Genomic DNA, 66,928 nt, shown 5'->3' with positions numbered 1-66,928 from the left:
TTCCTGGACCTGTGCTGAATGCTAAGTTAGCAAAAGAGTACCTCATTATTATACTACATTTTACAAGGAAACAGTGGGCAGAGGAAATGTGACTCAGTGCAAACACTGGGATAAAAAGGTACTGTGCAAATGAACAAACAAACCTCTTGCAAGCAAGCTCCGCTGAGCGCCACTGTCGCAATTCTTGTTGAGACTCAGGGCATTTTAGGACCCACTCCAAAAGGGTTCTTCGCTATTCATACAGCTAAAAATAGACCTGACGTCTCAATTGCAGTGCTCAGCCAAAGCTCAGAGCCAAGGAACACTGATTCATTGAATCCAAACCTTTGGGCCCTTCCAGAAAATCACAAGGTAGGTGACAAAGTTCCAATGAAGTTGATCCAAACGTTGACAACATCGGCCTTTGTCCTCTGACAGTGCCTCTCCTTTCCAGATTATGACTATTTGCTAGTAAGAATATTGCAACTAAATATACACAAAAGCCAGGGATTGCAAAACAGTCACCCTGGGGATGTTAAAACAAACAGAAATCCCACATGTATTTTTCCTCTTTCAGTGTCTGCCAAAGTCTGATTGCTGCTCTGAAGGCTGCTTTGTGCCATCTTTTTTCTCCATTTCTTCTCATGAATGGACTTTTGTCCACTCTTCTTCTATGTCCTCCACATCAGGCTTAACATCGTAAGACTCCATATTTTTCATATGGAAAGCCCAGTGTACACAAGGTTTGCTTCCCTCAGTTTCCTGTCATAGGAAAGGATGCTGAGAACATTTTGTGTAGAAAGGATCAGAACAGAGTTATGGTCCTTGTTTGCTGGGAACCATTGAAAAAAAGGGATAACTAGAGAATCACAGAATGGCGCAGGTTGGAATGGACCTCAAGGATCACGAATCTTCAACCCCCCCCCCCCACCACAAGCAGAGCCACTGACCTCCCCATTTCATACCAGCCCAGGCTGCCCAGGGCCCCATCCAACCTGGCCTCAAACACCTCCAGGGATGGACGGGGCATCCACAGCCTCTGGGCAGCTGTTCCAGCACCTCACCACTCTCATAGTAAAGAATTTCCCCCTGACATCCAACCTAAATCTTCCCTCCTTCAACTTCAATCATTTCCCCTTGTCCTGCTGTTACCCACCCTTTCAAAGAAATTTCTGTGGAGGAATGAAAAGTAGAGCAATGTCTCTCATCAGAGGAGGGGACGGGTGATGCTGTAGCCTGGAGGCTGGGCTGCCTCGGGAGGAGCAGAATGAAGGGCACAAACCTCACCCTTACCCTGCTCCCCTTACCACACCCATCACAGCCCCATTTTCCACTGTTTTAGCAGCTGACAGCTGAAGACATAAACTTTGTCTCCTTTGAATTAATGCTGTGGTAAAACTCATCTGAAACAGCGCAGCAAAAATCACATCCACACCTCACCAACATCTACACACCCTCAATACTGAGAGCAACTGCCTCATGTTTGCAAAGTTCTGGGAGTGTTTGAAGTGCTGAATGCTGCCGTTCTGTGCCATCCTCTCTTCCCTCTCCTCCCACAGATGTGCTGTCTGTCTCAGTGTGATGCTGTACTGCTGGGCAGAGAGGGGCAGCACAGCTGCTACGAGTTTGCAGCTTGGGTTTGGATCTCACCCCTCACCTGTTACATCAACACAAGAGAGAAAGTTTCAGCATTTCACAAGGCACAGAAATCTTCACAGCTTTCAGCTGAAATGTGACGTAAGAACAAAGCACACATTTCTCATGTAGTTCATTTTTCTTTTCCCCTCCCTCATCATTTCTATCTGAAAGGAAAAAAAATATGGGATGTTATTAAAAATACTTAGAGCTTACCATCATCTCGAGTTGAAATGACATTCAGACAGCTGCCTTAATGCACACTGCAGCTCCTGTCACATAACTCGCAGTGTTGGTTCTTAGGAACACAGAGAGGAAGGTCATCAAAAAGTTGATATATTCAGATGAAGTACTGGCCAACCAAGATTGTTCCGAGCCATTCAGCCCAGCTGCTCTGATTGTGCAGAGGTGCTTCAAGGCACAGAGGCTGAAGGCAGAGCTTTATGGGAAGGAACAGCTCTGCCCACGTCCCATAACTGTTCTTAGACCTCCCTGGTGCAGAACCCATGTGGGAAGTGCCAGCCATGCCCAGGGCTGGTTGTGCTGCGCTCCTCTGGTGCCCAAAACTGTGCAAAGCTTGGGGGTTGTGGATGCCACCTTTCCCCCTTTGCTTCGCCTTGCTAGGATGTGGGGAACAAAAGCTGGAGCAGGAGGGGGGTGGATGCTGCTGCAGGAGGGGGCATTGATGCCATTGGTGCAGCAGCTGCTGTGCCCGGAGGGGTCACCACCTGTTTGTGTCGGAGCAGGTGAGGTGGTGCTGTGCCTAATTGAGGTGCACTGCTTTAAAAAATGAGGCCTTCTATCGTTCCAAACTCAGAACGTGCATCAAAGTCATAACATGCTGGCAGCAAAGTGAGGCTGTGGATGCTGCTAAATGAGGTGAGGAAAGGAATCAAAGCCCAGAGATGATCAGATGTGTCTTTGCTAAACGAAACCACTCTATGACTCTGATGGCTGCCAGCTGGGGTGGTGGCAATCCTCTCCAGGTGCAGCTGCGTGCACACCAGCAGGCGGCGTGGTGTTAGCACTCATTTCCCTGAGCCCCCACCTCCCATGGCTCCTGCTCCCCAGCACCTGCTCTGCTCTCAGCTTGTGGCAGAGCTGCTGTGCCCTGCTGGCACGGAGGGGAGGTTGCTGCTGCAGCACTTCCTTCTGACTCATTCTTTTGTGCCTCTCTTCTGATGTCCTCAGTTGGTTCTTCTGCCCTGCAGGAAGACCAGTAACGATGAGCTTGCTTTAGGAAGCTCCAAAGAGTGGATGTTGAACCACGTTCCTTGGGGTTTGGTCATGAGAGATACTATGAGGATTTGGGGGGAAGCATCCTGTATGTATTTAGGGAGAGCCAGGACCCGTGTGCTGTAAGCACAGATGTCCGGCTGGTGGCAGAAATCTGAGGCTCTTTGCCATGCCGTGTGCCTCCAGCAGCAGCTTCAGGTACTCTGGGAGCCACTTCTTGTGTCTGGAGCTGAGCTCTGCTTTGCTCACTGTCCCAAGGGGAGATGGCTCCTGTCTGCACAGCTCATGGCTAAGACTGAAAGGTGAAGGTTTGTTTGTTTTTTTTTTTTTTTACTTCAGCTGTGGTTCCTCTTCGAACAGAAGAGAAACAAAGCTCAGCTTTGCCCCAAAATGTCTCTTTCTTCCTGGAAGGATTTTAATCTGTTTTACTCTTTGCAGTTTTGCAGTCTGTCTGTTGACATGGTCACTGCTGTGACTAAGTATGATTTTTCCTTTCCTTAATTTGCTGAAACTCTTTGAGCTTTAACAGCAGCTCCTGAAGCAAAGCACCTAGCAGTGTGCACTGCCTTATCTCCTAACTCTAGGAAACTCACACTGAGATGTGCTCAGCTCTGCAGTAATTACTGTGGGTGTGTGTGTATAAATGCCAGTTTCACTTTCTTCATGGCCCAAAATTTCTTAAATGAACTGAATCTTCTTCTTCCTTCTGGTCTATTAAAACATTTCTCCCTCCTTGCTATCAGAACCTCTTTGTGGCTACCTGAGGAGATACCCCCAGTATCTCTCCAGCTAAGTCAATGCAGAATGAGATGTTCACCTTTCACATGGAGTCCCACTATTCTCATATTAGGGCATCCTGGCCCCAGGTTTACTTTTCCTCTTAATGTATTTTGCTGATTTACAAATGTGGTGGCAATGCTAATTCATGGCCTGAAGCAGTGATGCAGCACCTGGTGGGAAGGCAAGGCCAACCCAGGGGAGCTCAGGTGCAAGCAATGTACTGAGTGATGGAAGGGATGGAGGCAGGATCCACCCCTGCACAGCCCTCATTTAAGGGTTGGCAGTGGAGGTGAGGGTATCTTGCTGGAGGCTATCCTGCCTACCTCAGGTCTTCTAAAGGTAAGTGGAGCTTTTTCCTTTGTTTCTGCATCCACAGCTGTAGCATTTGGGCTTGTTCTCATCTGCTGCAGCCAAAGGCTTTGCCACCCTGCTATTACTGCTGTACTTTCCATCACGTAGTACTGCTGTACATCACATCAAGTTACAGTAAATCTGTATATTTCAGTAGGAATAAGGTAATGATCTGAAGCAATACAAAGCTGTGTTGTCAATGGGGCCCTCAACCTTCTGAGTAAATGGGAAGTCTAAAAGATAAGCACTGGCTGTGAATTTTAAAAGCCACTCTGGCACCTCAATGGCCACTTTTCTAATGAAGTGTAGTGTAGAAAAGGATCTCATAGAGCGTCTGGAGAGAAGGCAGAGAAGAGGGTTTCCAGGAAGAAGGAATAAAGAGTTTATAAGAAGCAGAGCTGTTCTAAATAAGCGTTCTTGTTCGTGTGAGCTGAGACAATATTAAGGTGGCAAGAAGCCCATGAGGAATAAATAGAAATGATGCTGTGAGTCACCAGCGTTCCTTTACTGCTCACATCACAGCAGGAGCAGAACATCTGGGCAGCCTCATTCAGTGGGAGGCTGAGCAGCTGCCAGGCAGGGCTGAAAGGCGCTTCTGAGTGCTTCCATCCTGGGCACGGGATCTTCCCCATGCTCCAAATCCACCTTAGAGCAGTATTGGTCTCCTCAGTTCCACAAAATGTAGCACGGTTTTAGAGAGCACAGCTGACCCTCCTGCACCCTTGAAAATGGGGGTGTGCCTGTGGATGCATGTCTGTTTTTATGTGTATAGGTGTGCAAGCCTCATTTGAAATACAGTGCCCTCATAGGTAGTGTGCATGAGGGGCAGAGCTTCCCCAGGGTTTCAGGGACCAGCCGTTAGATCACAAACAAATTTAGTTGAGGATCTTATATGGGATTGGATCACATTTTGGCAGCTGTTGCAGTTACCGCCCTTCCATGATGCCTTGCAAGTGAGAATAAATAATCAGCAGTGTGTCTGGGACGTTTTTCTGCTCAGAATCAGACCCAGAGGCTCTCCAATGGCATCACCAAAATAAATCACCCCTCTCCAGAATGGATGATCACAGATTTTTTTCTCAATTTTCCAAAACATGAAATCCAAACCAGGTGTAAGGAGCTTCTCTGTTCCTCAGCAGCTTTGCCCGCTGCCGTGGCCTATTTAACTGCACCCTTCCTTAGCATCTCTTAGCATCTCTTAACATCTCTGCTGAGAGCACTGCAGGTACAGAGTTGTGGCCAAACTGTGAAGCTCAGTTAAGTGGTGAAGGAATGAATTACTGGTAAAACAGCAAAAGTCAATGAAAATAAGTGTGGTTCATATGAAAACAGAACTTGTGTGACAATCAATAAGCTGGATAAATGTTACCCAGATTTGGAACCACTTTTGGCACAGATCCTGTCTCACTCCCTCTTCCAAAATCAGGCGAGCCCAGAGGCAGGCGGAGGTTTGGCTGTCTCCTAAGGGTTTTAGGTCTGGAAGCCTCACAAGCACTTATGTGCTACGTCCCAGTATTTGGGCTGACCTTCCTGTGATGGCCTCTGCCTCTCCATGTGGCTGTTGGCACCTCGGCGCTTTTGGTCTCTTCTGCCCTGTCCCTCTTTTCTCTCTGGGTGAGGCTGTCAGTAGTCCCAGGAACAAAGCTATGGGGGGAGGAGGATGCAGTGTTCCTTTGCCATGATTAATGGGCAGTGTTCTTGGAGCTAATAAGAGTGTTGTCTTTAAAACAACATTCATCAAAGGAAAGAGCTTGTTGGTTGCTGATTTATGAGGGAGAGTGACTACCCTCCCTCTGTAGGCTGCTAATCCTGAACTGACTCACTGACTAAAATTGTTTAAGCCATGATATTCCTGAAGTATTACGTTTCAGATCAAGGCTTAAAGGGCGAGGAGCGTAACTGCCTGCCGCCCTTCTGCACGTGCCTCCATCCGTCTTGAGGGAGTACTGGGGCAGCAGGAGCACACCCCAAAAGCTCCAGTGATCAAAGATGCCTTTCTGGGTGCTTCCAATAATGCTAGTTTCTCCCATCTTTTCCCCTTTCCTTTCAAAGAGGCAGCATGCTTAGCAAGTTGGTAACTTGAATGAGGACAAAGGGAAGTTCCTCCCACCAGAGTATGCTCGGGGCTCGGTCAGGTGAGATCCCACCGGGCACGTGGACATCTGCAGGCAGAGATGGAGCCGTCCTTCTGCCTCTGCTTGTCCAAGAGCGTGCCATTAAATCCTTCGCCCGGCACGGGGGGGGAGAGCAGTTCTTTTCGGGATGATCTCCCGACCCAGGTGGGCTTTGTGCTGCGTGCTTTGCTTCCCTGGAGAGGGCTCTTCAGCGTCTACCCACGCAGGAAGACTGCATCTAGACACAGGTACTCCAGAGGAATTCTTTTCTACTTCGTGGAAACTGAAAATCATCCCAAAGAACTTCAGGTGCTCCGCGCGCTGCCTGAGCGCTGCCGGCTCCCCTCTCGTCCTCGGCTCCGTGTCACCTCCCCGCCATGGCCGCCAGGTGGCGCTGCGGGCCGCCCCGCCGCCCCGAGGTCGCTGTGGAGGCGCTGCCGAACCGACCCTGCGGGCCGCCCTCCTGGCCGGGGAGGACGGGCGCTGGAGGGCTCTGCTTCCCCCCGCCTCTATGGGCTGAAGGTGCCGGCACAGACCTTCCTTTCACTGTGCTCCCGAGGCAGAGCCTACAGCGGCTCAGGGTCTTCGTTTAACTACAAGATATCTCGATTTCTTTGCTGTGTGGGACCCAGAAAAGCACTCTGATGTTTTCTGGGCCTCGCTGTTCTCAGAAGTGGGCCAGGAACATGACCGCAGCCCGGTCTGTCCCTCACCAATGAGTGCTGAGTATCAGAGAAATGTCATGAATTCCACTCAGCCTTCAGTCAGTTGATCAAATGAAGTCATACCTCGTGCTGCAAGGAAGCTCTGTTAATGGATATGTTTCTTGGAACAATAAATGCACATCAAAACGACAGTGCAAAATGCATTAGAGAAATAACATCCAAACTCAAATGAGAAACAGGGAAGGAAAAAAGTGACATTGTTGTGAAATGTGACAGTTTGCTTCAAGTCTGAATTAATACTGATGCGATGTTTATATCAGAGAAGTGTGTGCCCTAGCCTGCTGCATGCACTCTGCTTTGTCTTCTGGTTTTTGAAGACTACAGCATCCTATGGACACAAAGTGCTGAACAGTTTTTCAGGGTTATTATTCTTTGCTGACTGAGCTTGAGCAGATGTTCAGAAATACCCTTACTGACACCTCCTCAATCTCCATTCTGCCTTTTGGCATTCCGGGCTTCCGTGAGTTGATATGAGTTTCCAGTATATGCAGCATCCAGCACAGATAGGCGCTGACTGCAGAGAGGCAGCACTTGTTTGTTCCAGCATCAAGCACAGTCGGCACGCTCTGTGCGACTCGGCCCTGTGACAGCTGGGGCACAACGAACTGCTCCTGTTTGTCCAACACGTCACTCAGCAAAAATAAAAACAGCTGAGAAAGCTTCACTTCTGGGAAGCCGGCAGATACTGCCTCTGCATGTCAGAGCCGTGCTGGTGTTGGGGAACGACGTTATCGCTGCACCTCGGTGTGCTGCTCAGTGCTCACAGCTGCTCCCTGGGCACAAAGCCCTGATGGGGGCAGAGCTGTGCGGGTAGCGGCTGGTTCCACACCGGAGATGTGGGAGGTGGAGCCCCACAGCACGGCTGAACAGAAAATGGAAGCTGATGGAAGGCTGCATTCACTTCAGACATTACTGTGGGTCTGCCTGGCAGAAGAGGGAGGGAAGGAAGAGTTCTCTAACTGTTATAACACTCGAATGGTCCCAGAATTTGTTTTAAAAGGTTGTGTGGAATATAGAAGGTGAGATGTGAGCACAGTGCAGCAAGGAACTCTATTGGTTGCCCAGAGAAGGATGGGATGCAGGTGGATGGACCTGCAGCTGTACTCCCTTGTTGTCTGGTTCTACCTCTGTACCTTCAGCAAACCACTGAATTTCTCAGCTTCCCCTTCCCATAAACTGAAATTAATGGTAGAAATGCCTCTGCTTCACAAGAGTGCTGGGTATGCATTAACACATGCTGAATAACGAGACAGAAGGCACGATGTTAGGATGAGATAAAATTGCTGCAGAGGAAACACATTTTTTAAATTGCTGCGGTCTCAGGAGTGAAATAGCTGGGCATGATGGGTCTAGACTGGGGAATACGAATTAGATGTCAGAGACATCTGGGAGTTCATGTGATCTGGACTGGAATGCCGATAGCTGAAGCAGCAAGAGTGTGGGGTTGTCTTCAGGGTACAGAAAAGTGTTCGTTCTTTCACTGTAAACGGAAAGGAGGTCCTCAAGTTAATAATCCTAGTGATGAGTGGGTTTTGTCCTTTCTTTTTGAGTTGGCAAATTTAATACTAAGCCCCATGACTTTAAGCTAAAAATTCATAGCAGACAAATGTGAGCTCTCGTGCTTTCTGCCCTCCAGCATGGGATGCCTGGTCCAATATTTATTCCATCGTTAGGATACACACAGCACCAGAGTGGGGATGATAAATGAGCAATTCATACTGTTGGACTGGATTTGGAGTTTGCCAATCATTCCAAAATAGTTCCTGAGTTAGTCTATCGCTAATCACCCACTTTCACCATAATTGGGAGGCCAAGAAGTTCTCGCAGGCAGCGCATGAGACATAGAGGGGAAAATGATTAAAACAAAGCCAAAAATACCACCGCATGGAGTCATGAGTCAGATGCCGACCTTTCACGTAAACGCCGTGAAGAGGCTGAGATCGGGCGGCACCGCGGGGCTCCGGGTGGGAGGGAGGGGCGGGCGGACACCGAGCTGTGCGCAGGAGGGACGGGGCGGTGACAGCGCACGGGGGGTTCGGAACGGGCTGCTCCCCGCAGCTTCGTGCGGTGTCGGCACGCAGCAGCCTTGTGAAATTTTTAAGCTTCCGTCGGTCGGGCTGTTACGGCCTCTCTTCATACGGAACACGCAGCTCTCTGTGAAAGTGACTGCGAGTGACCGGATTTCGGAGATCTCACGCACTGTGAGACTCCCTGCGAACCTCCGAGCTGGCGCCAGGGCGGCAGAAGTAACAAAACGCTTCTTACGTCCGCTTGGGCTTTTCTCCCAGTTGCAAAGTCGGAACAAACTCCGCTGGCTCATGGCTCGGGCCGTAGGGAGCGCAGCACGGAGCGCAGCACCGCCCGCTCGGCGGCATGGAGATAACCCTGACCAATCCTTCATGGCTCGGCCTGGCCTCTCCTTTGTGCCCCCGTGTTCCACACCAGCGGCCGCCACCCGAGCGAGCGGCCGGAGCCGTGCCGTGCCGTGCCGGGACTTCTGCCGCGCTGTCCCTGCAGCTCCGCGCGGAGCCCCGCACCGCCGCTACGGAGCGCTGCTCGCGAGACAGGCGGGGGAGGAGATTCCAATCGCGTTAATCAGCCGGGTGCCGACCTTACCCCTTCTGCTGTAGGAAAACATTTCCTTTCGCTCCCTATAAAAGATAACAAACGGTTCCGTCCTTCGGTCCCTGCCAGATCCTCGCAGGGGCAGAGAAGAAAGGCCCCATCCCACCCGGAGCAGAACACCGCGCACGGAGCAGCGCCAGAGCCCAGCCGTACCAGCGGTGCCGGCACACCGCGGCCCGACGCTGCCATCCGCCCCTCGGCCTGCTGATCCCAGGCACTGGCAGATCGGCGCGCAGAGCCTTCAGAGCCGAGCAGACACAACAGCAGCGTCCCTTTGCAAGGAATGGGCTCTGCCCACGGTCACCGAACCGCCGCAGCACGAAGGGCAGCAGTGCGATTAGGCGGCGATGTGGCACCGGCGGCACTCGGTGCGCTGCTGCCCTGCGGCTGCGGGGATGCCCTGTGCAGCTCAGCGGTCAGCAACGTCTAACCGAGAGCTGGGAGATGGAAAGGGAAGTTAGAAAACGGTCTTGATATTTGGTTTCCAAATCCAGAGTCACCCTCTGGGGTCTGCTGGTGTTTGGCCATGGATGTTTCACGGGATCACAATTTTCTCCCTCCCAGGCAGAAATTACTCAGCCAGATAAAACAAGCAAAAGATACCGGTTGTGCTGATTCAGGAGGAAAAAATTTCCCTTCTATTTTAGCAGCATTCCAGCAGGAAACTGCAGGGCAGTTTGCCACGGGCATAGAAAATGGGATAGGTTATATGTTATTCAAGAATTTGTGGGTGCCCATTAAGTCCTTTATGGCCTGAAGTCTGTAAGTCTGTCTAGAAGCTCCTTAAAGAATGGGATAACTCTCCTTACTTCAATAGCAGAAGGAGCTTAAAGAGCAGCCTGGGACTCAGTGGAGTCTGATTTACATCTCTGGAAACGGGTTCTCATTTATACCATTCAGTGGCTGTTTTTCACAGTGATGCAGCTGAAAGTTCTAGTCCCCACATCTCGAAGTGCTCTGGTGTTTCAGTAGGAGTTAAACCTTCAGTTTGCACCAGAAGGCCTAGTCTGCTCCCCACGTAAGGATAACAACTTATTCTCACCTGCTTTCTGAAACCATGAAGTGATTTCTCCCTCCTATGAATCTTTCCATGCTGTCTCACCCCTCTGCTGGTGATGAGGCTGTGCCACAGTTCTGACTCCTCTGAGCACAGCAGCTGCACTGTGGGGGTTCTGCTGCAGTGCCCAGAGCTGCCCTTTGTGCCTCTGCTGCCCTCAGCAGCTATTGCAGTAAATGGTCTGCGTTGATCAGAAAGAAGGTGCTGTGTAGTGATGCTTGAAAGCACTGTTTCTGAGCTGATGAGAGTTCAGCCTTTTAGGTGTTACTCTCAGCTGACTCACAAGGACAGAGCCCTACATTCCCTGGGGCCCTCTGCTGTATCCAGAGCTGTGTCTGAAGATGCTGCTGCCTTGGAACTCCCTGCAGCCTCGGCACTTCTTTCTGGCAGTGAGCTGCTCCTTACATGTGGGAAGGCTGTCAATTTATAATCACTTTAAATGCAGGCAAAGCAGCATATTGGCCTCTCTTTTTTTTTGCAGCCCCATGTAGCTGTAACAGACTCTTTGGCACCATTTTCTCTTTTGAGATAGACAAATACTATTCCTGAATCAGAATGGAAGAGCTTAGGCTGCAAAAATAAGCAGGGGACAGTAGCCCAGAAGTTTTCCTGTGCTCTCGTTTGAGGTCTCCAATGTTGACAAGAGATGACTTTTCCTAACAGAAGGATTTTAGTGTTCAGTTCCTTAGCTCAGTGTAGGTCAGTGTTGGGTGCTGCTCCTCCTGCTCAGCTGCAGCAGTGGCCACAGCAACCCGCCTGGGCTGTCAGCTTTTCACTTAGATTATACTCTGTTCATTAACACAACCAAACTGAATAGAATGAGGAAAATTGCTCGCCAGGCCCTGCATTTGGAATATATTTTCTGTATGAAAAGGAAAGACCTCTTTAGTTTTAATTGTTCATACTCTTAAGCTAACAAAGAGAACAAAGTAAAGAGAGGTTCACGGCATTTCTCCTCTGAGGCCATCCATGCACCTGCAGGAAAGATTCGGCTTCTGTGCTTGCCAGGCTAATTGGTGCAACAGAAGACACAGAACATTAACATGCATTTAAATTCCAGGCTCAGCGTAGTCATAAAAAAGAAAATATGCTTGAAAGATGAATCCACCTGATCCCAGGGCCACTTGATAGTAAATGCGTCACATGAGGGAGAGAAAAGCAGAGGGGACTTTATTTGTGTTGGGTTTTCTAACTGAGGTATCAGCTGGGGCAGGGATGAAAACTGGAAGGAGAATGGGTGGGACCTGAGCTCTGGGTTGGACAAGATCTGCACGCACAGATTAATCAAGGAGGAGCACTGGGGGGCAGGAGGAGATCCAGAGGGATGGATCCCCTTAACAAAGTTTTCCTGCATAGCTGCAGCTCTGCAGCCTCAGAACAGCAAAGTGCTTGCAGACAGACTCGTGTTCAGGGCTTGTGTTCAGGACTGAAGGGGGAATGAGCACTGAGCCTTCCACCACAGGCAGCAGGGCTCCGTGTGGGTGCAGGAAGAAGTGCACTGCTCAGTGTTGCTGCGTGGTCTCATGATGGACTCGGGTGTTTCCCACCTGTGTTACTGTATTTTCACACACTGTGCACCAAAAAGTAAAATGTGCTCCTGTAGATGAAGAAGTAAATGTATTCGATAACTGTATACCACACACAGAAAGTTGCTGACCTTTTCCATTTCTGTTAGCAGTGTTTTCTGTTAAGGAAAAGGTGGATTTGGTTTCTTTTTCCGTCCTGTATTCCAACACCTGTTACGAGGAAGGACTCAATCAGGGCTGTGAAAGACTTGGAGGCTGCGGGAGCCACAGCTTTACCCCTGCAAAGGAAAACGTCAAAAGGTGCCGGGCTCTGCTCCTCCCATCGCCAGGGCTGAGGGCTGCAGTGTGCTGCTGTGCCCTGAGCTGCCGTGGGCACAAAGGTGCCGGCAGGAGCTGCTGCTCTCATTGCTCTCTGCTGCCTTCATTCTGCATGGAAATCGTGCGGCCAGCTGTCAGGTGGGGACAGAATGCGCTGTTGATGGCAGTCTGTATGATTGTAACGAATAAAAAGGACCAAAAAGAAAAAAAGAAAAAAGAAATGGGGCTCAAATCCAGTCCCAGCAGCTTCAGTAGACAATACCCACGGGCTCAGGAAGAGGGCAGATTTGCGTTGTCATATTGGCATTCTTTGTTCTGTCACCCAAACCTCTCCGAGTTCAAGGACTATCAAACCCATTTTAATGCCTTTCTTTTCCAGCCACTCTGAAGTTCCATTATTAGCCCCTGTTACATACTTGACATTTGTAGTTTGAATAACAAAGTCTAAATTGTAACTGTCTACAGAACATCAAATGCAATTGCAATTGCACTGTTGTCTTCTTGTTTCTCCCATTGAAGCCATTCTTATGGATCTTATCCCTCCACCCACTGGCTTATAACCATCATAGGCTGTTTGAAACGTATGCTAATGGCAGACTTTAACCTGAAATAGTGTACATGAAAGTGGTGCTCCCATTTACACGGACAGCTGATGCTGGATTGCACTCTGATCCTGGGGAAAGTGAACCTGACTGTCACTGATGTTCGGACTGCAGCTCTGCTGCCTGAGTCTGGGTTGAAATTCAGACAGCAAAGGAACTTAGGTTATAAGTTCTGTTTCAGATGTGAGCCATCTGCTGCTCAGCATTCCTTATCTTCAGCCCAGGTTGGCACAGCTCCACTCAGCTCCACGGAGGGAGGCTCACAGCTGTGGCACGAGAGCTGAGCTCTGAGGGCATGGGGCTGATGGGAGCAGCCTGGTGCAGTTCAGAAGTTATAAATTCAGTCCTTGCTGCCCTGTGTGCACCCGAGCTGGCTTTACAGGCATTGCATGAGGGAAAGGTGAGCAGCTGCACACACTGAGCAGTGCCTGTGGGTGCCATGCACGGCAAATGGTATTGCAGGGCATCAGCTTCACCTTCTGTACCTCAAAACATAATAATGGTAATAAATATCAATATCTGAGAGCAAAGGAGCTTTTTTTGTGGCTCCAAAGTTACAATGCCTCTGGTTTCATATCTGTGCATCATCTCTGCATTTCTCCAGAGAGCTCCCAACCCTTCAGGAGACAAAATAACCTTCTGGCATTTAACAGTAAGACACCCAAAGGAAAAATACGGAATGCCTTTAACATCTTCAGCTGCAAAGCCTCCCCAGACACGTGGGCAACTTGCATTTTGCTGAAAGAAAACAACACAGAAAACCCCAAACAATTTTCTTCCACAGCTCAGGCTGCTCTCCCAGCACACCTGGACAGCTGAGGGATGGATGTGGGGGAACTGCCATGCAGACACAGCAGGCAGTGCCCAGATCTGCTGCACCATCTGCTGGGTGGGAGCCTGGAAGCCACGGCACAGCACTTCTCATTGGTGTGAGTTGTGTTAAAACAGCCTGATTTCAGCTAAATGCTTCAGGCTGTGCCTTTGGGAGCATAGCAGGCTGCCTTCTATCTCTGCTCACCTGTCTGCATGCAGGAGCCAAACACAGCTGAGGGTCAGTGGGGATTATTGTGAGAGGACGATAGGATGCAGGGATGGGACTGCACTGAGCTTCATTCTGAGTGTTTCTGGAGGTTCTAATGCATACCTGTAAATAAATCTGAAGAAAGAAAACGTGTCTGAGATCCTGCCGAGGGTCTGATTAAACTCATTGCTCTCATTTCTGAATGTGCTGACAGTATAAAGACAACACCACCACATTGGACAAGACATGAAGCACACACAGGTTTATAGACAGGATAAGGCAATGGCTCTTCAGATGCAAGGAATCTCATAGTCCAGATGGAAATTACTTCAGAGGAAAAAAAAAGAAAAAGCAGGCCTACAAGATCACTTGTTGTGCAGAATGTCCTCACGTGCCTCAGGCAAGAAGGTACAGTAAATACAGACTTCACCCATCTTCTACTGAAAGCAACAGGAGGTTTGTCACAGGTTTGGGGTGGGCAGCACTTGGACCCCAGGAAACATCCATCCCATGTACGGCTTTTCCCTCTGATGGGAGGGATTCCCTTTCAGAGCAGTGCCCCTGCTATTTATTGCAAAGATTTTCACTGGTTTCTCCAAAAGCCTCTGGCAGATGCAGCACCAGCTGCACCAGGTGCCCAAACTGCAAAAGTGTGCAATTATGAAAAGGTTGATCACTGTTTATGTGCTTTGAGAGAGTTGATGTGGCTGTGGCCAACTCCAACCATACGGTAACACAGAACACCTGACTCTGGGAAGGAGACATGGGCTGGGTTCCCCTGTGCAGAGGGAAAGTGGCTGCAGACGGAGCCACAGCACAGAGGAGATGGGAGGAGGACAGAATCCAAAACCTTTCTTCTTTTTAATAAGGTGTGAGCTGCACATGGTGGAAATTGACAATGACTACAATCTCCAGTTCAAACACGTATCTTCCAATATCTGTGCCTGAGACCAAAATCACCTTTGTTTCTTGTGAGGCTGTGTCTGTATCTGCCAAGAGGGATTCAGGCATGGGAAGAATGCTTATTTAAGAAGAATCTATCAGGGCTGAAATTCCATTAAAAGCCTCACCTTAAGATTTCAGGGTTGGAGATCGTTGTTAATTGCATTACCCCCATAATGCAGATGCTGTGTGCCCCAGGGATGCTGCAGGGCTCCGTGCCCGCAGGGCGCCGCGGGGCTCTACACAGCTGGGATGGATCCGGATCCCCGTGAAATGCACAGAGATCTCCACTGAGCCTCCAGTCGGCCTTCACAGCACTGCCCTGTCAGAAAGGTGCTGTAGGCACTGACTTTCTTCACCTGCTGTTCTGGGAATTAATCTGCGGAGATCAGACTTCCATCCTCTGCATCAGGGGTGTGTGCGTGGGCAGCCCACATGGATCAGTGGGCAATGTGTCTTTGCTGCCCCTGCTGATGACTTTTGAGATCATCCAAATGTCTCAGAACAAGAAGAAAAGAATCCTGTTCTTTTTTTTTTTCACAAGAACTGGAGAACAGCCTGTATCCAAAGAGATGTGACCATTTCACTGCATGCACTGAGCATCCTGTCTGCTTTATTTCATCCTTTTACAATAAGGGAATGATGTTTGTGGACCACGAGGGCTGCTACAAAAGAAATGGCTCCTATATTATAATGTTGGCTCACGATGTCAGAGGTGGATGTTGGTGAGATGGCAGCAGAAGCTCAACCTTCCCATCGATATTCCATCACATTTTATTGCTGTGTGACTGATGGCAGCAGAAAGGTGGTCTGACAAAATGGTGTCTGACATAGAAGTACATACGGAGCAAATGGGTGGCACTGAATTTTTCTATGCAGAAAAGATGGCACCAATTGCCATTCATCTTGCTGAGCATTTATGGAGACCAAACAGTGGATGTGAGCACAGTGAGGAGCGGGTGGTGCATTTCAGCAGAGATGGCAGCGACAGTGGGTCACCTCCACTGGTGCAGATGTTTATAAGCATGGTATGCAGCTCTTGTTCACTGCTGGTGAAAACACACAGTTTAACAGTGGTGATTATGTTGAAAAACAGTATTTTGCAACTGAGAACTTTCTCAAATAGTGTTATTGCACTTTTGTACCTGTTGGAGTTTCCATGGAAATAAGTAGGTGTACAGGAACTGTTGAGTTCTGGCCTGAACCACTGATGGATTGCCTGGGCAAAGGACCCGGTCAGCCCTGGGAGCACAGGTGAAGGCAATTCGGCTGTGTGACAGGAAGGGGTGGAACCTGGCTGCACCTCTCATAGACCTCATGGAAGGGGTGACTCCCACTGGGGAAGGATCTCTGGGTGGAGATTCCCTCTTGCAGGGTTTCCTCGTGAGCTGAGGTCTTCAGAGACAGGTGAGCACTTTCCGTTTGTAACATTGTCCCATCCATGTTAGTCCCTTTTGCTATTTCAATCCTGTATCACCTTCCCACCACGTTAATCTTTCTGACTGTAGCAATAGGAGGCGCGACATTCAGAGCGACCTCCGCTCTCCTCTTCTGCTAGGAAGTCACAGAGGAGCGTTCCCACACAGCTCTCCCATGTAGGAAACTTCACTCTGCCTGACCTGCCCACGAAGCACCGACGGCACGTCGATAAATGAGAGCAGCCCCCGAGTCGCGGCGCTGCTTTCTCATTAACCTCACGGACACCCGCGGACGAATCGCGCTCCCCGCCGTGCTCCGACCGCTCCGACAGCCCGGCAGGGAGCGCGCCGTCGGGCTCTGCCTCCGAGCGCCGGTCTCCGCTAAAGCCAGAGGAGCGCAGCGGGGCGCGGAGCTCCGCGCGGCGCCGCCCCCGGGCTGCACGCGTGGGGCGCGGCGGCTCCGCGCTGTGCGGGTCCGGCGGAGCTCCGAGCCGGGGGGAGTCCGAGCCGGAGATGCCGGCGGCGGCACAGCCGGTAAGTGATGGGGAGTTTTTCTCCCGCTGTTATTTGGAGGTTGTTGGGAAACTGCGTTTAACTCGTGCTTGGCGACCTGTGTGCTCTTCTCTAGAGGTTTGCTCGGTTCAGGGCGCGAAGCGTTGGTTTATGTTTAGAGTTCAGATCATCTGACAGACGGTTGTCGGTGAGGTGTCTTTAAATTCTTTGTGGTGGAAGGTGAGCGCCAGAAAGGGCTGAGCTGGAGCCGTGGGTGCTGCGGCTGCCTGTGGGCACCTGGGGCAGAAGGGTGGGGAAAGGTTGAGCTGGGTGGAATTTCCCTCTCTGATCCTTCAGGTTACTTGAAGTTATAAAGCTTAAGGCTTATTGCATTAAACCGTGGTGCAGAGTGCGTGCACCTCCCCAGGAAAGCAGGATGCTGTCCCTGTTGCACCTTTGCTCTGCCAGTGCTGAGCTCCAACAATTGCTTCAGCCATGTTTGACTGATACAGAAATTCCTAAGGAGAAATTCCATGCTGGAAAATCAGGTCACAGCTCCATCATCTCCTTAAGCTCTCCTATTCCCCTCAGTCATTTGTCCCTGAGCCTCCCTTGGGAGAGATGAGCCATGAGGTAGGCCAAGTCAGCAGCTGAGAACACACTTATTTGATTTTTCAGCTGGCTCAGCTCCCTAATGTGTTAGTACAGGGTCCTCAGTGTGGGTCCTTCAGCACCCCGGTGGGTGTCCATCCAGGTGGGTGCAGTTCTGGATGCTCGCATTGCGGCCTCCTGACATCTTGGGGAGTTTCTACAGCTCTGAGAGTGCTGCTTCTTAATCCTGCCCTCCATATGAGGTCCGCTATTTGTGTACACAGCCATGGGGCACAAAAACAAAGCATCTTCTTACTGAAATCCTGATGCTTTCCAAACAACTTTCTCCTCCTGTGTGCTGCATAGCTGGAAGTAATGGTGTGAGTGCTTCTTAAGTTCCACCTAACAACAACAGATCAATCTGAAATCACCAGAAATATCTAAAAATGAGAAAAGAAGGTTGAGAGGTGAGTAAGTAGTGATTTTTATTCCTGCTGAGTTTTCTGATGCACTGTGCTGGTTTGTATATGCTATGAGGGTGTTTTCTGACCTGTGTTCCTCTTTACTGCCGAGTGTTGCCTTTGCTGGACAGATCGCTTTCTCACTGGAAATGAAACTGAACAGAATATAGCTGGTTTTCTGTTTTTTTTGTTTGTTTGTTTTTTGAAAAGTATGAGGTAGACTGAAGTTAAATTCTGATGTGATTTTCAAGTTCCGAACAACTTCAGGGTAATTGCTGGGGCTAGATGTATGCAACAGCTACCTGTGCTCTCAAAAATGACAGCCTAAATGGATTTGTTTAATCTTTCAGCAGAAAAGAAACAACTGTTTTGAAGTATGGGATGAGAGCAGCACCAGAACACCGTCCCTGAAAGTTGGAAGAAAAGTGCACTCATATGAGAATGAATAAAAATAACCTGACAAATGCCCATTCCTACATGTGCTCTGTGTAACAATGAGTTAATCTCTCCAGCCCACTATTGCAGCTCCTGGTATGTGAAGGAGTGAGAGTGCACGGTCCCAGACCAGTCCTGTTCAGAGGTCTTTGCTGTAAATGCTCCCTAGTGCTGTTCCCTGGGAGTCCGTTGCACCTTTGAGGCAGTGCACCTACAGGCATTGCTCACAGTGCCAGCTGCATCTTCACCAGCTTCCCAGAGAGCTGAGCAGGTGTGGCTGGTGGACCACTGCTGTGTCAGCAGCCCTGTGATGCCCTGCTGAGCAACAACCTGGGTTCACCCACCATGCCTCATGTGCCGCTTCCATCCCACCAGGCACAGATAGCAGCTTATCTTGAGGAGTTCGACCATTACTATTCCTTGACTAAACTCATGTCCATCTACCAAGCAACCAACAGGACCACCTTCAACTGGACAGACAGCCGCATTGTGGAGTGGGAGAAGTTTGCGGAGCTGGCTCGATACGAGCCAGAATCCCAGAAACCAACTGTGAAGGCTCTCCTGATCGTGGCGTACTCAGTGATTATCATCGTGTCTCTCTTTGGGAACGTGCTGGTGTGCCATGTGGTCCTGAAGAACAAGAGGATGCACTCGGCCACCAGCCTGTTCATTGTCAACCTGGCCGTGTCTGACATCATGATCACACTGCTCAACACACCCTTCACTCTGGTAAGTGGCACGCAGGGCGGTCCTGCTGGACAGGGGCACTCACCCCAGAAATACGCCGTCCAATGGTTGCTGTGCTAGAACTGAGGGGTGGACCCAACACAGCCAAGCCTAATGGATGGATGGCTCTGCCAGACAGGTAAAGCACCATCTAGCAAACTGTGGGCTCCCTTGGCTCTATTGAACTCTATTTCCTAAAGGGCTCTGAAGTATCTCTAGCTGTGCTGACAAACTGCCACAGATCAGGAGAGCTGCTCAGGGACTGCAGAGTGGGAGTCTGGGTGTATCAGTGCCATTGACATGCATGCAGCAGGACTGCAAAGTCAAACTTAAGTCCCACGGTTCAAAGCCATGTGGCTGCTGGTCATAGCTGGGGGAAAAGCAGCCAAGTCTTTCACAGTGAGCAGCTGGGTGAAGACTTCAGTGAAAGCCCTCCAGATGTGCAGGGAGTGGTACAGGAGCAGGGCATGGGCCACTTTGTCCAAATATAATTATTAGTATAATAAACAAGTAATTACTGCTGTTTGTAGATGTTGTTTATATGGATAAGCTGGGTGGGCTGCAATAGCACCACTCATTTCAACTCAATATTTTAACTTATGAGCTCTTATATAAGGGTGTTTCAACATCCCACGTTGCTGGTTTGGGGATTTTGAGGGGAGCTGCCCAGCAGCCAAAGGGCAGCAGCAGGCTCAGGTGCAGCCCAAGGTGTTCCCTGGGGGTTTGGCTGCTGATAGCTTTTGTTTTCTCCTCAGGTTCGGTTTGTGAACAGCACCTGGATCTTTGGGAGGGCGATGTGCCACGTCAGCCGCTTTGTGCAGTACTGCTCGCTGCACGTCTCCACGCTCACCCTGACAGCCATCGCCCTGGACAGGCACCAGGTGAGGCTCTGCTCTCCCACACCTTATTGCACAGCTCCTCCCAAGCCCCTTTGATGCCAGCTGAGCCATATGTTTGTTTGTGGTGGTTAAAGCAAGCTGGCGTGGCATGACTGATAGCTGTGAGTGGTTTTGTTTGCAGTTGGGAGCCTTGAAAGGCAGCAGAGCCACTGCCAAAATCAAAGCAGTGGTTCAGCTATGCAGGGGATGTTTTCAAGCTTTTCAGCTTCCTAAGTCAAACTGATAAAACACATCTAACATCCTGACCTTAAATTCTGACCTGGTTGCCTGCTTGTTCTGTTCTCAAACAGCACTGGCTGTTTGCACCACTGAGCTGCAGGGTGCTTTGAGGTGACAGCGGTTCTCAGCTCTCTGCATCAGTAAAAAGCAATCCCAGTTAGTGAAGTGTAGCTGCAGGACTGATGCTGGATCAGCATGAAGGGGAGCAGCAGAGTGAGTGGCTGCTGTGGGAATGCTGGAGTGCATGTTGGAGCTGTGAGAAGACATTGCCTATCACTGCCTGCAGCCAGACTGCGCCAGCTGCCTGCTGCACTGAGCACTCCATGTACTGCAGGAGCAGGAAGGAGAAGGTAGACCAGGCCCTGTATCAGGCACTCACTCTCCTCTGCTGTGTATCTACCAAAACAGAATTCTTCGTATGCTGAGCTTCTATAAGCTCCTAAAATCTTTTCATCTAACTCAGGAAGTTTCTATAAGGCTGAGCTAATGCCTCCAGACGGGCAGAGGGCTCAGCTCAGACAAACCACACTTCATTACATAATTCATACTGAATGAAAGGACGTACCCAGAAGTGAAGAAATTTGCATTGGGTTATTTTTTTCCACTTATTTTTACAAAATTTAAAGAAAATGATTCTCACAGAAAAGAAATAGAGAAAAATTTTATCTGAAAGCACTTCTGAGCAGATTGAGAAATTAACCGTTTCCCGTTTTCTAGGTCACTCTGATATGCAGGACTTTCCCCTAATCATGGCTGTTATTTTCTAAATAGCATTAAATCTATCTATATATATAAGACCTCTGCTGTGTGCGTTGGTGGAAGGACTTTGCTTTCCCATGAGACAAGAGCCTTGTGCAGTCTGTGTTACAGGTCATTCTGAACCCACTCAAGCAAAGGATGTCTCTGACAAAAGGAGCGCTGAGCATCGCTGTGATCTGGCTGCTGGCTGCCTGCTTCTCCCTGCCCCACGCCATCTACCAGAAGCTCTTCCAGTACAACTACAGGTGAGCTCCTCCTGGCTCTGAGCCGTTCTGCTCTTAGTGCGGAGGTGGAGGGGTCCCAGCTGCGGGGAGATATTGTGGCACTCGATGCCATCAGTGGGAATTTCTTTGTGTCAATGAAATCTCATTTCCTACGGCAGAGGCTTGGCTGCAGTGAAGAGCCTCTCGGCCCACAGCACTGCACACAGCAGGAGCGTGGGACCTTGCTTTGTTTTCATCCTTTCCCAGGAGGAGACCTGGGTGAGGGGGCTCAGCCTGGCACAGCCGCACTGTTGGGTGCTCACTGGTTCCCTGTGCCTGGTGGGTTTTTCTCCTGGAGGCTGGCTTCCCCCAGGGGCCATTTCTTGTCCCTTAGCACACAGTCAACTCTGTAGTCCCAGAAGGACCGTGTCTGTGTGGCCCTATGCCCAGGCAGGGAGGAAACAGAGCAGGTGCTGTGGTTTGGAAGAGGAAGTAAACCGCATCGTGTAAACATCTGCAGTACATCTGTACTTGTAGAGTGCAGGGAAGGCAGGGAGGGGTGGGACTGCCTCTGAATCAGCCAGGCCTGAGCCCCAGCTTCATGTGCTGATTCATGTATTGTGGCTCCCAAGTGTTTATCTCTCTGGATTTGTGCAGCAGGGCAACCTTCCTCAAAGCAGGAGGCTGCTCTGCACGGTGTTACGTTAGCTGGAGAAGCAGTAGAGAAACACTACTTCTCTCGCAGTGAAGGGCTGATGAGCGAGCAGTGCTGCAGCAGGTTGTGCTGCTGCACTTGCCTGGCAGCATGGGGAGCTCCTTGCTGGGCTGAACACAACAAAAACTTATTGAGAGGAGGGGAAATGGAATTTCACACCCACCTGAAGTCTTCTGAAGTACTGGAAGAAAGTAAAGGTTCTGCTCTGAAACAAAAACCAAACTCTTATCTTCCCCTCTGCGTGCTGTCTGGTGAGGGCACTCATGGCTTGGAATGTCTTCCTGCAGCGCAGCCATTCCTATCAGCACTGTAGGGGCCCATTCACCTCCTTGCGTGGCTTTTTATAGTGGTTGTGGATGGGTTACACAAACGGGAGTGCAGCGTGGGCTTCCACAGCTCCTCTTTGCTTGTGCTGTGATTTATGTGCCCAAGAGGTGTCCTGCAGGGGGATATGAGATCTTCAGCTCTCAGACTTTGTAAACAGAGTGCTGGGTTACTCCAGTGCCCGCGCTGCTCTGCAGCTGCGCTCAGGCTATTACCCAACAAATTGCTTATGAATGAACAAATGCCACTATCTCTTTCACTGCACCTGTCAGTGCTCGTCCTTCATGTGCCTAGAGGAAACCCAACCTCGAGCTGGCATGGGGCAGTTGGCAATATAAGGACTTCCAGGACACGTTATTTTCATCACTGTTTTCCATTCAGTAAAAATGCTGGTGGTAATGTCACCAGCAATAGATCCCATGGCTGGGAGCTGACAGCAGCAGGAGCTGCTTCCCTGGGACGTTAGCCAGGAGCCAGGCTGCAGCCGTGCTCAGAGCGGTGCCCAGAGCCACGGTGGGCATGTGGCCTCTCTGTGCTGCCCATGTGTGGCTGAGTGGCCTTGGGTCCTCCACGTCCTCATGTCCTCCACATCCGCGTGTTCTCAGGTTTGCTGTGCCTTGCCTTGCCCTCTGTCCTCTCTTGCTGCACGCGCCTTCACTGCTGTCCATTTCCAGTTAATTTTCTATTTGTGGCACAAGAGCCGACACTGAGAGCTGAGAACAGGATATTACCGGTATTAATCAATACTGCAGCAAATAGTGCAGCTTGATGGAGGCTAACAAGTGGACAGAGGACGAGGTTTGAAAAGGGCAAAGTGGGACAAGAGGAAAGAGGCAGGAACACAAGGAAAGAAGAGGAGAAAACATCACCAGGAAATAGATCTGTGAGTGTCCCTTTCTCTTAATGCATTTTTGTTTTCAGTGTCTGCAGGAACACCCAGTTCTCTGTGGTGTGGAGGTGCAGCAAGGAGTGCCAACAGAGCATGGATCTGTTGCCCTGAATTGAAGGGATGAGTTGTGTTTCATTAATCTGTCAGATATGAACGTCCTTGTTTTGTCTTATCTAGTCACCAGAAGTTAAACCACTGAGTTTAAGTTTTTTTTTTTTTTTTTTTTTTAAAAAAAAGGGCCCTCAAGAGCAACTTTTCACCATGCTAAGAGGATGTGAGGGTCTCACTGAATTAAAATCTGCTGCAGCTTCCAAGAGGGAACTCTGCGCTGCCTTTCTCAGGTTCTCTTTTTTTGGGATAACAGAATAACTTAGGGCAGAAGGCAGCAACAGCATGCAGTAAGCCTCAGGGTGATGGACACGAGGAAAGGGTTTTCAGGGAAACATCTCTGATTGACCTTTATCAGTTGAGATGAACAATATCTGCCCCTTCCATGTTGGCACTACATCTGAGGCTGTGTCTACGGGGCTGCAAAAACCTCAGCACGTTTTGCCAAATCAGCAGCACCCATCTGCACGTCCGTGTGCTACACATGCCTCTTTGTTTTCAAGGGAAGCCACCGTGCGGAGTCTGTGCCTCCCGGATTTCCCTGAGCCTGCAGAGCTGGTCTGGAAGTACCTGGACCTGTCCACCTTCCTGCTGCTCTACCTGCTGCCGCTGCTCGTCATCACCGCCACCTACACGCGCCTGGCCAAGAAGCTGTGGCTGCGCAACGCCATTGGTGACATCACCATGCAGCAGTACATCGCCCACCACAGGAACAAGAAGAAGAGCATCAAGATGCTGGTGCTGGTTGTGGTGGTCTTTGCTGTCTGCTGGTTTCCGCTCAACTGCTACGTAGTGCTCATCTCCAGCCTGGGCATCAAGACCAACAACTCGCTCTACTTTGCCCTGCACTGGTTTGCTATGAGCAGCACATGCTACAATCCCTTCATTTACTGCTGGCTGAATGAGAGCTTCCGTGCGGAGCTCAGAGCCCTGCTGTGCATGTGCCAGCACACGGCTCAGCCACAAAGCACTGCACAGCTGCCCATGGCCGTGTCCTGCCGCGAGGCCTGGGGGCAGAGAGCTGGATGCATGAAGGGGCCCTCATCAAACAGCGTTTGCTCCACTGTGCTCATCCCAACAGCCAGCAGTGGCCTGTGAACAAGGGTGGCAATGGATGGAGTTTGGCATGCATCTGAAGGAAGGACTTTTGTAGCCAGGTGAACCTCATCTGTAGGGATTCCCCCAGATAATTCATAGTAAAGCCTCCCATCAGAGTGCGGGTGTAGCAGAAATGCTAACTCAGGGGTTGGAGAAGTGATGGGAAGGCAGGGCCAACCCAGGGGAGCTCAGGTGCAAGTGATGTATTGAGTGATGGAAGGGATGGAGCCAGGATCCACTCCTGTGCAGACCTCATTTAAGGGCTGGCAGTGGAGGTGAGGGTATCTCTGGAGATCCCTGTGCACTTGAGGCCTTCCAAAGGTAAGCAGCTTTTTTCCATGGATTCTGCATGCAGGGCTGCTGCGTTTTGCTTATCCTAGCTTGCTGCAGCCAAAGTCTTTGCTACCCTGCTATTATTGCATTATAGCATTACAGCAGGGTAAGGGAAGTCAGCAGTGGGTGTCACACTGAGTCCTGCTGCTCCTCCTGCCCTGGTCCCAGCCCAGGCTGTGTGCTGGTGGAGCAGAGCTCTGTACTGCTCTGGGGCTGGAGCTCCATCTCCATGTCAGACCTCATGTCATTTGGTTCACTGAGAATTTATTTTCATTTCTGTTATAATTACATTGCAAATAAACCTACACAGGCACTGAATTAAAGGCCACAGAATAATTCATCAGGGCTGTAGCATTCACCAACTGGAGAATTAAATAATTCTAAATAATTACTAATTGTTGTGGAAGAGATTTAGTGAAGCAACTGAATTGAATCATGGTTAAAGGGGAGGTTTTCTACAGTTTTGAGAAAAATAGCTTGATTAAGCTGTACTTGGGAGGCAAATGGAGAAAAGAAGACAATATAGGAAAGAGAGGGGAAAAAAAATACAGAGAGACAAAGGATATAAGGACAGACAGAAACCAGATTTGCTGTGTGATTTTGCTTGCAGTGTGGAACAGATGGGCGTTGAGAAGCAGTGCTCCTGCCTGGAAGTGGTGGCCCTTCCCATCACACTGCTGCTCAGAAGCTGCATGGTGGCTGCAGGGGCCATTCCTGCCTGCACCTTTCCAGGTCGTGCTTTGGTGAGGAGTTGATCCATCTATAGAAGGCTGCTGCTAAGCTTCTCCAGTATGTTCCTCAAGGACCCCTTAAGAAAGCAAAGTTTAACTCACTATTTGTCAATAGGTAACGGGATTCAGACCAGGTGATAAGCGAAATAAAAGGTACCCACTGCCTAGTGCTGTAGCAGCAGTGCTAAGTGGACCTTGAGAACAGCCTTCATTGGGTAATGAGCAGGCAGGGGCTTGTTAGTGACCCACAGAGTTGTTTGCTGCTCATAACTATTCAGCTGATTCTCACGCTCCTTGGCATCACCTACAGATTGCAGTTTAGCGTTCACCTGGAATTTCAGCCTGGAGGAGCACATCCCTTATGGGCTATTTATATTGTCTTGGCCGAAGTTTTTAAATACCAAAAAGCAAACATTTCCCAAAGAAATGATAGAAAATGGAAAGCTACATCCTGTCCCTGAAAGCATTCTGTAGCAGCACAGGAGCTGGAATGGCACTCTGGCACGGGCTCATGCACGGCACGGCTTCTTGTGCAGCCGTCAGAGGCACTGACAGAGCCAGCTTGGTGCTGGGTCCTACCTGGAGATGGTGCTGGGTCAGCGTGTATGGCTGTGTGGTAGGAGGGACTCAGTCATCACAGAGCATAAGGCTGTTCCAACCCCATGTTCCTCAAGGCAGGAGTTTTAGACATACACCCACAGGCTGCTGCTGCTGATGGGCTGATGTTTGTTATGCACTGCTTCACGCAGTCTGGAAGGTCAAAGAAATCCTACAAAAATGTGCTGCATCAAGAGGCCCCTTAAACCAAACCTAAATGTCCAACTTGATCTCAGTGTGACTCGGTGTGTCCTTCCATTGTGTGCTGCGTGAAGCACTGTGTGCACAGACTCCATGGTGAGAAGATGAGCTCTGTCTTTTCATGTTTTCTTTCAATGTTCAAGTTATAGCTCAGGCTTTGATGAAATAACCATGGCAACAATAGAAACTCTGATACATTTCATGAGAAATATTAAGCTATGGCTCTCGCTGTAATTCTGAAATGAAATCTGCCGTGCTGCAGACTAATCCTGGAGTATGAGCTGACCCTGGGACTGGATACCACCCCGAGGCTGTTCTGCAGGGCGGATGGGCAGAGGATTTCAGGATTGGGTATTTGGCGTTGAGACGGCAGTCCCTCGCACAGAGCCCAGCAGCCTCAGAGCCCTGCCTGGTGCTGGCGCTGCTGTCAGCCATGCAGGCATTAGAAGGATCTGAAGCTTGTCCTGAGTCCATCTCTGAGATTTATTAGTGTTCTTTTTTGCCTTTCCTTTCTTTAAATGGCTTCGTGATCTTTCTCTGGAGGAATTGAAGATCTCAGTCCAAGCAGCAGGTCTCAGCTCATGCCTTGGTCTCCTGCCAGTCCCCTGCCACGCACACGGCTGTCTCTTGCTGTGAGGAGTAACTGAGCCTTTTTCCCCAGATCTGTAAATTGTAACACGTCTGTATTGCTGAGCTTTTCTCCCCTAAATGGGCACAATGTAGGAGCTGACTGTACTGCAGCTCTGTAAGGACTTTGCTATCTGGGCTGGTGACTATCAATGCCTGATTGAAATTCAGAGCCTCACAGCTCATTGCCCAGAGGCCCAGTATCACCTGAGGGTGCCCCAACATGACAGCACTCACTCAGCAGCTTGCAAGAAGAGGATGGGATGCATGGCAGCCTGGTCTGGTGGTTGGTGATCCTGCACATAGCAGGGGGGGTTGAAACTAGATGATCATTGTGGACCTTTTCAACCCATGCCATTCTATGATTCTATGATATGAAGAAGGAGGCTGAGCTGAACTATTTGGCTGAAGGGCACATCTGCTGTGCTGCAGGCATAGGGCTTCTGGCAACAATTGGCAGGCAGCAAAATTAGGAGGGCTCTCCTGGCTGAGGCCTGCAACAGGCAACAATAACTCCTGCAGTGGCTAAAACCGGTCAAGGTCAGAGCCAGCCCAGCAGGTAAATGGATGCTGATGTGCTGCAGTCATTGCTTTGCCTTTAGAGCTGTGTGTGGGTGGGAACCACCTTATAGAAATCTGCTGCACAGAAACTGCCTGAGCACAGACAGCGTGCAGAGATCCAGCAGCGACGTCTGAGTGATTCACAGCCCTGTTTTCTTGCGTTAGCTCATGCCAGATGCATCCAACTGCCTACAGCAGAGCTGCTGATGGAGGCGATAACAGCACAGCATGGAGGATACCTGAATTCCAGAGACAAATCCCTTACACGGCCCTGCTGCATAATGAACAAAGAAACCACCAAATGCCAAGCAGATTAGTAAAACAAGGCAGAAAGAAATGCACAGTGAGTCATAAGATTAGCTCAGGAAGGAGAAGCAGAGCAGAACTATTAGCAGTTAGCTCTCCAGGTAGAAAACAGCACCCTGGGTCTGTTTGAAGGGGTAGGTGGGAGTGTTCTGAGGTGCAGATCGAGCCCTGGCAGGTGGGAACACAGCTGGGTCAGTAGCAGGGCTGTCTGTCTGCTTGCACTTCTGTGAAACCAGCAGCCTTGTCCATCCTCAGGCTGAGAAAGGAGAGGGAGGAGAACCCCCATGCCTCACAGGGCAGTTCGGGTGCAAAGAGCACACCCAGAAGGAATAGCTGGGAAAGGGTGAGCAGAACTCAGGTAGGTGCAGCAGGGAGCGGCTCTCTGCTCCTGCAGGACACAGCTCTGCCCTCTCACCGACCAAAACTAATGCCCATCTCCCTCCAGCTATTGCCTCCTGCACTGCGGATGGGAGAGCAATGCCTCTGATCTGCCCAGCTTTGGGTGAGGCCCAGGCAGGAGTACTGAAGGGATGAGGGCTGGGTTTTATGCCAAGCATAACACCGCAGCCAGCTCTGGGTTTGATTCAGAATTTCAGAGCCCCACCAGCGCTCGGCAGTAACCCCAGATCCGTGCATGTCCCTGTGCTGCCCTGAGGCCCATTTCCCAGTGCTCCCGAGGCCTTCACTGTTCCCTGCCAGCCCCGCAGCTGTGCCAGTGCCCGTTCTGTTCCATTGCCCTGAGATGATGGATGGGGCAGGCAGGAGCAGCTCCCGACCACTGCAGTGCATGGGAGTCTGTGGGCAGCATGGAGAGACTCTGTGGGGCTGTGAGGTCTCCCTACAGACCAAGCAGCTGTGCTTTGTGTCCCACCACCCCACTGCCTGGCAGCGATTTCACCTTTGCTGCCAGCAGTCGGGGTTAAGATAACACTTTAGCCCATGTAATGCAGATCTGTGCCCCTGAGCTAGGCGTTGCTCATGTTGCCTGCTCAGCCAGGAGCCTGCAGTGCTCCACTGCCCACAGCGAGCTGTGAAGGGTGGCTGTCATCTATTGGAGTGATGGGGAGAAGTGGAAAATTGAAAACTCAACTGGCTGAGTCCTGCAGGAACCAAGTGCCTGGTCTGACCACACAGGTATCTGCCACTCAAAGAGGCTTCTTTTGTTCCTGTCACAGCCCACATAAAAAAAATCTCCTTGGCAGATAAGGACAGACGAACTGACTTATAAAATTGGATTGATGGGCCGTCTGATTTGTCTGCTGGAGAGAGAAACAATTGCTTTATGGGAAACCATAAGGAACAATTAGAGGGAGCATCCACGTAAATGGAATTCCTGCTCATTGACTTGCAGTTAGTATTGCTGTAGTGTCTGTAGGTTTGTACCTTCTCCTCCCGTCTCTCTCTTACATACTGCAGGTGTCCCTGTGCACACAGCAGCCCACACCACGTCCACCCACCCTCCGGAGGGAGGGTTCCACTCAGCCAGGAGCTCAGCTGGGTGCTTGGAGCTGAAAGCAGTGCAGTGATTTTTGAGATGTGATCACTGACAGCTCCACATCTGCAAAGTTCTGTGGCTTGTGTTTCTAATTGGTTGGAAAGAGAGGTGCTGGGGTACCGCCAGCTGCTGCTGCTCTGCCCCACCTCAGGGGCTGCACAGCACATAAAGCAGCCTGTCCACGTGCAGATTTCTGCTGCAGATTATTCTTCTGAAGCTCGAGGGTTAATTTAGCAAACCTAGAGTTAAAGTCAATTTGAAAATAAGATTGCCTTATGTTATATTAAAAACCATCGTGCTGAATGGCATTAAATTGTCTTTTACATACTGAAATGCAACATTCTGCTGTCTTTCACAGCTTGCAGGGAGTAATGTGGAAATATTACATTTGTCCTTTGGTTGAACGGTGCCGGCTAACACAGCTGGTAAAGACCATGAATACTGATTGGTTGTGCAGACATCTCAGCTATAGATGAGAGCGGGTTGCTAATGAACACTGAGCCTTTTGGTCCCCAGCAGCCAAACCCCTCAGACACCATCAGTTCCCCCTCCTGGCACTCTGAGATGGGCAATGTTCATTGCACGCCTGCTGCCCACATGCAGTATTTCTGTCAGGGAGCTGAAGGACTGTACCTTCAAGTAGAATATTTCAAATAAAACTTTCCACTCTACATCGCTGGCTACCATTTGGGGATTCATTTCTAATTTGAGGGCAGTTTATTCATTTATGATGTGATTCATGGTGGTGCAGATGGAGAAATGGACAAAGGCAAAAAAGGGAAGAAGAGACTCTGAGCGTCGGCGATAAACGCAGTCATCCCAGCCCTTCCAGCAGCCATTGGTGTGCCCGCTGCCACAGCCTGCCCACATTCCCCAGTCAACTTCTACCTCGTGGCAACAGTCTATGATTCAATAATACGCTGTAAGATGTGTTTTCACTTGTGTGTGGTTGCCTTTATGTCCTGCAGGGAAGAAGTAGTGCGAGAACCGCTAACACACGGGACAACTGGAGAATGTAAAATGGAAAATGGAGTGAATGAACAATAAAAAGTCATCTGTGTGGAGGGAGAGAAAGGCACCTCGGGCCTGGAAATTCAGCTCTTCATTTTCAGCAACCAAAATGTAACTGACTTTTCTCTCAACTCTGCGGAGGAGATGGGAAGGGCTGGCAGACACCGCTGTGGCCATCCTTCAAAAACACAAACTGAGGTTTGATGACCAGCTTTCTGTTCTCTCTCTCATGAGTGCTCCTCTCCCCTGCTGTGGCTGCCTTGTTGGGTGCTGCAGCATTACCTGCTGCAAAGCAGGTGTTGAAGCCATGGCCACAGCCACTTCCAGGAATCACGGGGCCATACAGGGCCAGTCCCAGCCTGGCTTAATGCTCAGGGGTGGCACTGCCTGAACCGGAGCCCACATAGCACGGAGGGCTTTGGACAATGGGGAATCAATCAGACACGCTGATAGCAGAAGTAGAAGGGCTTGGGAAATGCACTCTGATCATTTATGAGCAGTACTTGTAACTGTCACATAATTGCATGTAATCAGGCATCATTGTGTGCTAATGAGCAGCTGTGCCACGCTAAACCCTGGCAGAGCTCCTGCTCTGTGCACTATGGGTGGCTTTGCTGCCTTGCTGGGCACTCCCAAGGGCTTTGGCAGCCCCAGGTTGCTCCCTGCCTGTTTCTGCCACATGGCACATGCTCCACCAAGGCAACTGCAGGCTGTCCTCCTCCTGGGCCTGTGTTCACTCCTGGTGCCTCCTGCACTGCTTTGCTGGTGCAGATGCAGTCAGTGAGGCACGCTGGACCGCAGGCGGGTGTTCCTTATGCCACGAGCAAGCTGCATTCATACAAGAACCTATGAAGCATGAGAGAGTTTGGGCAAGTATAATAGCTTTAATTGAAACAGAAAACCATATCCTTCATTCTAATAATTATTTTGAAGAGCAGACCAAGTGCAGGGGCATGAACAGACTTAACGAGGGCTGTAATTATGGAGCTGGAAGAACACCCTTTCCTCGGCGAAGCTGCAGAGCGCGGCTCTTTGGGCAGCGTTTGGGGGCTGTTTGCTGCCCTCCCACCCCTACATCTGGGGACACACGAGCCCCGCACAGCACCTCACCCAGCCCTGCACAGCCCCAATGAGAACTCACCGAGCACCTCCACCTCTGGGATTTATTTAACTACATGTACACAGCACCACGTCTGGGTGGAATGTGGGGAACAAAGACCCCGTATTTAATAAAAACTTAAGAGCTTCAGCTACTGTTTCATTTGAATACAGACAACATCCCCCAAAAAACCAACAATGGAAACAACTAAGCTTCAGAATTATAATGCTAATGACGTAGGATTTACAAAAATATAAATAACCCATTCACAACCAAAATAACACCTACCATAAAAATTAACAAGTATTCCTAGAGGTAAACCATGGCTATAGAACATTATTTATTTTCAGAAAAGCACCAGAATCTGCAATGTTAAGTCATCTAAACAAACTGTAGTGAATCTCTCCTTAGCACTTGCAGACTTCTGAAAGTGTGCCCATACTGATCAAACAGCTTTCTGCAGCATTGCCTGCTCACGGGACAGGACAGTGAAGGTACAATTCTGATACACACCCTGTTCAGGAATAGCACCCAAGGATGTACTAATTACTTGTTCACTTTAATAGGATTTATGTACATGCCTATTTTTAAGTGTGCTTAGGAGCTTTCAGAACAGCACTGGACTGAAACCCATCGTTAAATCCTTCTTGTAGATCAGACTTCCAGACAAGCCTGGTGTCAGAACAATTGCCCGTTGCAGAAATCCCACTGCCCAAGAGTGTTTCCATTGTTCAGTTCCAACTAAAGTTTGCACAGATGCTGAATTATTTTATTTCTTTCAACGTTCATTGAGCCGTGCCAGCTTGGCACCAGCAGCTTCCTGAAGTTGAAATGCAAGATCCAGCGCTATGGGAACTTCTTCCCCTTACATTCCAATTGTTGTGCTGAAAATACTATTAAGGAGAAAAATCAGAAGTCAAGTATCAAGCCTATGGGTTCCCAGCTAAAGAAATCCACACTCGCCCACTTGCCCAGCGATGGCTGCCGTCTGCCCGTGTCCAAGCTGCAGTCTCATGGCCCCATCTTTGGGCTCCCGTAGTCCCCCTCTTCTGAGGGCTTCAGCTGGGCGGTGAGGAGCAGCCTGCAGGCTCTGACAGCGTGGCCTGCATGACTGTGGCTGATGTGAGCCCGCTGCCGGCGCAGGCTGAAGGCGGCCATACGCAGCCCTGTGGCAGAGCACTGCAGCACAGCAATGCATGGAGCACCGCCTGCAGCGGCTCACAGTGACGCTGCAGCAGCAGCCCTGAGGGCCCCGGATGGCCCAGGGGCAGCGAGCACAGTGAAAAGTTATAAAGTTAAAACAGCTAAAATGCGGCGACCGGCCCTGCGTGCCGCCTCCTCAGCACCGCGGCAGAGGTAGGTTCTGAGCGTGAGCAATACTGCTCAGGCATCAAACAGATAAAATATCAAAGTTCCCCTTAAAAACTATTATGAGAATGGGGCTGATTTCTATGAAGAAGGAAAAAACAAATATTTTTCTGTCCAGAGCCCACCTATGTCAGCAGAAATGCCCAGTGAGGGCATGAGGGACGGAAGCCACTGCTCCTGTGAGGCTCTGCAGCCCGCACTGCTGTGCTCTCATTAACTGCTCCGTTCCCAATTCGCTGCAGTGCTGCAGGGGCAGCAGCCGCAGCCTGGTCCCCACCAATGGGCAGAGAAAGGAGCTCCTGAGGCACAGTGTGAAGCACCAGCCTGGCTTCACCTCCTGAGCCACAGCTGATATCTCAGCTGCATGATCGCTCCTGCTCAAACAGGTGAACTCATCGTTGTGAAGTGTGTCCACAGAGATTAAATATTTGATTTTGTTAAGAGATTAATCCAATACTCCATCCTTGCTGCAGATGAACCTCAGATGAAGAAAAAAAGTTTAGCCCCGGATCCCTGGGCTGTATTTGCATCAGAAACACTTTCCCTGATGGCTCTGTAACAGAACAAGCAAATCCCCAGAGCCTGGTTAGCCCCAGCCAAAAAGGGTGCAAGGTCTGACTGACATCTCTGGTTCTCACAAAGCAAAGAACAATGAAACAACCGCAGCTCTGGAAGATATAAACAGCGGGAGAGAAAATGGTACATCCAGTAGAGCTGGCCATGCTTCCCGTTATCTGACCACATCCTGAGCACGTTCAAATCTTAACAGCATTTAACAAGAGAAAAGGAGGAAAAAAACAAACCAGAACATCTATTAATACTGCTGTTGGGCAGATCTGAGGGAGGGCTGTGTTCCCAGAAAGTCGTGCACTTTTTGCAAGCACTGTGGTCAGATAAGAGGCAGAGCCTGGGGATGCCCCGGCAGTGGAACAGTGCCACTTGCTGGCAGCCACCGCACCGCTGGAGCGGCCAGGGACAGCACAGCCAGCCAGGGGGGGGGGGGGGACGCAGCGCTCAGAGCCAGCTGCAGCCTTCACCAAGGACACGGCACACAGCAAGCGTGTCCCACAGCCCCAGGGGCACAGGCACACAGAACCAACAGCCATCTGGCTGTGAGCAGCAGCTGCTAGGAGACAGCAGCACCAGGAAGGACAAAAATGGCCCGAGATGTCCACCAGACCCCATAGGTACGAGCAGCAAGATCTGGGCAAGGAGAGAAAGTCAGGCAAGGAAATGGTCTCAGCAGGCACAAAATGGTGTAGAAAGAGTGGAGAAACAAGACAGGCTTGTTTTCCCTGGTGTATCACTGGAGAAGCCAGACCCATGTCCCTGACCTAAAGGCACTTCTCACTGATCTCCAATAGGATCGGGTGCTGTCCTGGCTCAGTGAGCACCAGCATAAGGCCTCCCATCAGCGCCGCAAGGTCACCTTGCTGCCCAAATCCCTGGGTTTATCAACTCACAGCACGGTTTGGTCAGAGCACTGAGATGCTCAAGATCTGAGCTCACGAGGTGCAGGCACCAAGACGCACGTATGCACACTTGGGCAGAAACAGACGGCTCAGCACCACATTGTCCCGGTTCAATCGGCAGTGTGCTCTGGGCTGAACACCTCCTGCCCACCATGCAGCAACTAGCTCCCAGCCTGGCCCGGTAGCACCTGCTGGAGCAGGGCATGGCACAAAGACCTCAGCTCAGAGAAGCTGAGAGACAGCTCAGACAGCACAGCCAGGGAGGTGAGCTCCCACCAGCACTGCTCAGCTGCCGCGCCGTGACCTCAGCGGTGCAGGCATCCCTGCTGGGACAGGCATCCCCGCCACGGCGGGGCCGGGCGCGTGCCGGGCATCTCCCCCAGCTGACGGGGCCCTGCATTCCTCCTGCCCCCGCAGGGCCGCTCCCCACCTGCTGTGCTGGGATTTGCCCTCGACAAAAATCCTGGAGCGAAGGACTTGTGTGGGCACTGCTGCCTGAGGCAGGGCACGGCGTCCCGCTGAAAGTCACTCTGCTGTGGGACACAAACCCCACTTGTCAGAAGGCTCCCTGGAAGCCCCTGACACGGGTGGTACAGAGCAGGGAGGCTGCCAGCAGCCCTGCAAGCTGCCCTATAGCACTGTGCCCAAACTCAAAGGGAGTCTCACACAGGCCAAATGGCTGCAAGCCCTGACAAATCCATCAGGAGCAAATTAAATGTGGAAGGGTGTTCCCTCCCTAACAGCTACTTCCAGAAATGAGAAAATTAACTCATTTTTAGGCAGAAAAAAAACCACAAAAAAAAACAAAAAACAAAAAAACAACTTAAAACAAGCCTGTTCTGCTGTGATTTGCACAGGGACTCCAGCACTCCCCACACTGCAGTCCCGGTCATGAGCTTCGGTCTCCAGCCGGCCCCAATGTGCCTGGCAGCGGCTGAGCACCAGCTGCACCCTGCGGTGCTGCAGAAGGCAGTGAAGGGTCCCAGCCTCTGGCACTCCACTGCACCCTGCAGCAATGCTGGAGCCACAGCGAGCGGGCAGCAGGTGGATGCACTGCACAGCACAGGTGGTCACCAGCAGACTGGGGAGCAAACACACTGCCCTGGGCAGGGAGCAGCATGGCACTGCATCCAACACAAACCCACATAAAACTACTTTAAGAAAACTGTACTCCTTTAAGAAAACCATACCTTTTCAAGTAAAGGAAATGAACTTAAACATGCCAAATGCTGCAGTGGCACTGAGAATGACTGCGTGACTCCCAGCCACACAGTGATGGTCATGCAGGTCCTCCTCCAGGATCTGCATCTCCAGTGCACAGAGAGCAAAATACAGAGAACAGAGATTCAACTCAAAGTAGGAAAAGGAATTCAGAAAAACAAAGCATGGGCCAAAGGAAAAAGTTCTGAAAAACTGGAATGGGAGAGAAGTGATCGTTGGCCCTGTCAGTGAGCAGTACGCAACTGAGGACAAGCCAGCAAACATCAGCACTGTTGGTGTGGAAGACACCCCGAGGCCTCCTGAGACCCTCATGGCTTGTGCTGGCAGAGGGAGGAGCTGGGAAGGAGATTTGCCATGACCAAGGACCTCACAGAACTGATCCCAAAGCCAACAGCTTGCAAAGTACTGGGCTTACTACCCACCAACAGGCACAGCAACTGTGACATTGCTATGCTGCTGGACATGGGAGTAAGTACAGCTGAAGAAAAAAAGAACTGCAGGAGCTGAGCACAACCTCCCCAGGAGTGAGAGCAGTGAGAATGCACAGTGCTGTCACCTCCCCAGCTCCTCTGCTCTTCACCAAAGAAGGATGCTCCTCCTTGCATGCTTCTATTCCACAATGCAAAGGCCATCTCCATATACTTCCCACATGCACATTAGAGAGATGATGCGACCACAGGGCTACCAGATCCTCTCCCGTACCAGTACACACAGTGCTTGCAGTTTCCTCTGTCCCTTCCCTGCCTTCTCCTAGCACTGGCGGCCCTGGATCTGGCTGAGAGCAAAGTGGTCGCACAGCAGGAGCAGGGCGTCGAAGCGCTGCAGCCGCTGCAGAGCCTGGGCCAGCCGAGGGATGGTGACAGTGTCTCCCGAGTAGGTGAGGTGGGCGACGAGCTGCTCAAATCCAGAAATCCGGCCCAGCAACTGAGGCATGACTCCCAGCTCCAGAGCCACGTGGCTGAAGTTCTTCACGCCGTTCAAGGAAGGGTCTAACAAGAAAGCGAGTGACTGTACCAAGGAATGGGGCAGCTCTGCAACGGGGAGACCTGGGGATGGCAATACAGCAAAGTGGGGTTAGAAAGCACATCCAGCTTGGGTGAAAAACCAACAGTAGCTGGATTCAAGCCCCATCCCTGATGAACAGGTAGAACATCTACCTGCCATAGCAGGTTTCTCCTCCAACATTGCTTTCAGAGCATAACAGCACAGAGCTGGGTCAGTCCTGGAGAGGCTGGTAACAGTGACAACCCACCCTCAAGCCATTTCAGGCAGTACTACAGAAAATCTGCCCTGGAAACTAAAGGTTATGACAGGTAGCCAAACTCCTGTGGTGAGTGGCACCTCCATGCAGCCAAGATGGGCTTTTGGAGGAGCTCCTTTGCAAAATCTGTCTGCTACCTCAATACACAGTGAACAAAGATGAGGCTGAAAGCCACTTACCCTTCATTGTACTGCTGATCTGAGTCACAAGGCTCTGGGCATCATTCACCTGGCAAGATAAAGATTCCAAGGTTAGGCACAGTGTCAGCAGCAGCAATGCCCATCAGTGCTCCAAGGCCCATCACAGAGGTTCAAAGGATCGGCACTTGTCCTTCCAGCACTGCTGCCCTGTGAGCTAACAGCCTCCGAGGGATGCTCCTGGGCCCCCCAGCAGCAAACTGCTTCCACAAACACAGACAGAGAGTTAAGCTAGTAAATAGCCAATAAATGCTTTTATATTATTTTAAAGCAGACATTTTCTGAACTTCAGTTATGTTAATAATGGGGTTCATCACAAGCTAACCTGTGCGAGTTAACAAGCCAACCAGCTGCTCCAGGGCTCCTGCCTGGCCCACAGACGGCGATCCTCACCCGCTCCCAAACATGCCATGAAACACCCGGCAAATTGGTTGTGGTGGTAACCAAAGTCACCCCGGACACAGTGATGCCAGCTGCCAGGAACCTGCACTCCCGGAGCACCAGCCTCCCAGGCACAGGCTGTGTGAGGGCACTTCTCGGTGCCGACTTACCTGCCGCTCCCTGCTCTCGGTGGCAGGGCTCTGCACGGCAGGGCTCTGCATGGCAGTGGACATGTCCCTCGCCGGGCCCATGCTGAGCCCGCTGCCGGCCTCCAGTGCCGCACTGCCGCTCTCCTTGGGGGCTGCCCGGCTCCCCGCCTCCTCTGACCGCTCACTGCCCACGAACTCCATCTGGGAGGAGAATTTCTGCAGGTCGAGCTCGGTGCACTCCACCGGGGTGTGCGGCCACTTGTGCTGCATCTCAGAGGCGCAGGAGGAGAGCGGGGTCAGGGCTTCCACTGTGCCCGACCTGAGGTCGGAGGCGGCCATGGCGGTGGCCCGGCGCTCGGCACAGCCCCGCATCAGCGGCTGGCTCTCCAGGCCGCTCCTGGCCAGCTGGCCCTTGGGCACAGGGCTGCCCGCCGCGGCCGGTGGCAGCTCCAGCTCAGGCTGGGCAGGTGGCAGCTGGAGACCGATGGCTTCTCCCTCTGAAATGAACTGAACCGCTTCTACTGGGCCTGGAATTGGAAAAGGCTGCAGCTCAGTACAACCCAGCCATGCCCCGTCCCACCTCCCAGCCGCACCCTCAGTCGTTGGCCCAGCACAGAGAGGCTCAAAAGCCCCTCTGCAAAGCTCCGTCCTGTCTGTGCCACTCCTATAACAGCAAGGTCACAGCTGGGCAGAGGCTGGGAGCAGCTGGAGCCCAACGTGAGCACGCCTGGTACAAAGCTTATATGTGGTTTTTAAGAGAAGCACCAAACTACGCAGATCTCTCCCCTTCACAAAGTCTCAGCACTTCTTAAGACAGTGAGACTGGGAGCCCAGCGCGTCCACCCTTCCCGCAGAGCACACAGAGCCACGGTACCTTCTGTCTGCCTGTAGCAAGGGCTGAGGTTCTTCATGCCCAGGCAGCAGGGGCCGGACATCTGCTCCTCACATAGAAACCTGCCGGGCACTGTGGAGGTGGGGAACATCGCCCGTTGTCCTGAGAAGTTCTGTGTCCGCAGGAAGACTTGGACATAGAGGAGAAACACTGTGAGCGAGGGCTTGGCTTGTGGCCCCAGCATGCCCTCAGCTGCAGGGAATGTCGGCTGGAGAGGAGCTCCAACACCCAGCCGCTCTGACACCTCCGTCTGGGGCCGCGCAGCACTCCCTCCCACCTCGGCGCCTCCCAGCCCTCATCCTGCAGGAGCCACTCAGCATCCAGCTGCCCTTGAGACACCACAGCAAGAGAGAATGACAACTTTGACAGTGAAATTACATTCTACTGCTGCTTATGGTACAGGGGCCAGGGAGGCTCCTCAGTATCCTTGTGCAGACACAAGAAAGCAAAAGAGAAACCTCCTAAGAAGCAGGATGAGGTATTTATTCTCTGTGAACAGAGGAATGTTTGGTTGACTTTCAAGGCTCGAGGCAATGCTCTACCCAGCAAGGAAGGGGCATGGAACGTGTGCAAACAGCAAAGACAGAAGGGAGACGTGTGGCATGCACACTCACCTCGCTGGCACTGGCTCTTCCAGAACCGCTTGCAGTAAATGATGGAGAGGGCCAGAAGCACCAGCACAATGATGACCAGGGCACTGCTGGTCAGAGCGAGCAGGGCTGTGTCCTGTGGCGGCACGGTGGGGACTGCCACTTTCACCAGGTTTGTTCTGGACCGACCTGCACACAGCAGTGTGAGCTTTACAGCCTGACCAGAGGCTGCAATGCTTCAGACCACCCTCCCTGCCCCATTCCCCTTCACATGTAATAAACACACTTCTTCCAGCACGTCCACGTGGGACACGGGCTCGGTGTTGCAGAGAGCAAATAGCATCTCTACAACGGTGCAGGAGCACACCTGAGCAGCTCTGACATGCTCATGCCAGCTCTGTGTGGCTTCCTGCCCTGTCCTCCCACCTCCCGCACTCCCAGGGCCGTGCCACCTACACTGGGGCTCGGAGGAGGGTGTCTGCTTGGTGCAGGGGATGCACTCCCAGTCCAGCTGCCCACTGAGCCGTGCCTTGCGGTAAAACCTGCGAGAGAGCAGAGCGGGTTTTCAGCAGGGTCAGAGCCAGCCCTGCTGCAGGAAGCAGCCGAGAGCTCCTTCATGCTGCAGCATGCCGGGATGGCTCCAGGCACCACGTCTCCCTCGGATGCCAGCTAAGCAGCGCTCAGAGCTACTCTTCACTTCTGTAGCTGTTTTGCCAAGGAGTGACATCATCCGGAGACGGCCTCCCTCCCCCTCCCTGGTCTTGCTAACAGAGGCGGTGGTGATTAATGGCTCCACGAAACCACAAAAAAAACTTCAGCCAGCAACTCCATCTGGGAAGAAACTCAAAATCCTGAGCTCTGACATTCCTCTGTTACAAACCACACTGCTCACGAGCAAACCATCTGCAGCTCTTTGGTCCTTCATGGGCTGTCTTTACAGAGCAGTCCTGGCTTCAGAAACTCCTTAAAAAAATCAGCTGAGGTCAACAGCCACAGAAACCACAATGTCCTCCGTATGGCTGTGCTCAGGGTGTGGTTCCCACCCTCCTCTTTGGAGGCCGCTAATTGCAGTGGTCTGCAGCCACTCATCCCCTGGGGCCCGGCCACCCTGCTGCCCACAGCTCAGACTGAAGCCTTCCACTGCTCTGCTCTGCTGGGAGCTCCCGGCTCCCTTCTGGTGGCTCCAATTGCTGTGTCCTCAAAGAGACGCCGCTCAGGACCACCAGGACTCATCGCGGAGGGCTCTGCAGAGAAATGCCCTCCAACAAAGGCCCCCCAGCCAACCCCTGCCTGCATGCTCCCCTTTGTGCCACCGGCACCGAACCCGGCCCAGCCTGGCTCACCCTGGCAGGCACTCCCCGCACACCGCGTTGGCCGTCGCCGTGCAGTTGGACTTCTGGATGCGGTTGATGAGGGTGCAGGACAGGCAGGGCTTGCAGCCATGATGGCCCCAGCTGTCCTTAAACTTCCTGGGAGGGCAAGCAACGCACTGCGCATCCCCCCCCACGCCATCACCACAGTCCTGCAAGACACAAGGTTTGGTTTATGGCAGTGAGGAGATGCTTCACTCTCTCTTCACTTCAGGACCCAAAGTGATACTGAGAGCACAGCACCTCTTCTTTGGAGACAGCTGAGAGCAGGCAGCCTCACACCTGATCTTGTGGGGAGGCCGTGCTTTGATGGCAGAGGCTCACAGGCAGCCTTGGTCCCTGCAGCATTTGCCAGAGGGCAGGGACGCCCTGCAGAGCTGACCCAGAGGGACTGCTGGAGTCAGGACACAGCCTGGTGCCACAGCCAAGACCATGCAGCAGTGCCTCACTGTGCCCACCAGCCTGCATCCTGGCCTGTGCAGAGAGCTCAGGAAAGAGAGAGCAGCTTTCTGAGAAGGACTGCAGAAAGGCAGCTGTACGTGGGGCCACTGACTGGAAGGAAACATTTTCTTTGGCAAAAAGGAACAAGGACAAATAGAATGGAAGCATGAAATCCCTCCCAATTTTTGCTTCCATCTTCTTGCCCTTCTATTCAACGTGAGTGAAACCCATCACCTTCCCTTCCTATTGAGTGTCAGCTCCTCCCGACGTACAGAAATCCAAGATCATCCCCTTAACAAGAATTAGCAAAGAATCCACCCTGCACTGCGAAAGCTTTGGTGCTGGGTGATTCCTGGTTCTTCAAAGGCCATTTACCTTGGAGAGCTCCTGCCCAGGCATGCAGCTCCTGCACTGCACACACTTCCCGTGCTCGTCCAGGTACTCGGTCTCCTGGCAGCCCATCGTGGCTGGGAGGTGTTGGTACCTGAAGAGAGGAAGGGAAAGCAGAGTTCACACAAGTCCCAGCACTCTGGTGGAGTAGCGTGCCCTTTTCTGGGCAAAAGCTTCCACACCGGCCAGCAGACAGCCTGCACTTCTTATGCACCAAGAATGTCACTTTGGCAGCAGTGAGGCTGCCTGATCTCACCCACGCAGCAGTCTGCACCGAGAGCTCAGGAAGCAGAGAAGAGGCTTTCTGGGAAAGGCTTGGAGGAGCTGTGCTTTTGCTGCCACATTGCGTTACTCACAGCGGAAGAAAAAATGTCATCTCCAATACGAAGCTGGACACAGTGACCACTGAAGCCAGTCTGGCAGTCAGTCAGCGGATTCTGCTGGATTCTGGGACATCCCAGACTGTTAGACAGAGAGGAGCCCCAGCTCAGGGAGATGGCAGCTGAGCTCTGACCAGAGCCATGGCACTGCATCCCAGGCAGGGGATGCCCCGTGTGCTGCTCATCTCCTGCACTGCAGAAGTGTCAGTGTGTTATGAACTCACTCACAGCAGCCTTGGAGGGCCGGGAGAACTGCACCCATCTCCTGGCAAAACACAGCCAGAGTCTTTCTGAAGGGATTCATGGCTCAGCTGAAAATAACATCAGAGCTGCCCCAGCCTCAGCAGAGCCAGGATTTCTATCTCCAGTGAGTATGTCCTGTGGGAGCACTTGGGATTGGAGTGTCACTGAGAACAAGCAACAAAACCTGAAGCTATGAAACAGACCAACTCATTCACAGCTTTCAGGGCTGCCTGTGCTCTTCTGTATATTCTAGGTGTGTTCTCAACATAATGAAACAGAAAAAAATCCACCCCGCTGCACTCTTCATTCAGCTCCTCTCCAAAGCTGGTGCAGCAGCCAGGAGAGGAGCAGGAAGCACTGGGAATGCTCTTTTTAAGAGCACCTGGGAAGCCTGGCACTGCCTCACAGCCCCAGGGCAGCGCTCGGCCGCGGTGGTCCCAGCAAAGCTCCCGGGAAGGGGGCGGCTCGGCCGCGGCCTCCCATGCAACCCCCACCCCCTGCACTGCTGGCAGCCACGGACACCGGATCTGCAGCACGCGGCTCCGAGCGCTCCGCTCCGGGTCCAACCCCCTCTGCTGCCCCTGCACGCACAGATGGCCGGGCTCCGGGTCGGAACGATCGGGATTCATTAGGGATGAAGTCTCCCCCGGACAAGCTTAGAAGGTGAGTCACCGCTCACTGCTGCTCACGCGCGCGGCAGCGTCTCGTTTGCTGCAAGGAGAGGCAGCGAGAGCCAGCGAGGATTGGATGTGAAGACATGGGGCGATGAGGAGCTAAGGGAGCTAAATTTATCTGGCAAGCATCTCGGGAGGGGCACGATCACAGCCTATTAATAGCATAAAGGTTACTGACGTTATAGAATAAATAAAGGAAATTCGTCATCATCTCAGAAGGTGGCGAAGAGGAACCTCTGTGCCAATGTCAGAGGACAAGCACTCAGGTTCCGAGTTAGGACCCGCCATGTGCAGCATGTAGGAGGACGAGGAGCAGGCGCCCAGCTCAGGCTCAGTGCTGCGTGTGTCCTGCAGGGGCTCCGGTACCCACGGAGAGGGAGGCGGGACTCCAGGCTGCCTGCCGCCAGCCGTCTGAGGCATGGTGGTAGTAAAAGGAAGGGATATGTATGGAAAAAGGATCTTTTTTGGAGAAACTCTCTGGCAACTACAGCTTGTGCTGGCACAGACTCTTTCTTTCATACATTTACATATGCTTCTCCACTTGCGAAGGGTTTGCAGATACAGATGCAACCCTTGCAGCCTATCTCCTGCAGAGAGGCTCAGCTTAGAAGTTTCCCCAACAGAGAAAGTTACACAGGCAGAAGGAATCCCACAGCAGTGTGGGCACACGTGCCTTGGGACAGCATGGTGCACTGTACCCACAGTCATCCCACAGCTGCCAGCACAGGCCGGGCTGCTGCTGCTTTGTCAGTATGTTGGTGAGCAGGACGGAATCTTTTGTCAATACCTGGCATCAAATTCAGAGCTGTGGGATCTATTCTATTTTAACAATATTGGAATCAAGACATTTAATTTGTAAATGAAGCATACTTCCAAAACCTCATAGTGCTGCCCTCATAATTTCTGATAGTCTAACTAATAACTATGACAACGGTTCTCATTAGCAGTGAGTAAATAAAAACAAATGACAAAGCCCTTCTGCCTCCCTGAAAGCCACACAGACCCTCCCCATGACTGCCAGAGGAACATCAGCAGGAATGGGAAGCAGAACATATTGCCAGTGTGTTAAAATGTGCAAAACCTTCCAACTTTGCCACCACGCTGCTGCTCAGACTGCAAAACTATGAATGGCAGGGAATGAGTTTCACTGCGTGAGATTCAAAGTGCTGCAGCAAAGTGACAGCACGCTGCTGCCCAATTACTTCTGCAACAGTTTTGATCTGCCTTTCCTTGTGAAAATATAGTTTTGAAGACAACTAAACTGTTTGGGAACTATATTTAGACATTTCTTTTGTGTCTAACAAATGGATTCTGGTAGAGAACAAAAAGGAGGAGGAAATGAATGAATTGGTACAAAAATGTCCTCAAAGTAACCATTATCAGCCCAGGGCGGGCACTGAACAGGCTTAGGGAGCAGCAGTGCTTGGTTGCCACGAACACAGCCTCAGATGGGACACAGGAACAGACTGAAAAGTAGAACCGGACAGAACAAAAACCCTAAATAACAACTGCAGATGAAAAGGAAGGGAAAAGAGAAATGTTACCCGGAAAATACAACTGCACGCTGTGCACGTGGCCGAGCCCAGCCCCTGCCTCCTCCCCTGCTCCTCTGTGTCTGTACTCAGATCCCTTTGGATGCGTTCCTGAGCCCCCAGCAGTGGCTCTGCCCCGTGGGGCACCAGGGGCTGTGGGACCATTTGGGGAATGAAACTGAAAGATGGGCTCAGTCAGAATCACTCACGAGCATTAATACCAGGAAGGAACAACTATCGTGCAATTAGAATTACATTTACAAAGAGGACGATTTGCCATCAGCGCTTACTCAGTACTGTGCCCTTAGGGATGCTCAGCGGCCATTCACGGCACCGGCACGGGGTGATGCGGCACCTCGCGCTGCTCTGTGCCCCACCGCAGCGAGCCTCGCGCGGGGGTGAGGCGAAAATGAACACGAATGGCGCTCCTGTGCCCACAGCCGGGGCTCCCGGGGCCGGGACGGCGAAGTTCGGGCTCAAACTATCCAGCGGGGCCAGAACGGGAAACGCTGCCTGCAGCGACGCGTCACACCATCACACCGTCACACCGTCGCTCACACCGTCACACCGTCGCTCACACCCACTCGCGGCGCTCCGGCCGAATCCCGGCGCGCCCCCGGCCCACGCGCACCGCCGCCGCCCGACCCCGATCCGGCCGCGGCGCACAAAGCTCGGTCCCCGCCGGCGCCCCCCGCCGCAGGAAGGCGGCAGCGCGCCGGGATATGCCCGGGCACGTCTCGGCGAGGGGCTCCCGAACCGCAGCGGCACCTCCACCCCGCAGCAGCCGCCGCACCCTCGGCTCGGACCCCCCGCCCTCCCGCACGGCCACCCCGCGCCGCGCGCTCGGAAGTTAACGAGCCGGTTGCGGCCCACGCGCGGGGCCACCGCTCTCACTTCGCTCTCGCTCCCTCCCACGCGGCGGTGCGATCCGCCCGCAGCTCCCGCCTTCGGTCTTGTGTCCGCGGCGGCGCCGACGCCGGCGGCAGCGGCACCGGGGGACGCGGAGAACCGACGCGGGTGGGGGGGAGAGCGCGCGGACCTCGCGCCTCACCTGAGTCCGGTGCGGGCAGAGCCGGGCAGGGCGGGCAGGGCGTGCGGCGCGGTGCGGTCTCTGCTGGCAGAGCTGCGGGCAGAGCTGCGGGCAGGAGACGCGCCGGGCAGGACGCGCCGAACTCCGCGCGCTCCGTGGGCAGAACTCTCCACGCCGCGTGGAGCAAAGCGAAGAACGCCCCGGGCACCGCAGAGCGCCCGCCCCGCCCCACCCCGCCGCCTCCCATTGGCGGCCGCTGCGGGAATGCGGCGGTGCTATGTAAATCCGCAGCCCGTGCGCAGCACCGCCCGCAGCCCCGCACCGCCCCCGCACCGCCGGGCAGGGCAGGCGGCGCCTCGGGCGGCGGGGTTGTGGGGAGGCGGGTCCGTTCGTGTCCGCCGTGCGGACTCCGCTGTGGGCGGGTGCGGGACCCACCAGGACTCAGCCGGTCCGTGCGGCGCTTTGCGGGGCGCTCGGGGCTCCGAAGCTGGGGTCTGTGACTGCTCTGCCGGAGCCGCTTTACGTGGAGCCCCCGCCGGCCGCCGGCGCACCGAGCGTGATTCGCGGTCGGACTGTCCGGGGCGGCCCGGGGCTGCTGTCTGGAAGCACCGCAGCGGTGTGCCGTGTTCTCACTCCATCACAGCGTCTCCCCGTGGAGCCGCGGAACCCCTCAACCTCGTGCGGGGGCAGTTTAGTCTCCCGGTAGCGCTGACAAGGGCGCTGCGCGTTCTGTATGCTCTGCCTCCAACGTCCTCGGCTGTGAAGCTCTGATCTGCCGAACTCGCTGCAGAACCTCACCGTTGTCCCTAGATTCGGACAGCCGAGGGCAGGTGTCATTACTGCTGCTCATGGAGGGGCCCGGGTAGCAGCTCTTGGCAATGGTTCTGCACAAGGATGTGTGTTTGAACAGTACTGGGTTTAAACCTAACATTTTGGAGGCATTCTTTCTGTTTCTCTCTCTTTGAAGTTCAGGCACCCCTTCTCCAGCAAATACTTAGGGTCGGTCCCAGAAATTCCCCACTGCCACTGTGTGGTGGAGAAGGCAGATGGTCAGGTTGGGATAACCGAACAGATTTGGTATGAGGTCAGCCAGGCTGCCCTGCTGCTGACTGTGACTGCTCACAGCTCGGTGCCGCTCAGTGATGCAATCTCCGTGGGGGAAAACACCTCACCCAGACCGTTCTGCAGGGGCCGGGGTTGACATCACCCTCTGCGTGGGGCACTGAGCATGATGCAACCAGCAGTGCTGTTCCTCGTTCCACAAGCAGCACTGCAGCTTTTGGGACTGTCCAGCACATTAATGTCAGCTCCAGCACTTTGGGAAGCTGATAGGGGTTGTTTAACTGAGAAAAGCTATCAGCTGCAGTCATCTGTGGCATTATTTTCTGCTAAAAAGCAGATTGACTCAAAATGAAGGATCTACAGATAGTGCATCCAGCACAGAGCAGGGGTGGGCAATGGGAACACAGTACCCCTGGCAGTCAGTGTCCCCATGTATTGTGGGGTTTGTGGTGGTGCTGCAGCTGGGAGGGTGCAGTGCTGGGGGGCACTTCATGCGGGTGCTGGGGCTGTCCCACATGTCTCCAAAGAGCGGTGGCAGTGCCCTGGGGGCAGCTCAGCCCCACATGTCACTCAGCAGCAGCAAGGCTGTCCCCAGAGCACAGCACTGGCCGGGTGTCTGCTGTTCGGGTTGGCTGGGCTGGGTGTAGGGCACCCAACATGCTGCAGGGATGGGCAGGTTGAGGCCTTCCGGGCTTTTGCATCAGTCTAACAGAAACATCTTGAAGCATTTTGTGTCATAACTGTAATTAACTTATGATTTGCTCAGGGTCACATCATCTTCATAGGTTATAAGTGCAAAGCATAATGGACAGCAGTACGGTATTAGAAGTCATCAGGAGCAGGAATTCTGAAGAGGGGAATCTGTTTTACACGCTTTTCTGGCACACTGGAGGATTCGCAACGCTAGAGGGCCCCCAGCTCCAGTCCCAAACATGACCTCCCGCCTGCACGCAGACACACAGAGGATCCCCACTGAAATGGGCTGGTCATGCACTTGGCGTGTGATGCAGTGAGCCGATCACACTGGTACGGTCAGTGGGACACCTCCCACATTCCCTCCATGTCAGACCCGCACTCTGCCCATCTCTGCCTCAAGCATCAGAAAATTATCTTTTATCCAGGTCATGAAATGCGATGGGAGCAGTGCGGAATTCCCCTCTTTGCACTCACTCTGTTGCACCTGGAGCCCAGGTGAGACTGGAGGAGGTGCTGTGAGGGAAATGCCCCGTGCTCAGAGGAACTCACTGTTGTTCAGCTGAAGTCTCCTCCCCATCAGGCTAACGTTTCTCCAGTGTTAGTTCCATTTCCATGGTCAAGGCCACCTTTTCAGAGCACCTTTGTTGCTTACCTGGTGAGAGAAGCTGCTTTGAGATGAGAACTACTGATTTCTCTCTACCAAAAATATCCTGTAATTGCCTAAGCTGTAGCTGATCACTGGAGTTTTGAGTTAATTTAAATTGAACGTAAGGAAGAATTTTTTTACAGTAAGGATGGTGAGGCATTGGCACAGATTGCCCAGAGAGGCAGTGAAAGCCCCGTCCTTGGAGGCACCCACAGTCAGGCTGTGTGTGGCTCTCAGCACCTGATGTAGCTGTGGGTGTCCCTGTTCATTGCAGGAGAGTTGGGTAGATAATGTTTAACCCTTTCAACTCAAAGAATTATACTATTTGTGAATTACACATCCTTTGATTTGGTGTCCTCCCCACTAACAGAACTCAGAACAACAAGGCACAGCTCACTCTCCTGCCTGGTCACGCAGCATTTGCTGCATCTCTCTGCCTTGCTCGGTGAGAATGGTTTCTTTTCTCCATGGCTATTAAATAAATTGGTTTTTCCGTATGCTCACCTCATGCACGCTGTGACTCTCCTGTACCTGTCAGGATGTGCTGCTGACACATTTGTGAAGGTGTTCAGAAGGCATCTGGTGTCTCTAGGATGCTGACTTGTGCTGCTGCAGGCTCAGGTCAGGAGGCAGGTTATGCTTTCTCCAGACAGGAGAGGCTGCCCCTGCTCACAGCGCATCCCTCTCAGCCGCTGCCCGGCATGCGGTGGCTGCAGGCTGCCCATGAGTTGCCCTGCCTGCCAGGCACAGCCGGGGCACAGCCTGCAGGATTGCATTATAGCCGAGATCGGCTGCCCGAGAGCCTGCAGCACCCCAAGAGAGAGCTGTGCCCCCAGACCAATCTGGACTGCTCTCAGAGGAACCGCACAGCCTCTCCTGCTGGCAGCCTGCCGTAACTCTCTGCGTGTGAGCTTTTTCATTGCGTCCCGTGAGGCTGAATCACGGGTTTTCCCGTGCACTTTGGAAGGTGCGAAGGTGCACGCTCACAGGCAGCCACGAGCAGGACAGAGGTGCCCGCAAGCACCTCGGGGCGGTCGGATCAGCTTTTACCTCCTCAGTTCTCGGCAGGGCTCTGACAGCTGGGACTTTCTCGCTGCCGAAGGAAGGCGCAGCTCCGGCACCGCGTGCAGCAGCGCTGCGGGCTGCAGAGAGCGGCGCTGCCAGCAGAGGGCGCTCACCGCCTTCTGGAGGAGCCCCGGTCCGCAGCGCCGCGCCGGGAAACAGCGCTCCTTTCCCGGCCTGGCCGAGGGCGGCCGCGCAGCCACGGGCGGGATTGAACTTCGCTTTGCCTTATTTTTTCCCTTCCTTTCCCTTTCCCTTCCCGTTTTTGCATAACTCTTTCTCTCTGGCTGTGTGTCCGCGCTGTTGCACGATGAAGTGGAGCAGCCTGTCTATAATGTGGGAATGCTGTGCAGAAACAGCAGCCGGGGATGGGCAGAGCTGACAATGGGACACAGACCTGCAGATGCTGGCAGCGCTTCCCTGGGACCCCATCTGTTGTTAACAGAGGGACTGAAATGTTAGAAAGGCTAGCAGGAAAAAGAGGAGTGCCTGATGCACTGCTGTTCGTAAGCAGCCACCCAGCACAAACCTGAGAGCCTCTTTTGCACCAAAAAGTTTTGAGCTCTTTTTATTTACAACACTGTCAATGAGCAGTCCTGCATGAGCTGAATTACTGACTGTGACAGATCTATCTGAGAAGAAACGGTACGCAAAAACACATTGAAATCCAGAAACTGGAAATGTGGCTGCTGTTTCAAGGTTCTCTTGGTCTGTGTATGGAACCCTTCTTCACTTCCATGGGAGCTGGATATGTGCAGCCCTCCTCCACCCGTTGTGGGTGACAAAGATGAACTAACAGGACAAAGAGGACAGAAAAAAAACACGTGTTGATTTAAAAGCACAGAAATAGAGGCCTCAGCACTTCCACAGCTCAGTCTATTGGGAAGACTTGGGTACCCAACTCACCCTTTCCAAAGTCCATCTCCAAACAGCCCACCCTCTCAGCTCATTCACACCTGGCTCCTCTTGCTCAGCTTCACTTCATCTCACAGCCTGCCACAGCTCTGTGCAGCAGCTCCAGCCCTCCTTGCTAATTTGTGCATTTGCAGCAGCTGAAAATCTGACGGTGTGTGACAAGCAGCCGTGTGGCACATGGAGCAGCTGCGGTGTGAGGAGGCTGTGGGTACAGCCCTGCAGGACGAGGACTGCACTGCGCTGCACCAGAATGCCTGGAAACCTGACCACTGCTGATATTGGTTCACTTTCCAAAAAGGGACGAGAATGATTCAGTTAGATCCTTTTTCACTGGAAATGAGAGCTGAGAAGAAGGGCAGACATTTCTGAAGCTATCTTGGAAGAGTTTGTCTGCAGCATTCCCACTCCCCTCTGTTGGTGTCCATTAGGAATTGTGGTGTTTGTTCACAGCTCTGCGTCCCATAGACACCCGCATGTTCCTGAAAGCTGCCTTCAGTTCAGGACCCCCTGGGTAATGCAGCTCTCAAGGATTCTGTCAGTATTCTAGCAGAGCAGATATGTGAGGAGGACTTCAATACACACAGAGCTCTGCTTATTGTGAGCATCACGGGGGCCTGCAGTGCCCGGGCGTTAGGAATAGGCACAACACTGAGAGGATTCTGGAGGCCTTTAAAAGAAATGACAGGGCAGATTTTCCTCACTTTCAACCAGTTCTTGTGATTTCTGCCTGCCACATTTGTTCTGGCTCATAATAAAATGAACTTTATTTTGTATATTGATTTTAGCATTTTCACATTGAGGGAGAAAAGCAAATATATCCTTTTCACGATGATTGGCTCATGGGTAGCAAAAAGAGATTTTCTCTCGTTAGGAGCATTTGGTTTGGGTAGAGCCGTGTGGAAACAGACATCTGACTTTGCTGCTTCCCGGGGTACCGCCCTCACTCCGCCCATCATCTGCCCGAACACAAGAGGCAGAACCCGCAGCGGCGTGAGCCTGCAGGCGCACTGCTGGGCCGGGAGCAGAGGGCAGTTGTGTTGTAGGGGCACTGCAGCAGGGATGAAGAGCTGATCCGCGGGGATGCACACGGCGCTGCAGCGCAGAGCACTGAGAGAAAGGGGAAGGGCAGAAGTCAGAGCCGCAGCTGCCCCCAGCAAACACTACTGCGGGGTCGGGCAGTTTCTGTGTCTGTTTGTTTTGCTTTGTTTGTGTAGTTGTTTTTGTTTGGGTTCGGTTCTTTTTTGGAGGTTGGTTTGTTTGTAAAGGTGCTTCTCTAGTCAGTGCAGCTCAGGTCAGCACCCCAGGACACATCCCAGATCGATGGGAGCTATGAGAACTATGATGCCCTCTAGTTTCAGAGGGAAAAACCATAACCAGCAGCTGGATTGGAACATCTGCCTGGATGCTTTGTGTGTTTTTCAGAAGGAAATAGCTGCAAAGCTGACTATCGACTGGCTGATGTGTTCCAGCTGGGAGGGACGACCCTGCCCATGTGGAAGGCTTATCAGCCCGAAGGCGGCTGGCCCTTCGCTGGCCATTTGGGGTAATACACCACAGCTTCTCATTCCTCAGCTTCACGTCCTTCCAACATTTTAAGGGAAATCTGATGGGACTCAGAGCCTTGAGCATATGGCTGGAAAAATTCTTCACTTGCAGAGTGAAAACAGCTCTGCGTAACCCCTAATGTTTTTCATGGCATCCATTTCTGGCCAACAGTTCTTTCAGTACTATTAAAAGTAAAACCAGAACTGACAGCATTTTGGTCACACAACTTTCCCTGCAGCATTTGGAGGACATGAGGCTGTACTTCAGCAGCTTTCTTTGGCAGGACCAAAGTCATTGATAATCTATCTGGAAGTCCCATTCTGCTGTCAGGAAGCAAGCACATTACTGCTACAAAATCCTAATGATTATGTATTAGAGACAGGTAGGAATTACGTGTTTACAAGGCAGCTGTTGCTCTCTTGTTAGAAAAGGACGCCTGGGTACTGCAGTGTTTGCTCCTAACGACTCACCATCATAGCTCAAGACTCTCCCAGGCCAGGTGAGGTGGCACAGGCACTCAGGGAGCCTTAGCTAGGCACTGGGGCTCTGGGAGGGACGGCGTGAGGCTGCCTGTGTGAAAACCTGAGCAGCACAGGGTGAGGCAGAGAGCGCTGGCATGGACAGGAGGACAGGGTGACATGAGCGCGACAAAATGGACTGTATGCAGGTGACCAGAATTATGTACACTTTGAAGGTAAAGACAAGGACTTGGTTTAATAATGGAGGGAAAGAGTCCAGAAAGGCAATTACCCCAGAGATTCCTGGGCCACAATCTAGCACAGTACCCTGATTCTGTAACCAGGTGTGGGGACGAGGGAAGGAGATTAAAGCAGAGCACGTTTACCTATTAAGCTTTGATGGAATTCTCTTCCTTGAACGCTCTGTTTGCTCCCAGATCCATCCACAAACATTTTGTTCCAACCCAGCCCCTATAGGCTGGGACACCTCAGGTCTGCTCACAGCAGAGAGAAGAGCTTAAGCTTTCTGCAGGGAAGGGTTTCACTTTGCCACTGGGCCCATCTGACCCCATCTGTGTGGATGTGTGTAACTCTGCTGACTTCAGGAACACGCCGTCCGTTTGCTGGTGAACAGAATCCAACCTTAAATATGTTTGTTGTCGCATACATCAGATGCCAAAGCTGGCAGCCCAGAATAAACAGTTAAGCAGAAACTCAGCAATGGCAGTAGCAACCCGCTGTTTAAAGTGAGTTTGTAGGCATTAATATGAACCAACTGTTCTTAACTACCTGGCAATAACTGTGTCTGATAAACAAGTAAGCATTTAATAGATGAATATTGGAAAGAACTGTTTCCAAGGAGCAGTCACAGCACTCAAAGCAGTCTGAGCTCTGCACCAGGATTTTGGCAAGCTTTTTGGAGTGGTGGGCAGTGGTGGCCCCTCAGGGATGAGCCCAGCAGCACACAGAGGGGTGGTGTGGATGGAGAGCCTTGAGAACCAGCGAGAGACAAACCTTGCTTTGCTATGGACGAGCACACCACTGGTAGATTCCCAGACTTGAGATAAAGATCTGCAAGGTGCCTGCAGCTGATGGATGGTTACGAGCACAGATACCCTCTCATTGACCGGACCCAACTCCCACATCCCATCCAATGTGCAACAACACAGCCTCCTTCCCAGGCTGGATATTGTGTGCATGAGGAAGAGCCTGTAGTTATCTACCACCCATCTGCACATTTATAGCCCTCATTTATGGCTGTGCTATTGTTTGATGGTCTTTTGTCTTTTCTGGCAGCGACGATGACTTTCCTGCTGCAGTATAAACCAGGAGCTGTGTCCATGAGAGGATTCCAGGTCATTTTCACAACACAATGGCCACAAACACAGGGCAGGCTGCCTGCCAGGATGTCTGCCACTGGTGGAGCCGCAGCTGCAGCACTGGGATGCTGACAGGCTGCTGTTTGAGGAGGGCCTGGGCTGCGTCTCCTCTCAGCACGCAGAGCACAGCTCTGCTTTGGAGCTGGGGGGAGGGCTGATGGGATGTTTGCAGCTGTGAGCACTGAGTGAATGAGGTGAAGTTCTCCTTGCCCCATGCTGTCGGTGCTCCCCGGAACATTGCTTAGGAATCTAGGCAATTTCTTTTGCAGTTTGTTCCTTCCTACACTCTCCTTCATTTGGAAGATGGATGCAAACTGGATGATCTTCTTCCCCTTCCACCTCCAGCCTCTCCTCTTGCTAGCTTAAATTTGAGTGTTTTTGACACAACTCCTTTTTTGCTCACTTAACTGCAGACTTCATCTTTGCCACTTTCTCTCTTTTCCCCACAGGATGAAATACATCCATGCACAGCCACAGTATCAAAGACTCCCCAAAGCATGGGGACAGCACACAGCAGAGCAGAGCCCCACAAACAGGGTGTAAGGACCTGGGGTTGGGAGGGAGCTGCATCAGGAGACACCTGGGGAGCAGAGGGGTGAGAGGAGGAGCTCTGTGTGTGAGCATGCAGTGTGCAGACAGGAGGATGGCTGCCAGGAAGGCCTCCATGGAGCTTGCTGCCTGGTGCTGCAGGATAGACACAGCTGCCATGCTGCAATGCTGAGCTGGGTGCAGAGCAGAGCAGATGTAGGGGGCATTGAGATGGCACCATTGAGGCCAGGCCTGTGTGCTCATTGCTGACCATACAGAGAAGGTCTCCTTTCCTGGCCAGCTGGCACAGCTCCGACCCTAGGAGAAAACAATGGATGAATCCATCATGTCATTCATTACAGTCATTTTTGCCCTCAACTCTGTTAATCTTTTAGAGACAAATTTCAAATCAAACCATTTGGGCCTTTCAGCTGTGGTGAAAACAAACTGCCACGGATTTATGAGTTCAGTTCTTAATTGAAGCTCTCCTTTGTAGCTGCTCACTCACATGCAACGTTCCTGGCTCCGAAGTGAACCTAAAGGGAGGCAATAAATACAGCTAAAAGGAGCTTTGCTCTCCTGATGGGGAACTCTCCCTCCTGGCTTACAGACACGGCTCATTTTTCTGCCTGCTGGAAGCAGGAGGGCGGTAGGGCCACAAAGTACATGGGCAGCTCAGAGGCAGTGGGCATCTCCAGCAGCTGCTGCAGTCCTCTGAGCACAGCTCAGCTTCAGCTCGAGGCTCTCCAGCATGGTTTGACCTGTGGAACCAATTGGCAGAGACCTGCTGTGTGCTCAAATGGTTTATGTGCCTCTTTGCACAACAGCATTTTTGTCTTCAAAAGGAAACACAAATAATAACTTCTGTGTTTAAAGTAATCATCTGTCTCATTGCAAAGTGGTAAAAAATAATATGTGCTATTATGAATCAGAAACTTTTTTTTTTTTCCCTGGAAGCTCATAAGTGTTGGTATCCTTCAGCCTTTCCACTCCGTCCTGCCCATCACACCAGGAAATGTGTGGAGAGCAGAGTATAATTTATTAAATGGAAGAGGAAACAAATCACTGTGCTTGTACAACCAGTAACTAATCTTCATCCCCTTGTGGAATTTATCACAGCAATTCTCCAGCTGCCAACATAATATACAAAGAATGATTGTCTCTCTAATGCCATTTTAAATGGCACTCGTTCTTCCACCTCCCCATCCCACTACTGATTTTCTCATAGGAAAAACAACTTTGTCATTGTTACAAATACGTTGTCGCATAATAAATAGCTCCTTCTGCAAAGAACCACTGTGCACCAAAGGGCCCAGGCAGCACCTGATGCCACTGTGCGTCCCAGCCGGCAGCAGGAGCTGGCAGCACAGCCCTCCAGACGTGTAGCAGTGGGGGGGAGCAGGGGCACTGTGCTAACCGACACAGCAAACTGAAACGGAGCATCGCCCTCTGCAAGGGCGACTGTCAGCCACGCAGAGCTCTGCGGCTGAGCAGCAGGGAAGGCACGAAGGCATGTCCCTGTGAACGTTTCTGCCAATTTGTTCTGGCAATAGCAACATCTGCAGTACAGCAGCAGTTATACAAGGAAAGCAACATTGATTTCCGACTGCATTCACTTGGCCAATTAAAAAAGGTCACCTGTGTTTATGATGATCCCTCTGAAGACAAGTGTTGCTGTGTGCCTCCAGCTGCACCTCTTTTTCTTCTCCATTTCCTCCGTAGAGGTACTGATGATACACATATTGATGTGGCACTGTCAGCTGTGCCTGCATTTGTGTTCCAAACTCCTTTTTGCTCCTATTATTTTCTCTGAAAAAAAAAAAAAAAAAGTGTAATTGTTTTCAAAATAAGAAACTGCATGTAATGCCTGGCTGTCTAAATCAATATAAAGAGTAGGCCAAAGTTCCACTTTCTTGGTGGCAGCAGAATCTCTGTTAAGTGTAAGCAATGTTCCCTTCCATAGAGGACCAAGCTAGATTTTTCTTTGCTCTGCTGTGTAGCAGTAACTGTGATGGATACAAAACATCACCTAGAATTTACTTTTCCTACTCTTTCTTCTTCTTTTTTTTTTTTTTTCTTTCTCTTATCCCTTCCCATCCATAGGCACTACTGGCAACAGTCAGAGGAGAAAATACACCAAAGCACGAAGCATTACTGACATAAAGGACATGCAATTAACATAACAGAGGAGCTGAGCTGCTTGTGGTATAAGAAGGCATCCTGTGGTCAGACCTGGCCCACAAAACAGGGGAGTTGTGGCTGATGGAGAGCAGTGTGCCTGTTACAGAGAAGGTTAAATGGCAACGAGTGGCAGGTCTTACAAGGGATGCTCCAAACCCAGATTGCCAACTGTGTATTCAGATCACTTACTTCCATATTCAGCCTATTTTTCTTCTTCCCACTCTTTGCTTGCAGGTTTTAATCTACAGGTTGTAGCCAAAATAAATTAAATTGACAAACAGAACTTGACCCAGTATTCAGTTAGAGGCGTATTTGCTTATTGAGGCAGAGAAAGTGAAAATTTAGAACAAATCAGGAAGATAAGTATTAGAAAATCTAATCAGGTTATGATCCACCCCCAAGATCTTCCCCACTGATGTTACACAAGGAAATCCCACTGCAGCTCCTTGTCTGTTGTGCCTTTTTCCATTTTGCCAGTGCTCCTGCAGCAGCCCTGCTCACCCAGCTGCTGGCCCTGCTTTGCCCCCTGGCCAGGAGCACCCATGGATGCCTCCAGTTTCTGATTCCCTCATCCCAACCTCAGGGTTTGGATTCAGCCTTGACATCTGTCTGTCCACAGCCCCCAGGTGTGATTTTCCACACCCCAATATACAACACATGGCTTATCTAGATAGTCCAAACTGGGACACTGTGTTATGTCTGACACTAATAATCTTTTCTGCCATTTCAGTTGGACAAATGTGGTGTCCTGTAACACCAGACCGGCAGCAGGCAGATAAACTTGCAGATAGGAGCGGACATCTGACAGTGTGATAGTAGCTGAGAGCTCTTGGAAATGTACTGATGAAATAGGAGGACAGGTACTGCTCTCTGAATACCTCTCACTTCGTGCTCTGTAAGGTTTGAATCGTGTCTGCAAGTGTCACGAACTGGGCAAGCCAAGGAAGCAGCACCCAGAGGCGCACTTCCCTCAGAGGAAGCTCTGGAAGCACACTGGAAGCTGGGAATCATGCTGCTGGCAATGAACAGCCCCTGCCCTCCTCTGCTCACAGGGAGATTCCCAGAGCTCCCCTTCAGAGGAGCGCATCACACTGAGCCTGGCAGCAGTGCAGTGTGGAGGTACCACAAAGCAAAGCGTGTCGCTTCTACCACAGGATGAGTTAACACCTACATGAGTTGTTCTGATGGCAGTGGCTGATAAAGGCAGTAATACAGGAACAGTACAAAACCACAAAGCAAAAACCATAACGGAGGAGATACTTCCTGCAATTAAAAGAAGGCAGAACTGGCAGTACCTCCAAACATTCCCCCCTGCTCAGCCTCCAGCAGAGTGGAACACAGGACACAGACCTCCCAGCCACTGAGCTGGGGTGTGTGCTATCAGCATGTGAGGGTGGGGAGGAACATATAGGGCAGCATTGCGCAAGTGCTGCGAGATGAAACTTTTTCCCAGTGTACAACATCCTAATAATAGCTGTCTCAGTACTGGAATGATTCATTTAAGAGGCTGAAACTGCAACCAAGCTGTCTGCTATGAACAAAAGTTCCGCACTGCATGATGCCATTTACAAACAGTGCTATTTCAGAGGTGTTAATTGTTGTGGTGTGCTTCCAAAATCACTGGGGGTATTCCTGGAGCACACTGATCCTGTGACTTCCCTGCTGTACTACTAAACACTTCCAAAGTGTGTTGCGTTCTGACAGCTCGTGTGGTTAAATGCACTTGCAGTATATCAGCTCATTTCCAAAATCATTTCCATATTTTTCAATGCATACTTCTGTCCCAAAGCATGCTCAAAAAAACTACGGTGTGTTACACACCTTACTTCTCGCTGTAGGATACAGCAATGAGCAGATGTGTAACAGAAATGTTGAATCATGACCTGAAGCAGTGATGGAGCACCTGGTGGGAAGGCAGGGCCAGCCCAAGGGAGCTCAGGTGCAAGCAATGTACTGAGAGATGGAAGGGATGGAGCCAGGATCCACCCCTTCCCAGCCCTCATGTAAGGGTTGGCAGCAGAGGTGAGGGTGTTTTGCTGAGACCTCTCTCTACCTGGGGCTTTCTGAAGGTAAGCAGCTTTATCTCTTTGTTTTGTGCCCACAGCAGTTGCGTTTGAGGAAGTCCCCTCTTGTTGGTCTGGGACTTCGCTGCTCTGCTGTCATTGCTGTGCTTTTCATCATGCTATGAGATGGCGAAGCAAAGTCAGAGGACCACTGTGAGAGGCAGTGCTCCTTGCACTTGCCAAAAAATAAGTGTGTATCTCTAATGACTGTAAGGGACTTGGAACTTGTGAGATTTTCTTGCTGAAGATAACTTCTGTTGGCCAAAGCTTTCACGTTAACCTTGCTGACCTCTTACTAAAGAGCTCAATATCTGTGGTTCCAAGAATTTCAGCAGGGCAGTATCAGATGATCTTGTTTTCCAATAAGCAGAGATGATCAAAGCATGGAGGCAACTCGTATGTGCCCACATGCCACATTAGAAGCTCACAATAGACTGAACTCCAGATCCCACGTCACGCCCTGTGCCGGGGCTCATGCCAGTTTGGCTGTTTCACTGATCAAAAAGACTGGAGCTGTACCCTTACCTTTGACCCAGCGATTCCTCAGTGCGGCTAAGATCTCAGCCCTGGCTGCTCAGAGGCACTCAGTACTCAGAGCTTCCAGTGGCCATAAAGCAAACAACTCTGACAGGCAGCGGTGAGCAGACTGTGGAAAGAAGGGGTCACCCCAGAGACAGGGCAAAGCAGAGCTGGGCGCAGTGTCGGTGCCTGGCAGGCTGAAGACCCTTTCCCTCACTGCCTCGGACAGCTTTGTTTTGCAGGGCATCACTTGGCTGCAGAAGTTCTTGGTCTAGGAAGCTTAGTTGAGAGAACTCCTTTCTCTTGGAGACAGCTGCTGTGTGACTTAAGTGCTAATCCAAGCTCTGTGTATCAAAAGAGAAAAACAAAAACAAAAAAGAAATACAGAGGAGGGGGAGGATTCATAGACCTGTCCTTATCACCGAAGTAAGACCTGCCTGTCTGGGCATGCTGTAAGCTGAGTGAGAGAGGTTCCACTTCCAGCTTTAGTGCCTCTGCAGCCTTTCTCTCTCTCTGTGTTGATGTTTGAGGGCACTTAATGAACCTGTGGACCTAACCCAGCACTCAGCCCTGCTTACGGGTGCTGGGAAACTGGGAGGTGAGCTGGTTTGCTTCCACCACTTAAATACCTAGGAGAAAAAATCTTTCCCCTTGCTGAGATAATTCCTTATTTGAATGATAAAACAAGGATCTCTTGGCTTCATGGTGAGTGCATAACAGATTGGTTCTACTGTTTTCTGTTTCATTTCTTCCTCCAGAAATCAATTAGTCTCAAATACAGAAATACTGAGTCAATGGCTTACTGTGAAGACACGTCTGACAGTAACATTTTGAAATGAAAGTCTGCCTGCATGGAAATTGCACATCTTGTACTTCACAAAGTTATTTTGAATGATAGTAGCTATTTATTTCTACTAATAATTAATCACCATTGGAATTGCTTTCTCAGACATAGAAGACAACGATGATGTGCTTCTCTATTTGCTCATTAAAACTCTACAGACAGTAAATATTGTACCCATATTTCTCCTTGCTATGCACAGGCTGGCACTGATGAGGTATCAATCTCTAAAATATCATCCTCTAGCCTTTCAGTAGGTGATCAGTCTTACCTCAGATCTAATTAAAAACAAAACACAAACAAACAAACAACACGGAAACATTGGTTATCCTTTTGTTTTCATTTACTTACCGTTCCCCAGGTTTCATTTCAGTTATCTTGGTATTCTACAGCTAGAGAAAAGTCCCCGGGGCTGCAGTTACATAATTAGCCCCATTCAAAAAGGAACAAGCCAGCCAAGCAAGGTCATGTTCTGGTAGCAATTAGATGCTAATAAAAAGCCCAAAGCATATTCTTACTCAACATCACAAGTTGTTTTGTACAGAAAGATGAGCTACATGTTCAGCAGGAAGAGGCAATAGTTGCTGTAAGGAGTGGGGAACATGGAACTACAACTGTGAAATTCAGATTTCAGTTGGGTTTGCACTCATGCAGTGCTGCCAGCCACCAGAGATCATCATTAATCCACTATGCTCAGATTGCACTGCTCAGCTCGTAGTGCCAGCTGACTGCAGCCCAGCAGAAATACTCCATAACTCCACAGTGGTCTTCTCAAATATTTGAATTACGGACGTTTTTTAGCTGTTGTCTCTTGATGTTTCAGAGCATCATGTTTGTTTTTGATTTGCTAAATGCCAACATTGCTTTGCTTAGAATGTAACAGCTGCTGTCTGTCAACATCTCTTTAACCTGGTTCCCGAAAAGGGTTTTGTAGAATTATATTGCTTCTCTCTTCTCACTCCTATTTAATAGCGCTCTCCCTGTCCCTTTCCAACCACTCTCCCTTTCACTCAGGTGTGGCTGAACAGCAGAGCTCCTACAGACAGCGAGCTGCTCCCAGCCCTGAGCAACCAGTGGTGATGGTGAGAGGTGAGAGAGACCTCAAGTAATGTTGTCAGGAAAGGGAGGATGTGTTGTGAGCTCAGGTGCATCTGTTCTGCTTGGCCTGTTGGCAGTGTCAGCTCCCAGCTGCCTCGTGTGCAGCTGCCAGGGCCACGATTCGGAGGATGGAAGGGAATCGAGGGCATGGGAAAAGAGAAAGGGATTTGAAAACATGGGTGGGTTTGGCACCAGCGCATATCAGGATTCTGGGAGTGTGGAATGAACACTGGTAAAGAAATCAGGTGGTGGTGCTCAGAAGACAGCTTGCTATCAGGCAGTGCTGCCTCTTGGTCTGTGGCAGTACTTGAAGCCTTATTGTTTCAGAATTGTTATTGAAACAGAATTGTTTCTGTTAAGAGGTGAAAATGAGGATGGAAGTCAAATTTTTCCTCAGCTCATTCCTTCCTGCTTACAGGTGCTAAACTTTTGCTTCTGTAAACACTGTGAAGGGCAGCAATTGCTACAAGATTCCAAGTCTGCTTTTCCAGCCAGCTCCATGGCTGAAGAGCTGTTTCTGTTCTCTCCTCACATCAGGGGTCCAGTGAACTCTCAGGCTCTCCAATTGCTTCCAACAGAAAGCCAAAGCTGCAATACCACACAGCATGGGCAGCCAGCTTCCTCTGACTGCGTCTGACTTCACCACGGTTAGCCCTCGTTCAGGACATGCAAAGCAGGTTTTGTCTTTGGCAATGGCTTTTTATTCATGCTGCTGTTACATAAAGGTGTATAAGAATGTCTTCCCTTTAGCTGAGGTGAGCGGCTGCCAGCTCTTTCATTAGCTTTATTGGGAGCTTTGGTTACCAGCATCCCAAGCATGGCTGTTAGCCATAATTACTATTTTTTGGTTTAATGGCTCTTTCCAAATGCAGGCAGACTTAAATTTCCACCATTTTAGAGAGTTGTGTGCAAGATGACTGATCACTCAGAGAACACTTCTCACACTATTGTATGACTGGGGAAATAGTCAAGTGAAGTAATCACTTCTTTCCAAAAATTGGTCTTTATTGTGCTCTGTAGCTGGACTGTAAGTGGGCAGTGTAAGTCATAGGTAACAGCCTGACTTCAGATTGTAGGCTACAACAGAATGAAACTGAAATGTACAACCAGGTAGAAATTAAAAACAGAAAGGGAGAACTAGAATCTATGATTCTACAACTCTAATGCTCCCTTTCTGGTTTTTCATTTCAGATTAAATCAGTTAGATGTCAGTCATAGAAGAGAAGATGTTAACAGAAGGCTGTGTTACAATTAAGTAGGAAAGAGAGGAACTGGACCAAAAGAGAGAGAAGCAGGAGGGCTTCCTTGCTGATCTGCTTCTCTAGTTTCCAAGCAAATTCCAACACATGCCAAAGCAATCAGGCAAATGGAATGTAGAACTGCCTTTTTTTTAACCTACAGCTGAAGTCTTTGTATTGATCTCAAATACCATGACCTCTAAAGAGTAAACAATTATTTTTCTCTGCTAGGCCTTCCATTGGCACTGCACACATGTATATGCAACGGATTTGAACCTGGAGCACAAAGTGCTCCCTTCCAGCAGCAGCAGAAGGGCTGCAGACAATTTCATGGAGCTGAGCAGGACAGCAATGAATGCTGCAATGTTCTGCAGTGACCCCTCAGCCATCTGGGGGTGGTTTGGGCCCATGGGAGGCAGAGGAAGCTCTGCAAAGCAAAGGTGAGAAGCTGAATGCAATTCCTTAATTCCAGGATTCTGTGCTGGCTTCTAAAAGTTATCACTGAATGCTGTTTGAGGTAGAAAAGGAGCTTTTTAGAGAAGTGGAAGATTTGTGCTGAGACACCACTGATGTGCTTTGCTTGTCCTAACCTGAACTGCGTTGTTCCTTCGGTGCTGTGCCGGAGCACCCATCGGCACAGTGGAGGAAAGAGGCAGAAATATGGCTCACGAGGAAGACGGTTCTGTACGTCTGTGGTATTAATTGTGCTAAGGCATTACTGTATGACCATGGCAAATGTGACAGATCTGTGTGCTGGGCAGGAATCCCAAACCTTTGGGAAGGAAACCAAGGAAATCAAATTAAAGCAAAACCAGAAGGTAGAGTGAACTCTTCATCAACGCTGAAGGGAAACTCAGAAGTATGAGCAAGCCAGGAAACTGTGCTAACAATGAAACCAGGCACCAGCATCATGGCAAAGGCATCTTAGCATCTCAGAATGGCATCTTTTCATCCTGGAAAGAAGACATCTGTGCAGGAAGGAGCTGGTGGGAGGGTGTGAGACCTCCTGGGGAGCTTGGCAGAGGCAGGGGGTGCCCGCTCCAGCAGCACCCTCCTGCAGGGCTGCATGGTGAGGATGCTGTGCTCAGTGCAGTGTGTCCTGCAGGCCGGCAGCTCTCCCTGCTCCTGGAGCAGCCTGGGCTGCAGCCTGGCTGCCACTCCTTGGTGGTGTGTTGGTGGCTCCCAGGCAGTGTTCGTGGAGGAAAACACTTGGTGTGAAGCTGAATCATAGCAGCAAAGACGGGAAGAGGATGATGAAGAAGGAATGAAAATTCTGGCAGGAGGAGAAGAGCTCTGAATGTCTTCAATGATGGGCAGTGAATGCAGATGCACAGCAGCTCCCACCTCTCTGTATTGGAGGACTGAGACAATGGCAGTGGGACCATGTGGTCTCCTGAGAAATCTTACTGTCGCTGTTCACAAATGGATTGGGAGGCTGATTTTTAAATCAGAAGTGAGCCCTGCAGGCAGGAATTTCCTTTTTGCCCACACTGTGCTGCTTTAATCAGATGGGTACATTCGGTAAAGCAGCTCAGATGCATTTTCTTCAGCAGCTTTCAATAGGAGGTGATAATCCAGCAGTGCCTTCCAGGATTTATTCTTTCATGAAAGTAAAATCATTCTGAGGTTTTGTTGAACCTCCGTCTGAGTGCTGCTACACCCTGGAGAAGACAACGGGGAAGTTTGCCAGTATGTAGCAGTGTGTCCTTGCAAGAACACTTGTCTTTTGTGTTAAACTGGCTGAAATGCTGTTATAACGAAGTCTCTCTGGGCACTTGCTGCCCTGTATCCAGCATCTGCAGTGATTCAGCTTGCAGCCCCGTGGGCCGGGGTAGCAGCCTGGGCTGTTACAATATTGCTGCTCCTGTTGCACTGGACTTTGTGTCTGATGGCAGTTTTGATGAAACAGTTGCAATTGGTGCTCCAGGTTGTATGAAATGGATTCCCATCATTGGGAAGCAGAAGTGGGTTTCCCTGCAGGAAAGGAAGGAATGGTTTCTGTTTGTATTTGCAATGTCTGGCAGCTGTGCCCGGCTGACCGAGTGACCCCTGCCCTGTGCAATGCAGGACAGGTGTGTTCTCTCATGGCTGAGGCTGGCAGAGCTCACACACGTGTTTGGGGGCTGTTCTGCAGTAACCAAGGAGCCCTTCCTGCTGCAGCACTGCTCCCAGCAGCAGATGTTTGTCCCATTCCCCTCCACCTCGTGGTGAGATGCTCTGGGTGCATCTGTGCTCATCTGGAGGTCACTGAGTGCAGCCCTTTGTGTCACTGATGCTGAGCATCGGCTGTGAGTCACTGCAGCGCGGGGATAAGCAGGCATAGGGACGTGGAGGCTATGAATAAATGTGTGGGGCCAGGATAAACAGCACAGATTGAACTCGAATGAAGTTAAGACCATCACCAAAGGCTTTATACTGTGTGTGATCTTCGTGGGAACATCCACACGTGCAATGCAGAGCTCTTCTTCTGCCAGATATTCTCTAGTTCTAACATCCCTCATTTCAGTTTGGAATTGTACCGGCCCTCCTCTGCGGTTTCTCCATTTGCTAACAGTGGAACAAGTAGTCCTGAAATTTTACTTTATTTTTTTTTCAGTTCTTCTGTACAATTCTCTCAGGTCTTTCAGAATACTGACCTACTGCTCTGTTACTCTTGAGCAGTCCCACAGTCTGCACTTAGGATTTGTGGTGGAAGACAGTGCATCAGTATGCAAGAATGTTTGTGATGTAGTGCTATTAAAACCAATGCTGGACACTTAATGGCTGTTTAATCTCCACTTATTTTTTGAATTCTCCACAACCACAATGTTTTCCCCTTGATGGAGCAATATTTGTGCTCCATATTTCATGTGTAAAATGCATTCAGTTGCCATTTCAGAACAAAAGTAGGAAGGTGACATTACCTGCACAAATGCTTTGCTCATTGCTCCCAGAAGGAAAAAGCAGAGACAGCATGTAGCCATAATACCCATCTGCAACCATCTGGACCTTTACTTTTAGTGGCACTTATCGGGGCACATCCACTGCTGGTGTTACTCTGCTGGGTGTGGACTTTCTTCTTACTGTGGCACCCAAAGAGATGTTCAGATGAAGTGTTCCCAGAAGGATGGCCCAGCACAGAGCTGAGGCTGGGGCACTGCCAGCAAGTTTTGTGCTGTGCAGCTGGACCACAGAACTTTCCTTTAGATCTACAAATATTATGAAGTGTAATCTGAAAATGATCTGAATTTCAGTTGGTTGTTTTTCCCAGGTTTACTTTCCATGCTGTTACCATCCCTTTTGCCTCTCCATAAGAAGCATCTGCTGTAGTTTGGCAGGTAAAAAAAAAAAGTGATCTGTGTTTTCTGCTGTGGGATCTGGAGTGCTGGCCTTGTTCTGTGCCTTTTCTTTTTTCTTCCTCCATTACATGATTTCTCCTGTAACCTCCACCCACAGACAATTCTCTGGTCTGTTATAATGCTGTAAAGAGGGCACCTTCTTCTACATACCTCAGTTCCCCGGAGAGAATCAGCTGTAGTTAAATAATTCCCAAAGATACTGTAACCTGATTGTAAAGGCATTGTGATGTGCTCCTCTGTGCATGCAGATAAATGTACATGACTGTGCAGTAATCAGACCAGCATCCTATTCATGCCTTTGTTGCATACACCTGTAAAAACGAATGCCAGTCACATTTGGCTGGTGAGATGGCTTTAAGATGCTAAGGTAAATAAATGGCAGATAAATAAATTTGATTAATATTCAGTTTGATTCTATGTAACGAACTACTGTTGCTTCAATAACATGTTAGCTGCTTACAGAACATATGCAAATATTCTTGCCTTTTTAACACACCCTTTCTCCTGGACTACTTCCTCTAAGGGTTCCATGAAAGCACAGTTCTGTACAACAGCAGTCTTCTTACAGCATCACTGCTCCGAGGTGCTTCCTTCACTTACGCCTCCTTTTTTGCCAAACTGTTTTTTCTTTCCCCTTCTGCCAATGTTCAATTGTAGTTGTCTGATATCAATTCTTCCTAGTTATTCAATGTGCCAGACTCCTCAAATTAATTACATCTTTATTTACTCATTTGCATAAAGAGGATGGGCAGTAAGAACTGCTTCAGGGGTTGTTTGAGGACTGTGAGCTCTGTTCACTGGTTGGCCCACAGGTGCTGCCCTGGCTGAAGGAGTTGCACATCTCTGTGTGGTGAGAGGTGGCCCTTCAGTTGTGCAGCACTTCTTGAGGTTTACGTAGGATTTCAGACCTGGGCTTCGTCTCGCTCTGCTTCATTTTTCATTTCTGATGACAGAATCACCACCACAGATGCTAGTGATGAAATGAGCTTTTGTGATATCTTATTTTTGTAGATGTTTCCTGTGAGCAGAAAGCTGACATTGTACCTTCTTACCTTCAGCTATTTTAGTGTAAGTGGTGGCGTTGTTTTTCTCTGTGACCCATCGTGAAAGGCTACAGAAGCACAAGAATTTTGCGAACAGCTGTGCTGCCTGAAGTCAGCACTATCCCAGCTGCTCAGCCTCGCTCACAAGCTAAGAGTTCCACAGCTCTGCTGGCAGATGGGATCGCACGAGTGCTGCCCCCTGAACACGACGTGTTGGGTTATGGTTATGCAGTGCTTCAGTGCTGAGCTGGGAGAGCAGAGCCTGACCAGCTCCAGCTAACACAGCGAGGCCAAGAGAATGTCCATAAATGGTTGCTGTCCTCATCTGCAAACAAACATTTCTTTAGTTTTTGGATGATGTACAAATACTGCAGAAACAAAACAACATTTCAAAGCAGATCATATTTCATGGTTAAGTAAGAATCTGAGAGCTCCAAAAATTGAACCATGGTTACAACACTGCCTGGTGCTGTGCCTTTGTGCGTTACGAAGCTCTGGGTTCATCAGCAGTCAGAGTTCCTGGTGTTGGTACAAGGGAGGAGTTTGGCATGTCAAAGTTTTGTGCGTGCCGCGATCAGACAGAATGAATCCACCATTCCCCATTCTGTAGTGCTCTTCTGCCTGCTCTTCTGTCTAGCTGGAATAGATCTGTGCTGTTTGTTCAGCTGACACCAAGGTTCCTTCTAATTTGAAACAGGCACAGCAGCAACAACGATTTAAAAACAAACAACAACAAAAAAAAAAACACCAAAAAAACCAACAACCACCACCAAACATTCCCTCCAACCCTGTAATCTTCTTGGCTGTAATTTGATTCTACTTTTTGTTCCAATTTTTGAGAGTTTTGTAGTATCACCCACAGTTCCGTGCAGGCTGTATGTAAATACAGAAAGATTGGAGTGGGAGTACTGGAGGATGATGGAAGAGAGAACCGCTGACATGAAGGTGCTCAAAGTCAGTCCCGTCAGAACTGCTGGATCTCCTGTCATGGTGTGCTAAATAGGCGTGATGTGTTGAAAGGATGTCTGAAAGTGATTTAAGATGATATGGTCATAAGCAAGCTAGGAAATTATCAGGCCCAGAAGTCTTTGGAATCAGTACCGTGGAAACCTTTATCAATGCTTTTGGTGAAGTGTTTCAGATGGGAATTCAGTTTCTCTGTTCTTGGCTTGGCTTTGCTCAGTGTGTCCTTTAACGTGCTGTGGGATGAAATGAGAAATGTATTAAAACTGCAGCTGCAGAAACTGGAAAGCCTGGCAGATGGTAAAAGGCATTATTAGAGTTCTTAATGCTCTTGACAAATAGGAAGAATGATTGGAAAGCTGTAGGACGTAGTACAGAGATGACATAAAGGGAACAACAGAGTATGGGAGGAGGAATGATGTGCTGAGATCTGAGATGGGGAATGAATGGTTGGCCAGGGATAGATGGAGAGTTATTGGTGCACAAGTCCACAAAATAGAGACCTACTGCCTGCAAAGACACTGATAATACGATGTTTAATGAGGAATGCTGC

General features: G+C 50.8%; 2 protein-coding genes and 1 long non-coding RNA gene across 13 annotated transcripts; 2 read left to right on the top strand and 1 right to left on the bottom strand.

The window, feature by feature from the left end:
• Window positions 1-16,234: 16,234 nt before the first annotated feature.
• Window positions 16,235-28,425, top strand: LOC116229483 (G protein-coupled receptor 83-like). 7 transcript variants are annotated; one of them, XR_016471201.1, is made up of 7 exons: window positions 16,253-16,318; window positions 16,420-16,863; window positions 18,224-19,037; window positions 19,790-19,915; window positions 21,011-21,156; window positions 23,654-24,569; window positions 25,192-28,425. XR_016471201.1 is itself a non-coding variant. In XM_090150552.1 (6 exons), exons 3-6 carry the CDS (start codon window positions 18,654-18,656, stop codon window positions 24,246-24,248), a joined length of 1,251 nt encoding a protein of 416 aa, XP_090006678.1. In that variant the 5' UTR covers window positions 16,235-16,318; window positions 16,426-16,863; window positions 18,224-18,653; the 3' UTR covers window positions 24,249-28,425. The 7 variants fall into 7 exon arrangements, 6 of the variants coding, with proteins under 6 accessions (XP_090006678.1, XP_090006679.1, XP_090006677.1 ...); XM_090150552.1 differs by having other exon boundaries at window positions 16,235-16,318; window positions 16,426-16,863; window positions 23,654-28,425; XM_090150553.1 differs by having other exon boundaries at window positions 16,252-16,318; window positions 16,470-16,863; window positions 23,654-28,425.
• Window positions 28,426-30,974: 2,549 nt separating this feature from the next.
• EDA2R (ectodysplasin A2 receptor) lies at window positions 30,975-45,005 on the bottom strand. Of its 3 annotated transcripts, none has more exons than XM_031593963.2 (9): window positions 44,822-45,005; window positions 40,927-41,035; window positions 40,084-40,262; window positions 39,197-39,282; window positions 38,765-38,929; window positions 38,133-38,279; window positions 37,280-37,785; window positions 36,711-36,759; window positions 30,975-36,316 (listed from the first exon to the last, which is right to left on the bottom strand). In XM_031593963.2, the coding sequence occupies exons 2-9, from the start codon at window positions 41,011-41,013 to the stop codon at window positions 36,021-36,023; spliced, it is 1,515 nt and encodes a 504-aa protein (XP_031449823.2). In that variant the 5' UTR covers window positions 41,014-41,035; window positions 44,822-45,005; the 3' UTR covers window positions 30,975-36,020. The 3 variants fall into 3 exon arrangements, with proteins under 3 accessions (XP_031449823.2, XP_090006675.1, XP_090006674.1); XM_090150549.1 differs by lacking the exon at window positions 44,822-45,005 and adding an exon at window positions 44,665-44,684; XM_090150548.1 differs by lacking the exon at window positions 44,822-45,005 and adding an exon at window positions 41,298-44,341.
• Window positions 45,006-57,260: 12,255 nt separating this feature from the next.
• Window positions 57,261-66,615, top strand: LOC149916063 (uncharacterized). Of its 3 annotated transcripts, none has more exons than XR_016471199.1 (5): window positions 57,293-57,341; window positions 59,710-59,784; window positions 60,331-60,470; window positions 61,263-64,348; window positions 65,428-66,615. It is a non-coding gene; the product is annotated as an uncharacterized LOC149916063 (long non-coding RNA). The 3 variants fall into 3 exon arrangements; XR_016471198.1 differs by having other exon boundaries at window positions 60,331-60,548; XR_016471200.1 differs by lacking the exons at window positions 59,710-59,784; window positions 60,331-60,470 and having other exon boundaries at window positions 57,261-57,341.
• Window positions 66,616-66,928: the final 313 nt, after the last annotated feature.

The sequence above is a fragment of the Phasianus colchicus genome, chromosome 14 (assembly GCF_987193195.1).
Source record: "Phasianus colchicus chromosome 14, bPhaCol1.hap1.1, whole genome shotgun sequence".
In the NCBI taxonomy this organism is placed as follows: domain Eukaryota; kingdom Metazoa; phylum Chordata; class Aves; order Galliformes; family Phasianidae; genus Phasianus; species Phasianus colchicus.
Note: the sequence above shows the minus strand (reverse complement) of the source record. Positions and strands in the feature narration are given on the sequence as shown.

Coding starts and splice junctions, on each gene's coding strand:
- EDA2R (XM_090150548.1), bottom strand. CDS start 41,317: ATGACATTTTTTCTTCCGCT. Junction 41,036..41,297: donor ATGACATTTTTTCTTCCGCT/GTGAGTAACGCA, acceptor TCCTCTCTTCAG/GTACCAACACCTCCCAGCCA. Junction 38,280..38,764: donor GAAGAGCCAGTGCCAGCGAG/GTGAGTGTGCAT, acceptor TCTATGTCCAAG/TCTTCCTGCGGACACAGAAC.
- LOC116229483 (XM_090150552.1), top strand. CDS start 18,654: ATGCCTCATGTGCCGCTTCCATCCCACCAGGCACAGATAGCAGCTTAT. Junction 19,038..19,789: donor TCAACACACCCTTCACTCTG/GTAAGTGGCACG, acceptor TTTTCTCCTCAG/GTTCGGTTTGTGAACAGCAC. Junction 19,916..21,010: donor TCGCCCTGGACAGGCACCAG/GTGAGGCTCTGC, acceptor AGCCTTGTGCAG/TCTGTGTTACAGGTCATTCT.